Source organism: Scomber japonicus, chromosome 23, assembly GCF_027409825.1.
Source record: "Scomber japonicus isolate fScoJap1 chromosome 23, fScoJap1.pri, whole genome shotgun sequence".
Classification (NCBI taxonomy): Eukaryota; Metazoa; Chordata; class Actinopteri; order Scombriformes; family Scombridae; genus Scomber; species Scomber japonicus.
This window is the reverse complement of record NC_070600.1, coordinates 23,267,659-23,339,747: the sequence shown is the minus strand read 5'-3', so window position 1 is coordinate 23,339,747 and position 72,089 is coordinate 23,267,659. Positions and strand designations below refer to the sequence as shown.

At 38.0% G+C, this 72,089-nt stretch overlaps 7 protein-coding genes across 7 annotated transcripts; 1 reads left to right on the top strand and 6 right to left on the bottom strand.

Moving 5' to 3' along the window:
* Nucleotides 1-22,309: 22,309 nt before the first annotated feature.
* Nucleotides 22,310-23,562, bottom strand: LOC128353135 (chemerin-like receptor 1). The gene is made up of 3 exons (XM_053313819.1): nt 23,553-23,562; nt 22,502-23,455; nt 22,310-22,374 (listed from the first exon to the last, which is right to left on the bottom strand). Exons 1-3 carry the CDS (start codon nt 23,560-23,562, stop codon nt 22,310-22,312), a joined length of 1,029 nt encoding a protein of 342 aa, XP_053169794.1.
* A 1,593-nt stretch (nt 23,563-25,155) lies between these two features.
* On the top strand, nt 25,156-27,889 carry LOC128353134 (uncharacterized). Its single transcript, XM_053313818.1, has 2 exons — nt 25,156-25,853; nt 27,343-27,889. The coding sequence occupies exons 1-2, from the start codon at nt 25,156-25,158 to the stop codon at nt 27,887-27,889; spliced, it is 1,245 nt and encodes a 414-aa protein (XP_053169793.1).
* A 5,566-nt stretch (nt 27,890-33,455) lies between these two features.
* On the bottom strand, nt 33,456-37,080 carry LOC128353133 (chemerin-like receptor 1). Its single transcript, XM_053313817.1, has 4 exons — nt 36,955-37,080; nt 36,441-36,505; nt 36,161-36,216; nt 33,456-34,486 (listed from the first exon to the last, which is right to left on the bottom strand). The coding sequence occupies exons 1-4, from the start codon at nt 37,078-37,080 to the stop codon at nt 33,456-33,458; spliced, it is 1,278 nt and encodes a 425-aa protein (XP_053169792.1).
* A 2,491-nt stretch (nt 37,081-39,571) lies between these two features.
* LOC128353132 (chemerin-like receptor 1) lies at nt 39,572-40,881 on the bottom strand. The gene is made up of 2 exons (XM_053313816.1): nt 40,872-40,881; nt 39,572-40,599 (listed from the first exon to the last, which is right to left on the bottom strand). The coding sequence occupies exons 1-2, from the start codon at nt 40,879-40,881 to the stop codon at nt 39,572-39,574; spliced, it is 1,038 nt and encodes a 345-aa protein (XP_053169791.1).
* A 3,722-nt stretch (nt 40,882-44,603) lies between these two features.
* On the bottom strand, nt 44,604-46,899 carry LOC128353131 (C3a anaphylatoxin chemotactic receptor-like). Its single transcript, XM_053313815.1, has 2 exons — nt 46,758-46,899; nt 44,604-45,640 (listed from the first exon to the last, which is right to left on the bottom strand). Exons 1-2 carry the CDS (start codon nt 46,897-46,899, stop codon nt 44,604-44,606), a joined length of 1,179 nt encoding a protein of 392 aa, XP_053169790.1.
* Nucleotides 46,900-52,420: 5,521 nt separating this feature from the next.
* LOC128353130 (chemerin-like receptor 1) lies at nt 52,421-53,850 on the bottom strand. The gene is made up of 2 exons (XM_053313814.1): nt 53,830-53,850; nt 52,421-53,430 (listed from the first exon to the last, which is right to left on the bottom strand). The coding sequence occupies exons 1-2, from the start codon at nt 53,837-53,839 to the stop codon at nt 52,421-52,423; spliced, it is 1,020 nt and encodes a 339-aa protein (XP_053169789.1). The 5' UTR covers nt 53,840-53,850.
* Nucleotides 53,851-59,089: 5,239 nt separating this feature from the next.
* LOC128353128 (C3a anaphylatoxin chemotactic receptor-like) lies at nt 59,090-60,448 on the bottom strand. The gene is made up of 2 exons (XM_053313813.1): nt 60,439-60,448; nt 59,090-60,113 (listed from the first exon to the last, which is right to left on the bottom strand). Exons 1-2 carry the CDS (start codon nt 60,446-60,448, stop codon nt 59,092-59,094), a joined length of 1,032 nt encoding a protein of 343 aa, XP_053169788.1. The 3' UTR covers nt 59,090-59,091.
* Between the last annotated feature and the right edge of the window lie 11,641 nt (nt 60,449-72,089).

The following is a 72,089-nucleotide window of genomic DNA, read 5'->3' as shown; positions in this document are numbered from 1 at the left end:
AAACTGATGACAAAGTATTTATTTTGAAATAAGTTATTCATAAGAATTGGACCAAATTCAACACAATTTAACAATTTTAAAGTTGTAATCTGTAAGACTTTCATTTAAGCCTGCAGTGCAGAACTTTATAATATACATATAAATGAAGGTCCATTATATTCAAGGCCTCGCCAAACAAACTAATACATAAAACTGATTAGGCCTATCAGCACCAGATAAATCTCTGTATTTTCTGTATTGTGTCAAATGGAATACATGATTACATTTACATCATCTGTGAGGAAGCAAACAAGATTTTTGCAGCCACGTTCCAAGTGCCCATCTATAATTGTATCTATATATAATGGATATAGTTTTTATGAAGTACTGTCCTCTGCTGGTATTGTAGCAGATTGAAGGATATATTTTTATATTTTTACCTCACATACCTCTGCAGGAGTTCATGAATGGTCATCTGATGACATTGGACACTGAGGGAAGCTGTTTGGTCTTCAAAAACCTGAAGGGAAAATAAAAATGATGAGATACTACACTTCACTATTCTCATTCCTGGTGCTTAAACTGGGAGGTCAGAGGTCATCTGCTGATCATAAGCCAACAGGCAAACAGTGTCTTTCTGAAGGACAACTCAAAAAGAAAGATAATTGTTAATGTTACGAATTGAGGAACCACTGAACCTCCTGTATCACCTGCTAATATAATAATAATAATAATAATAATAATAATAATAATAACTTTATTTATATGGCACCTTTTTAAAAACAAAGTTTACAAAGTGCTTTGACAGACAAAGCAAAAGCAGTACAATACAAAGCAAGACACACAACACAGAACAGTAACAAGGCTGACATTAACAAGATGAAGGTAGAGGACAATGAAATAAAGTAAGGAAATGATGAAAATGTATAAATAAAAAAATAAATAAGTTAAAGTAAAATAAAATTAAATAAAAGACAGTAACAATAAACTAGTAGTAGTACTAGTGCTGCTAAAGTTTCCTTTGGTTAAGTTGATGCCAAAACCTGCAAGGTAAATTTATCTATACAGCTTTTACAGCAATTTGTATACAGCAGTTTAAAGTGCTTCACTCAAAGTATTCATATAGAAGCCACATTTTAACTACATTGAGCACTCAAAATGTATTGCTTGCACACAATATAATTATTTTGTGTGAACATGAAAGGATGCATCCTCTTACTGCATCTTTTGGAATGATCTTCCATTATACAATTTTTCTAAATAAATTATGTTCTCTATGGTCTTTCCTGTTAAACCCTGGTGTCTACTGTCTCTATAACCCAGTACTAAGTAACTTCTGCTGTTAAACAATACCTGCATTTGATCATTTTTGTACCCAGATTTAGAGAAAAAGTTACTATTTGTAAAATAATCAATGAGAAGAAAACTTGGTATGAGAGCGAGGGAGAGGAAGCAAACTATAAGAGTGTTACAAACTGCAAAATCAAAAAAAGAATTCCAGATATAGATTAAGAACAAAATACTTTTTTTGGTTTTATTGAGTAACGTTATTTCATGTGTACTCTGGCCCAATTCAAAGAATTATGACTTCTTCAGTAATGATCTGAAGTCACACCCTGCTCTACACAACTAGAAACCAGCAGTTGATATTTGTTTTTGTCGCATGAATTATTACTGAGAACTGTTTCAAACTCATACAATAGTACAGTATTGCAAGTTTTGTAGACTGGGTGGATTAAACACTGATAAGTCCTGCGTAGAGACGACTAAAACCCCCGCAAGAAAAAAAACTTCACTTAAAGAGACGAGGCAGGGACATGGAATAATAAGTGTACACCTTAAAGACCACCAGTCACATGCAAGACATGAATCAATGAATTATCTCATTAATTAAAAAACAAAACAAAAACTCACCCAGAAGAATTCAGCACACACTCTTAAAATGTAGAATGATTAGCAAAACGTTATTCCTCAAACACCAAAATGACAGATTTGAGACTATGAAGCTCAGTCGGAGACAGGTGGATATGTACTATCTTGACCTCGATTCCCGTAAATGCACTTCTTGTACAAGGAAGTTGGGAGGGAGTTTCCTGGCACCTGCATTCCCTCAGAGTGTAATGTTTTGTTAATAAATGACTGTGCTGAGGCAAAGTCCACGTATCAATGTAATACCTTGTAAAACTGTATTTGACTTCCGATGCATTGCCTCTGTGCACTGACTGTCAACACCTACATCCTGTCAGACTCAAATTTCTCTTTATGGCACTTATGTTGTTTTCAAAACACATGGTAGAATGAGATTAAACCAAAATTCATTTTATTTACAGATATGATAACACTTCATATCACAAAGATTTTTCTTGATTCTTGCATCTGTGAGAACAATAATATGTATTTTAATGTATTGATTCTTGTACATATTTCTGACTTTGGTTACATTACATTGGTTTTACAACATCAGAATACAGTAGGAAAAATAACATTAAAGGTCAAACTTGTAAAGGAAAATATAAGCAGGTTTGTCTGCTGGTTAACATTACTAATGTAAAAACAAACAAAAACAATTGATCAACTTTTTATGTAATAGAATTTGAAGTCCACAGTAAAAAAGCAGAAAAGATAAAACAATGGCAAAATGAAGGATAAAAATAATTTTCCAGAAGTTTAAGTGTTGCAGCTTCCAGTCCCCTGTCTTGATTTATTGGGGGTTCTGTTAATGAGTCAGGGTGGAGAAAGTGATGTGTTGAAATTGTAATAATAGTAATGAAATAGATTTTTTTTTAAAAGAAAAATCAATCAAGCAATCAAATAATCTATCAGAATTTTAAATTACAGTAAATAGTATTCATTACGACAAATTCTGACTTAACACACCCATGGTGCACTTTGAGAGGTATTTTCTCTTCCACTGTATGCTGGTTTTACTTCTTCTTAAAGCGATAGTTCGGTGTAATTTTGACCTAGCATCATATGCACCATGGGGTCTATCTAATCAGCACCTCAGCCGTTTTTTTTCATGTGGTCGGAAAATAGTGGAGTTAGAGGCATCAGCTGAATGTCTTAGTACAGGCGCTAATGGGACCACAAGTGTATCTGGTAAATGACCCCACTAATAATGCTTGGATTGTTATCAAACTTCTACAGTAGTACAAATAGGCTCTTTACTCATAAATCGATGCATTGGAAAGTTTGTAAGTACATCAGGAGTTTATTAAAATAAACACTTGATGCTGTAAACATCGTCGAAATATCGCTAGATCACACACAGATCTTTAGATGTGCTGTGCAGGATCTCGCGAGACCACATGTTCGCTCAGCGATCGTTAGTGTCTGTACGAAGCCATTCGGCTGATGGCTCTAACTCCACTATTTTCCGACCAAATGAAAAAAAAACGGCTGAGGCGCTGATTAGATAGACCTCATGGTGCATATGACGCTAGGTCGAAATTACTTCGAACCATTGCTTTAAGGCTGTGTTGGTGTGAAAAACTGTGCTCAAAGTAGTTTTCTTACACACAAAAAACACTTGTGTTTAAATTCAGTCTTTCTTATCAACAATGTTGTACTACAGAGACTCCTTTTCATTTGAACAGTCATGTGCTCATAGCCCCTTTTTGATAAGAAAAGTAGGATTAATCTAATCTGTGGGATTGACAGGGGAGATGATCAGGGGGTTGGAGTTTCTACCATCATCATTTGTACAGGGACTTAAGTATGGAACAAGCTTCTCGGTGAAGCAACAGTCAGTAAAGGCATAGAGTAGATCGGCAGAATCTACGTCATAAAAGCAAATAAGACCCTCCTCATAATTGACAAACACCCCTACCTTCTGAGGTTGTGTCTTTAGAGAGAGACTGACTGAAGGTTTATCAATAGCCTCATACTCGTCTCCATTCCTTAACCATATAATCCAGTAGCCATTATCAGGGCACAGTGTGGTTTTTCCCTTCCTGCTGATTGACAGTTTGGCCATTCCTATAGTCCAGTCAGTCTTCCCTTTGACCTGAACCTCAAAGTAAATTTTTCCTGAGGAGAAACCCTGCTCTCCTAAGACATTAACACGACTGTTAAATCTCTTAGGGCTGTCTGGTAATTTCTTTCTCACATCTCCATGATGTACTTGTTTCCCATCATCAGACAGGATTAGATTGGGATGTGCTGTATCAGGATCAAGAGTTACCTCCACTGCAAAGTGCTGCATGCTCTTCAGATCAGCCTTCTGCCTTTCATATTGTTCTTTCTGTGTCTGGAGGTTCAGTTGGTGATTGACAGGAGAGATGATCAGAGGGGCTGAGTTTGTACCACCGTCTCTAGTACAGGGACTGAAGAACGGGTAGATTTTCTCAGTGAAGGAACAGCCAGTAAAGGCATAGAGAAGATCTGCAGCATCCACGTCATAAAAGCAAACCAGACCCTCCTCATAATTCACAAACACTCCCACCTTCTGAAGAGGCTGATTCAGAGAGAGACTGACTGGATGATTATAATCATTAGCAAAGTACTCATCTACATCCCTTAATGTCATAGTCCAGTAGCCATTATCTGGGCTTGTTGTAATGCTTTTATGTTTCCTCTTGATCGACTCTTTGGCCACTCCTAAATCCCAGGCAGTCTTCCCTTTGACCTGAACCTCGAAGTAAAATCTGCCTGAGGAGAAACCCTGCTCTCCTAACACATTAACACATTTAGTGAATCTCTTAGTGCTGTCTGGAAGTCTTTTACATACATCACTACAACGTACTTGCTTTCTATCATCAGACAGGATGAGAGCAGGATGTGCTGTATCAGGATCAAGAGTCACCTCTACTGCAAACTTCTGGATGTTCTCTAGTTCAGCTTTCTTTCTTTCATATTGTTCTGTATCTTTCCCAACATCACGTGTCTTGAGGTTTAATATATGATTAACAGGAGAGATAATCAGAGGTGCAGAGTTTGCACCACACTTATTAGTACTGGGACTGAAGAACGGGTAGAGTTTCTCAGTGAAGGAACAGCCAGTAAAGGCATAGAGAAGATCTGCAGCATCTACGTCATAAAAGCAAACCAGACCCTCCTCATAATCTACAAACACTCCCACCTTCTGAGGAGGCTGATCCAGACAGAGACTGACTGGTTGATTATAATCATTAGCAAAGTACTCATCTTCATCCCTCAACGTTATAGTCCAGTAGCCATTCTCAGGTCTTGTTATAATACTTTTTTTCCTGTTGACTGACTCTCTGGCCACTCCTAAAATCCAGTCAGTCTTCTCTTTAACCTCAACCTCATAGTAAAATCTTCCAGTGGAGAGACTTGGCTTCCCTAAGACATTAACACAACTGTAAAACCTCTCAGGGTTGTTTGGTATTTCCTTCCTCACATCTCCATGATGTACTTGTTTCCCATCATCAGACAGGATTAGATTAGGATGTGCTGTGTTGTGATCCAGAGTCACCTCCACTGCAAACTGCTGGACCCACTTTAGTTTTGGCTTCTTTCGCAACTTGAGGTCTAAAATAAAGTAGAGTACACATGTTCAGTTTTGCAAAACAGCTTATTATGTGTTGGCATATGCAACTCTAAATCATAACTCCTGTAATAATTTATTAACTGCATTTGTCACTGCGTTTCAGATTTCCTTCCCTCACTTACCTTTTGGTCCTGGTAGGGAGTTTAATAAAAGCTTGTCCAGATCATTTTCTAACATCATCATCATGGCTAGGTCCAGGGCTCCAGGTCCAGCAGCACCATGTATCCAAGGCAAATCTCCCTCTGGAACAATAAAGACTCATCTCATTTGGAGCTAAGTGTGTGTTAGTTAATATAAAACAAAGAGACTGTAAAAAGTTTAATGATCTTCTTTAGGTCTAGGTGAGTTTACTTTGGGCCTTCCTTCCCAGTATGGGAAGATTTCTTCCCCTAACTTACCTTCTGGTTCTCGGTGGAAGTTTCGTATACGCTGCCGCAGATCGTTCCTGCCGATCTTTTTTAACACCTTCTTGGTTAGCCGCAGAGCTCCATGATTCTGATATTTCTGTACCATCAGATCCACTGTGTCCCGCCTTGCTGCATTCTCCAGCTGAGCCACCGGGATGCCTTCAAAGCCCTCCAGGATGTCATCCTCCCCCAGGAACCACTTGAATGTCTCGAAGTGCTCTTCTTTTAACTTTTCAAGAATATTCAAGAGCTCCTCTTTAATTTTAGCCATTTTGCCCCCCTGCTGAAAATAAGAGATATTTTAAATAGGAGGAACATGTATTCAGTTCTCATCTCATGCCACTTTACCAGTGTGACTTTTGTACATGTTACATATACATCATCTACTGCTTGAACAACTTTAATTAGGGACAGAGTCGGAAGGCAAAGACAAGGACCCTACTGTATTTGTGTCGTTTTTTATTATTATTTTACTGACACTTTGAGCCTCAATTTGACCCCCTAAATATGCTTACAAACTCACCAAATTTAGCAGACACATCATGTCTGGTGAAAATGTGGAGAAAATGGAGAAGAAAACAACTAAAAACACTAAAACGGCCACTACGCTTGATAGCAATGTCGTGGAAAGATCAAACCAAAACTTTTTCAAAAATGTTTTGTCTTATCAAGACATACAAATCACACCTGACCTAAATCCAACAGGAAGTGCACAATTTGCCTTTAAATGTACGATTTTCGTGGATTTTTGGCCTCCTACAAATGTTATCTTGTCCAAGGGTATTCATCGTAGCGGCTTCAAAGTTGAATAGCTGAAAATTCTGAACAACTTTTTCATTACTTGTCCGGTTTGAATTTTAGAAGCCCTCAAAGATAAAGTGCCAAAAAAACCTCACCAAACACTCCCATAGAAAATTAATAGGAGAAGAGTCTATCACCACTTTGACCTAAATTTGACCAGCTAAACATGTTTCAGAACTGACCAAATTTGCCACACACATCAGGCCTGGCCATTAATTTGATAAAATGGAAAAATTAACCCCAAAAGTGCCAAAATGTGCTCTCTAGCGCCACCTAGAAACAGTGAAACGGCCGCTACGCCTGATAGGAATGTTGTAGAAAGATCAAACCAAAACTCAATTGTCACTTATCAAGACCTACAAATCACACACTGTTCTTAAAATGTAGAATGATCAGCAAACCGTTGTTATTACTCAAACACCAAAAAGACCATTTTGATATTATGATACTCAGTCGGAGGGAGGTGGATATGTACTATTTTGAGCTTGATTCCCTTTATCATCTTTTGAGTTTACAGTGGTGGCTCTTTGACCACAGCATCAGATAAGCTCCAAATACAGTAAACAGTTGCACAGAATGCAGTAGAAGGTCTACCTCATACCGTTAAGTATACTTCATACTACCCATTTCAACACATAAGTTAAGATAAACAAATTCAATGTAATAATGGAGAAAATAACCTTTTCTGTTGGTTGTATGTTGGTATGTATTGATCTGTTGTATCCATGTTTTCTATTGATATATATTCCCTAAGTACGGCGACGTAGAGCTGCCAACCATGTAAATATAGTTTGACTCAGTAACATGTTATAACGTGAAAGGTTTCACGTTATAACGTGATATTTATTACGTCATAACGTGATATATATCACGTTATTTCATGATAGGAAACCATCATGTTATTACATGATATGGTATTTTCACGTTATAACGTGAAATTATCATGTTATTTCTTAATGAGAAATGATGCAACGTCAAGCGGGTCGGATTCATTCTTTCTTCGGTACAACCCCATGCTTTTCAAAATCCTTCGGAGAGTGCGCATACTGACAACAATACCATCTACAGTGTTCAACAACTGTAGAATGTCACCATGTCTTAAACCAAGCTTGAAATAGAACTGAATCAAGTCATGTAGACGAGCCATGGTCCTTGACTGAACCTGTGAAGTGTTGGAGTGCTGAATGGCCTAATATCATGAAATAACGTGATAGTTGCATATCACAGAATAACGTGATAATGTGTTATCTCAGAATAACGTGATAATGTATTATCTCAGAATAACGTGATAGTTGCATATCTCAGAATAACGTGATAGTTGCATATCTCAGAATAACGTGATAATTGCATATCACGAAATAACGTGATATTTTCATGTTATAACATGATAATTTCTTGTTATAACATGAAAATACTGCATCATGAAATAACATGATAATTTCACATCATGAAATAACGTGATAAATATCACGTTATAACATGAAACTTTTCACGTAATAACATGATACTGAGCCAAATATATATTGGGCTTGGCAGCTCAGCGCTTCCGTACCTAAGAGTTTATTGTTCTGCTAATAAATGACTCTGTGCTGAGGCAAAGTCCACGCATCAATGTAATACCTTGTAAAACTGTTTATGACTTTATTCTTTATTTTACTACAACCACAATATCCAGCCTGTACTCTCCTGTGCACCTGTGCAGTTGTGGTATTGACTGAATGAAGACCAGTGACATTTTGATTTTGTGTCAAACTAAAGAATTTATGTAATTTCTGCTTAGAAACACTAGAGGGCCACAGAGAGTTAAAACTGAACACATAACTGAACAATGTTTTGTTCATGTTAAGTAATACTTCTAAATTATTTAATATTTATTTTTAAATTTATTTTACACATAAAACTGATGACAAAGTATTTATTTTGAAATAAGTTATTCATAAGAATTGGACCAAATTCAACACAATTTAACAATTTTAAAGTTGTAATCTGTAAGACTTTCATTTAAGCCTGCAGTGCAGAACTTTTACATATAAATGAAGGCCCATTATATTCAAGACCTCACCAAACAAACTAATACATAAAACTGATTAGGCCTCTCAGCACCAGATAAATCTGTATTTTCTGTATTGTGTCAAATGGAATACATGATTACATTTACATCATCTGTGAGGAAGCAAACAACAAGATTTTTGCAGCCACGTTCCAAGTGCCCATCTATAATTGTATCTATATATAATGTATATAGTTTTTATGAAGTACTGTCCTCTGCTGATATTGTAGCAGATTTAAGGATATGTTTTTATATTTTTACTTCACATACCTCTACAGGAGTTCATGAATGGTCATCTGATGACATTGGACACTGAGGGAAGCTGTTTGGTCTTCAAAAACCTGAAGGGAAAATTAAAATGATGAGATACTACACTTCACTATTGTCATTCCTGGTGCTTAAACTGGGAGGTCAGAGTTCATCTGCTGAACTCAAAAAGAAAGATGATTGTTAATGTTACAAATTGAGGAACCACTGAACCTCCTGCATCACCTACTAATATAATGATAATAATAAATAATAATAATAATAATAACAACTTTATTTATATGGCACCTTTTAAAAACAAAGTTTACAAAGTGCTTTGACAGACAAAGCAAAAGCAGTACAATACAAAGCAAGACACACAACACAGAACAGTAACAAGGCTGACATTAACAAGATGAATGAAATAAAGTAAGGAAATGATGAAAATATATAAATAAAAAAAAAATAAGTTAAAGTAAAATAAAATGAAATAAAAGACAGTAACAATAAACTAGTAGTAGTACTAGTGCTGCTAAAGTTTCCTTTGGTTAAGTTGATGCCAAAACCTGCAAGGTAAATTTATCTATACAGCTAATTTGTATACAGCAGTTTAAAGTGCTTCACTCAAAGTATTCATATAGAAGCCACATTTTAACTACATTGAGCACTCAAAATGTATTGCTTGCACACAATATAATTATTTTGTGTGAACATGAAAGGATGCATCCTCTTACTGCATCTTTTGGAATGATTTTCCATTATACAATTTTTCTAAATAAATTATGTTCTCTATGGTCTTTCCTGTCAAACCCTGGCGTCTACTGTCTCTATAACCCAGTACTAAGTAACTTCTGCTGTTAAACAATACCTGCATTTGATCATTTTTGTACCCAGATTTAGAGAAAAAGTTACTATTTGTAAAATAATCAATGAGAAGAAAACTTGGTATGAGAGCGAGGGAGAGGAAGCAAACTATAAGAGTGTTACAAACTGCAAAATCAAAAAAAGAATTCCAGATATAGATTAAGAACAAAATACTTTTTTTGGTTTTATTGAGTAACGTTATTTCATGTGTACTCTGGCCCAATTCAAAGTTAACATGAGAGAAATTATGACTTCTTCAGTAATGATCTGAAGTCACACCCTACTCTACACAACTAGAAACCAGCAGTTGATGTTTGTTTTTGTTGCATGAATTATTACTGAGAACTGTTTCAAACTCACACAATAGTACAGTATTGCAAGTTTTGTAGAGTGGGTGGATTAAACACTGATAAGTCCTGCGTAGTGACGACTAAAACCCCCACAAGAAAAAAAACTTCACTTATAGAGATGAGGCAGGGACATGGAATAATAAGTGTACACCTTAAAGACCACCAGTGACATGCAAGACATGAATCAATGAATTATCTCATTAATTAAAAAACAAAACAAAAACTCACCCAGAAGAATTCAGCACACACTCTTATTATGTAGAATGATTAGAAAAACGTTATTCCTCAAACACCAAAATGACAATTTTGAGACTATGAAGCTCAGTCGGAGAGAGGTGGATATGTACTGTCTTGACCTCGATTCCCGTAAATGCACTTCTTGTACAAGGAAGTTGGGAGGGAGTTTCCTGGCACTTGTATTCCCTCAGAGTGTAATGTTTTGTTAATAAATGACTGTGCTGAGGCAAAGTCCACGTATCAATGTAATACCTTGTAAAACTGTATTTGACTTCCGATGCATTGCCTCTGTGCACTGACTGTCGACACCTACATCCTGTCAGACTCAAATTTCTCTTTATGGCACTTATGTTGTTTTCAAAACACATGGTAGAATGAGATTAAACCAAAATTCATTTTATTTACAGATATGATAACACTTCATGTCACAAAGATTTTTCTTGATTCTTGCATCTGTGAGAACAATAATATGTATTTTAATGTATTGATTCTTGTACATGTTTCTAACTTTGGTTACATTACATTGGTTTTACAGCATCAGATTACAATAAAAAAAAATAACATTAAAGGTCAAACTTGTAAAGGAAAATATTAGCAGGTTTGTCTGCTGTTTAACATTACTAATCTAAAAACAAATAAAAAAACAATTGATCAACTTTTTATGTAATAGAAATTGAACTCCACAGTAAAAAAGAAGAAAAGATAAAACAATGGCAAAATAGTTTTCTTGCATAAAAAGACACTTGTGTTTAAATTCAGTCTTTCTTATCAACAATGTTATACTCCAGAGACTCCCTTTCATTTGAACAGTCTGCGTGAATGCTCATAGCCCCTTTTGATAAGAAAAAGTAGGATTAATCTAACCTGTGGGATTGACAGGGGAGATGATCAGGGGGTTGGAGTTTCTACCATCGTCATTAGTGCAGGGACTTAAGTATGGAACAAGCTTCTCGGTGAAGCAACAGTCAGTAAAGGCGTAGAGAAGATCTGCAGCATCTACATCATAAAAGCAAATAAGACCCTCCTCATAATTGACAAACACCCCCACCTTCTGAGGGTGTGTCTTCAGTGAGAGACTGACTGAAGGTTTATCAATAGCCTCATACTCGTCTCCATTCCTTAACCATATAATCCAGTAGCCATTATCAGGGCACAGTGTGGTATTTCCCTTCCTGCTGATTGACAGTTTGGCCATTCCTATAGTCCAGTCAGTCTTCCCTTTGACCTGAACCTCAAAGTAAAACTTTCCTGAGGAGAAACCCTGCTCTCCTAAGACATTAACTCGACTGTTAAATCTCTTAGGGCTGTCTGGGAGTTTCTTATATACATCACTACAATGTACTTGTTTCCCATCATCAGACAGGATGAGATTGGGATGTGCTGTATCAGGATCAAGAGTCACCTCCACTGCAAACTGCTGCATGCTCTTCAGATCAGCCTTCTTTCTTTCATATTGTTCTTTCTGTTCCCCCACGTCATGTGTCTGGAGGTTCAGTTGGTGATTGACAGGAGAGATGATCAGAGGGGCTGAGTTTGTACCACCGTCATTAGTAGAGGGACTGAAGAACGGGTAGAGTTTCTCAGTGAAGGAACAGCCAGTAAAGGCGTAGAGAAGATCTGCAGCATCTACGTCATAAAAGCAAACCAGACCCTCCTCATAATTCACAAACACTCCCACCTTCTGAAGAGGCTGATTCAGAGAGAGACTGACTGGATTATTATAATCATTAGCAAAGTACTCATCTACATCCCTTAATGTCATAGTCCAGTAGCCATTCTCTGGGCTTGTTGTAATGCTTTTACGTGTCCTCTTGATCGACTCTTTGGCCACTCCTAAATCCCAGGCAGTCTTCCCTTTAACCTGAACCTCGTAGTAAAATCTTCCAGAGGAGAAACCCTGCTCTCCTAACACATTAACACAGCTCTTGAATCTCTTAGGACTGTCTGGGAGGTTCTCCCATACATCACCATCATGCACTTGTTTCTTGTCATCAGACAAGAAGAGAGCAGGATGTGCTGTATCAGGATCAAGAGTCACCTCTACCGCAAACTTCTGGATGCTCTCTAGTTCAGCTTTCTTTCTTTCATATTGTTCTGTATCTTTCCCAACATCGCGTGTCTTGAGGTTTAATATATGATTGACAGGAGAGATAATCAGAGGTGCAGAGTTTGTACCACACTTATTAGTACAGGGGCTAAAGAACGGGTAGAGTTTCTCAGTGAAGGAACAGCCAGTAAAGGCGTAGAGAAGATCTGCAGCATCTACGTCATAAAAGCAAACCAGACCCTCCTCATAATCTACAAACACTCCCACCTTCTGAGGAGGCTGATTCAGAGAGAGACTGACTGGATCATCATCATTAGCAACACACTCATCTTCATTCCTCAGCGTTATAGTCCAGTAGCCGTTCTCTGGGCTTGTTGTAATACTTTGTTTCCTCTTGACTGACTCTCTGGCCACTCCTAAATCCCAGTCAGTCTTCTCTTTAACCTCAACCTCATAGTAAAATCTCCCATTGGAGAGACTTGACTTCCCTAAGACATTAACACAACTGTAAAACCTCTCAGGGTTGTTTGGTAGATTCTTCCTCACATCTCCATGATGTACTTGTTTCCCATCATCAGACAGGATTAGATTAGGATGTGCTGTGTTGTGATCCAGAGTCACCTCCACTGCAAACTGTTGGACCCACTTTAGTTTTGGCTTCTTTTGCAACTTGAGGTCTAAAATAAAGTAGAGTACTCATGGTCAGTTTTGCAAAACAGTTTATTATGTGTTAGCATATGCAACATGTTGCATGTTTATAATTCAATATTGTTTTCCATAAAGCAACTTAAAAGTTTACTTCATGGTTATAGTTCTACCTCTTATAACAGTTTACATGCAGTGAATCATTACATTTTTCACACTGCTGTTTTTTGTTTTTGTTGCTGAAGGTGGTGTACCACAAAGAAAGACAAATCAGTCTCTCACTTTTTTGTTAGCACATCTTTATTGGTAGAAAACTCTAAAACATAACTCATTTAACTCAATAATTTATTAACTGCATTTGTCACTGCGTTTCAGATTTCCTTCCCTCACTTACCTTTTGGTCCTGGTAGGGAGTTTAATAAAAGCTTGTCCAGATCATTCTCTAACATCATCATCATGGCTAGGTCCAGGGCTCCAGGTCCAGCGGCACCATGTATCCAAGGCAAATCTCCCTCTGGAACAATAAGGACTCATCTCATTTGGAGCTAAGTGTGTGTTAGTTAATATAAAACAAAATGATCTTCTTTAGGTCTAGGTGAGTTGACTTTGGGGCTTCCTTCCCAGTATGGGAAGATTTCTTCGCCTAACTTACCTTCTGGTTCTTGGTGGAAGTTTCGTATACACTGCCGCAGATCGTTCCTGCCGATCTTTTTTAACACCTTCTTGGTTAGCCGCAGAGCTCCATGATTCTGATATTTCTGTACCATCAGATCCACTGTGTCCCGCCTTGCAGCATTCTCCAGCTGAGCCACCGGGATGCCTTTAAAGCCCTCCAGGATGTCATCATGCTCCAGGAACCACTTGAACGTCTTGAAGTGCTCTTCTTTTAACTTTTCAAGAATATTCAAGAGCTCCTCTTTAAGTTTAGCCATTTTGGCCCCCTGCTGAAAATAAGAGCTATTTTAAATAGGAGGAACATGTATTCAGTTCTCATCTCATGCCATTTTACCAGTGTGACTTTTGTACATGTTACATATACATCATCTACTGCTTGAACAACTTTAATTAGAGACAGAGCCGGAAGGCAAAGACAAGGACCCTACTGTATTTGTGTCGTTTTTTATTATTATTCTACTGACACTTTGAGTAGGGATGTCCCGATCCGATATTGATATCGGAAATCAGTCCGATATCAGCCAAAAAAGTGAATATCGGATTTTATCGGACTGAATCTAAAAAAAATATAAACGCTCCGATATAAGCTGTCCATTTACCGCTCCAGCACTTCTATAATAATAGGTGACTCTGGTTTGATCACACTCCAGCATGCACAGCCCACGTGATCACAACAACGACAACGTGTGTGCCTGCAGCAAGGTGTAGTGATGTCGGCTGTGTGGAAGTATTTTACTGTAAACTCGGACAAAGACGTTGCAGCTAAATGCAACATTTGTCAGGCGCAAGTGTCCCGTGGAGGGACAGAACCGGGAAGGTTCAATACAACCAACCTCATCGCACATTTGAAAAAACACCACAAAAAAGAACATGAGGATTTTCGCGTGAGCAGCAAGGCGAAGCAACAAGCCTCTGGCTCGCTTCAGCAACCCACGCTGGCCGAAAGCTTTGCAAGACGTGACAAACTACCACGGGACAGCAAAAAGGCAATGGCCATAACAGAGAAGATAGCCCAGTTTATTGTGCTTGATGACCAGCCCCTGTCGGTGGTGAGTAATGTCGGGTTTAAACGCTTAATGGAGCACCTCGAACCTCGCTACATTATTCCTAGCCGCCACTACATTGTAGATAAAACTATACCCCAGATGCACGAAGAGGTTAAAAAGTGTATTGCTATTATTATTTGTTTTATGCTCTTGTTATTAGAGTGATATGTTTATTGTGTTTACACTCTATTCTTCAGTGAAGACTAAGAGTAATTACTACATTGTTTTGGGCACAGTCAGTCAGTGAAACTGGAGCTGTGTGAACTCTTAACTTAGAGCAGTTGGACAGTGGACAATATTGTGTTGTTGTTGTTGTTTTTGTCCCTGCCCACAGTTGTTTCCAACATATGCTGACAGTAAAAAAAATAACTGGAGTGAACTTGAATTGTTTGCACTTTAAAATTTAATTTATTCTATTCAATTGTATAATGATGTTGGTAACCAGTGGTTATTTTGCACTTTAAATATAACATTTTGTTTTTATTGGATTTGTTGAGGTAATACTCTTTTATTTATGTTGAAGGTTAAAATTTATGTAACCAATTGGTTAATAATAAATGGGTCAGTTTTTCCTATACCTACTGTTGCTGACTATTGTTTTCTGTTATATCACTACAACATCAGTAACAGTAACAGTAACATCACTTTATCAAGCCTTTTCTAACATTCCACACAACAAAATAAGGAATAAATATATGTATGATTCGTGCCTATATCGTATCGTATTGATATCGGTATCGGCCAGTACTCAAGGCTACAATATCGGTATCGTATCGGAAGTGAAAAAGTCATATCGGGACATCCCTAACTTTGAGCCTCAATTTGACCCTCTAAATATGCTTACAAACTCACCAAATTTGGCAGGCACATCAGATCTGGCGAAAAATTTGATAAAATGAAACTCAAACTCAATCAAGCTTTCTAGCGCCACCTAGAAACACTGAAACGGCCACTATGCCTGATAGGAATGTCGTAGAAAGATCAAACCGAAACTCAATGTTTTGTCTCATCAAGACCTATAAATCACCCCCTGAGCTAAACCCAAGAGGAAGTGCACAATTTGCCTCTAAATGTTACATTTTTCGCCGATTTCACCCTAACCCAATGTTATCTTGTCCGAGGGCGTTCATCGTAGTAGCTTCAAACTTGAATAGCTGACTTCTATCTATACAGCTAATTTGTATACAGCAGTTTAAAGTGCTTCACTCAAAGTATTCATATAGAAGCCACATTTTAACTACATTGAGCACTCAAAATGTATTGCTTGCACACAATATAATTATTTTGTGTGCACATGAAAGGATGCAATCTCTTACTGCATCTTTTGGAATGATCTTCCATTATACAATTTTTCTAAATAAATTATGTTCTCTATGGTCTTTCCTGTCAATCCCTGGCGTCTACTGTCTCTACAACCCAGTACTAAGTAACTTCTGCTGTTAAACAATACCTGCATTTGATCATTTTTGTACCCAGATTTAGAAAAAAAGTTACTATTCGTAATGTAATCAATGAGAAGAAAATGTGGTATGAGAGCGAGGGAGATGAAGCAAACTATAAGAGTGTTACAAACTGCAAAATCAAAAAAAGAATTACAGATATAGATTAAGAACAAAATACTTTTTTTGGTTTTATTGAGTAACGTTATTTCATGTGTACTCTGGCCCAATTCAAAGTTAACTTGAGAGAAATAATGACTTCTTCAGTAATGATCTGAAGTCACACCCTACTCTACACAACTAGAAACCAGCAGTTGATGTTTGTTTTTGTTGCATGAATTATTACTGAGAACTGTTTCAAACTCACACAATAGTACAGTATTGCAAGTTTTGTAGACTGGGTGGATTAAACACTGATAAGTCCTGCGTACGACTAAAACCCCCACAAGAAAAAAAACTTCACTTAAAGAGACGAGGCAGGGACATGGAATAATAAGTGTACACCTTAAAGACCACCAGTGACATGCAAGACATGAATCAATGAATTATCTCATTAATTAAAAAACAAAACAAAAACTCACCCAGAAGAATTCAGCACACACTCTTATTATGTAGAATGAATAGCAAAATGTTATTCCTCAAACACCAAAAAACACAATTTTGAGACTATGAAGCTCAGTCAGAGAGAGGTGGATATGTACTGTCTTGACCTCGATTCCCGTAAATGCACTTCTTGTACAAGGAAGTTGGGAGGGAGTTTCCTGGCACTTGTATTCCCTCAGAGTGTAATGTTTTGTTAATAAATGACTGTGCTGAGGCAAAGTCCACGTATCAATGTAATACCTTGTAAAACTGTTCTGTCACCAAGAAACACTAAAATGACTACTCCTGATAGGAATGTCGTAGAAAGATCAAACCGAAACTCAATTGTTTGTCTTATCAAGACCTACACATCACACACTGTTCTTAAAATGTAGAATGATCAGCAAAACATTGTTATTACTCAAACATCAAAAAGACCATTTTGAGATTATGATACTCAGTCGGAGGGAGGTGGATATGTACTGTTTTGAGCTTGATTCCCTTTATCATCTTTTGAGTTTATAGTGGTGGCTCTTTGACCACAGCATCAGATATGCTCCAAATACAGTAAACAGTTGCACAGAATGCAGTAGAAGGTTTACCTTATACCCTTAAGTATACTTCATACTACCCATTTCAACACATAAGTTAAGATAAACAAATTCAATGCGATAATGGAGAAAATAACCTTTTATCTTGGTTGTATGTTGGTATGTATTTATCTGTTGTATCCATGTTTTCTATTGATACATATTCCCTAAGAGTTTATTGTTTTGTTAATAAATGACTCTGTGCTGAGGCAAAGTCCACGTATCAATGTAATACCTTGTAAAACTGTTTATGACTTTATTCTTTATTTTACTACAACCACAATATCCAGCCTGTACTCTCCTGTTAGTGAAAACTGGCAGGCGTGCACCTGTGCAGTTGTGGTATTGACTGAATGAAGACCAGTGACATTTTGATTTTGTGTCAAACTAAAGAATTTATGTAATTTCTGCTTAGAAACACTAGAGGGCCACAGAGAGTTAAAACTGAACACAACTGAGCAATGTCTCATCTTGAACATTTTTATGTTCTGACAGTGGTGTGCAGTTGGACGCTGTTGATGAAAGTGAAAGTATTGTTTATTCATTTACCCAAATTCCCAAAGAAAGAAAAAATATTTTTGTTTATGTAATATTTCTAAACAATTTAATATTTATTTTGTATTTTACACATAAAACTGATGACAAAGTATTTATTTTGAAATAAGTTATTCATAAGAATTGGACCAAATTCAACACAATTTAACAATTTTAAAGTTGTAATCTGTAAGACTTTCATTTAAGCCTGCAGTACAGAACTTTATAATATACATATCAATGAAGGTCCATTATATTCAAGGCCTCGCCAAACAAGGTTACATAAAACCGATTAGGCCTAACACCAGATAAATCTCTCTGTATTTGTATATTTTATATCTCTTTCTGTCAAATGGTGAATATGCTTGACACACAGAAATATTATAATATTATGATTTACATGGCATACATTTGTAAATGCTTGACTTTTTTGCAAATGTCATCTAAGTACATGTTGGTACAGTTTATAGTCACACTTGTACATTTTAGGATTATTAAGTTACACTGAAATTGCAAATGCTCAAGCAATATGTATAAATATACTTGTAAATATAAATATACTAATGTATATAAATATGTTAATGCACTTTTAATCTATTACTAGTACATTTCATGTACAGTTTAAGTTCGATGCAGTGGATACTGTGTAATAAATACAAAAAATAGTTGTTCAGTTTTAGCACACTTTAAGAACATTATTTAATAGTCTTTCTTATATATTGCACCACACACAGATTCTAAACTAACAAACTAAACACTAAAGAAGACAAAAAAGATCCACAGGAATCCAGATATAATCAGAAAAGCTTTTCCACTTACCGCAAACAATGAGTTGAAGGTGCAAAAGAAGCATGTGACACATTCAAAAATTAAATTCACTTTCAACTTTTGGTATTTGGCTCTTAGAGATGAAGTGAAGCTGTGTGCAGATAACACAGTGTGTGTGATGATATATAGATAGATAGAAATAGAGCCACATCACATAGAAGTGATGTGCAGCCAATCCCTGAAGTCTATATGAGACCACAGGACGCATGCAGTCATGAACACAACTTTCATACAGGAGTTGCAGCTCTAAGTGCTTCACTAGACGTACAATAACACACAAAGAGCAGCCAATCTTTTGATTTAAAACTTGAATTAATCTTGTCACTTCTAGTTCAGTTAACTAATCAGTGAGTTCTGCCTTAAAAAACAACTTTGAACAAATTATTCAGTATAAAATACCACCAAATTCAAGTATAAACTATTCAATTAATGCTGCTCTAATAAAAAAATGACAACACTGTCAAATGGCTGTTACTTACACAGTTTGTCTGTCCTCTCTAACTGTTGTAGATCTATCAACTTGCTTCAACATGTTGCGTCATTCTTAAAACAAGGAAACACTTTAATATCGATTCAGTCTTGTTGTTCCTTATACTCCATCACATGCTTTATGTTTCCATGATGGCGGTTACTTACTGTTCCTCATTTAAATTAAAACTCTTTTGGTAGTCGAGCTGCAGCCCAAGAAGTTCTGCTTCTCTGGAATAATCTACTACTGTCATTTGGGAGTCAGGCCCTGTTAACTATGAGTGCTCCTAATTTCACCAGCTGGGAACCCAAATTTCCTCTTTAACATGCAGCTACCCAACCCTGTTACAGTTACATGATTTCTGTTGTCAAAATTTCAAACCTTAACCTTGTTGTAATAGTAACTTTATTACCTGTGCATGAAGTTATATAAATGCTTGTGTGTGGTTAAAAATACACTCACCAGTGTGGCTGTTGAACAACTCAAGGCATAAACAATAATGTTCAAAAACCATGAGTGTTGAGGGATTTTATAGTTAAGCAGAGATAAATGAATCTTAATTTGATATAATAAAACTCATCAAGCAGGATTCATTGTTCAGATTTGGGATTCAGAGTCCTTCAAATGTATAAAGATGAAAAATACAGTTAGATTATTCCATCATGAACCGTGACTACATGTTGCTTTTGAGTTTCCAGATGATGTTTCTGCTCTTTAGTCACAGAGATGCTGATGCTGCTTTTACCTCGGCTTGCTTTCTGTTGACTTTCCACCCTGCCCCCCGCTCCTTAAAAGTGTTACTTGCATCTCTCAAAAACCACTTCTTGTCATCTTTCAGTTTTGTAAAGGGAACTGACACGTTTTCTTTCTTAGTTTCACGCCTCATTCAGGCATGCTCTACATGAGCACAGACACGAAGCATCAGACCAGTTGAAAATAATGAAAACAACACAACTGAAGAAATGTTTAGTACATTCTGCTTCTGTCATCTTATTATTATTGTTAGGGGCCCACATTTCCAAAGGCAAGTTTTATATGCATCATGATTCTTGTCTGACAGATGAAAAGGTTCAGGAGATACAATTGACGCTCTGTTATGGTTGATTTGTGTGCACAAGATAAGCATACAACAACAACACCACGCCAAAACAGACCCTAATATGCAATAAACCTTAAAGACCAGCTCTGTTTTTTAACTCCATAATCAACAAACATTTGATATTCATAATTGTTCAGGTATGAGAATGTTTGATACTGTTTCAGATACAAGTTTCTACTTTCGCTCCTATTCAGTGCTCTGTTGTGTCAACACCAACTTTCTTTCAAGTTAAAGGAAGTGACTGTGCCACTACTCTGCACAGGTACAGCAGAGTCATACTTCAGAGAAGTGTCTCTGTCCTCTGCCAGAGCACTCTCAAAGACGAGGAATATAGACTGCTTAAGCTTCTTTTCAACATATTCAATTCAAAATATTACAACAATTTAATGTTGTAATCTGTAAGATTTTCATTTAAGCCTGCAGTGCAGAACTTATAAATGAAGGTCCATTATATTCAAGCCCTTGCCAAACAAGTTCACATAATACTGATTAGGCCCATCAGCACCAGATACATCTCTCTGTAGTACATAGTATACAGAGTTATAGTGTAAAGTATAACCACACATAAAGTAATCACATAAACTCCTAGAGGTTGGTAACAGATAAGGGAGTATTCACCCCACACTTCAGGGATCACTCCTCTGCAGCAGCTTGTATATCTGTATCGAGTCTGAGTGTGCAATGCTCTGAATATTAAACATGTACAATACTCATCATGTCCTTTGTTAATAGATTATATCAGCTTCATTTCTCCTCCTTTCTCACCAGTGTGGCTGTTGAATAACTCAAGGCATAAACAATAATGTTCAAAAACCACGAGTGTTGAGGGATTTTATAGTTAAGCAGAGATAAATGAATCTTAATTTGATATAATAAAACTCATCAAGCAGGATTCATTGTTCAGATTTGGGATTCAGAGTTCTTCAAATGTATAAAGATGAAAAATACAGTTAGATTATTCCATCATGAACCGTGACTACATGTTGCTTTTGAGTTTCCAGATGATGTTTCTGCTCTTTAGTCACAGAGAGGTTAATGCTGCTTTTACCTCGGCTTGCTTTCTGTTGACTTTCCACCCTGCCCCCCGCTCCTTAAAAGTGTTACTTGCATCTCTCAAAAACCACTTCTTGTCATCTTTCAGTTTTGTAAAGGGAACTGACACGTTTTCTTTCTTAGTTTCACGCCTCATTCAGGCATGCTCTACATGAGCACAGACACGAAGCATCAGACCAGTAGAAAATAATGAAAACAACACAACTGAAGAAAGTTGTACATTCTGCTTCTGTCATCTTATTATTATTGTTGGGGGCCCACATTTCCAAAGGCAAGTTTTATATGCATCATGATTCTTGTCTGACAGATGAAAGGGTTCAGGAGATACAATTCATACTCTGTTATGGTTGATTTGTGTGCACAAGATAAGCATACAACAACAACGAGAAATGTTTACTTGTTCATCAACTTCAATTTTGTAGTGGCATCCGTGTCCATGTCTATGAATATGAATCTCTTCATCTCTGTAACTGCACATGTGATATCCTGTATGGGGAGTAGTGTGTACTCATGTTTGTGGCCTTAAAGAAAGAGGAAGAGAACAGCTGATTGACAGTTTATCAATGTTTTTATTTACTATATTGAAATATGTAAAGCTCAATTATTGAAGATCAATGTTTTGTGACAGAAATTCAGTAAACATAAATAAGCTGCATCAAATCTTACAAACATAAAACAAACATACAACTGATATTTTTCATCAACTGAATTACAGGCAAACCATTATCTGATGTCTTAAAGTTATATTATGATGATACATAGAAAGCTTTAAATGTTTTACATTCATAATTACACAAAGTGCTTCATATTTACATGCTAAACTCACAGTATACCCACAGAGGTGTTTTTGGTGCTTCTAGCTGATTAGACCTGGGTCCAGGCTGAAGCAGAGCAGATCTGGGGCTGTGATGTAACCAAATGCTTTATGAAGGTGGAAGGTTAAACAAAATTAACAGGATAGTCAGGGTGACATCTTACTTACTTACTCTTACTCAGTTGTGTCGACTCTGCTTTCTTTCAAGATAAAGGAAGTGGCTGTGCTACCTACTCTGCACAGGTACAGCAGAGTCAGACTTCTGAGAAGTGTCTCTGTCCTCTGCCAGAGCGCTCTCAAAGACGAGGAATATAGACTGCTTAAGCTTCTTCTGGAATTCATCACACATGAAAACATAGAGAATGGGGTTCAGGCAGCTGTTCAGAAAAGCCAGACTCGTAGTCAGAAGATATCCATGTTCAAAAATGACTTTCAGTTGTGGGTTATCAAGAGTACTGAACTCTAAAAACCTATAAACCTGATAGGGCACCCAGCACAAGAAGAATGCAAGAATGACAGAGAGAATGATTCGACGAGATCTCTGTTTCCTTGCACTTTGCAGGCGCCTTGTACGAACACTTATGGTCACATAAGATGCTGTTATTACCAGGAATGGGATGAGGAAGGCCGTAATAAACCGAAAAATAAGAAGGAACAACCACAGTGTCCTGTCCTCTGTATAAAAACAGGAAGTCTTCCCATTTTTCTCCTCAAGTTTGCGAAAAGTGGCATAAGGGATGCTGCAGATCATAGCCATCAACCAGATAACAACACTTACGAGTTGAGCTTTGCAGACAGTGCGATTGTTTCGTGCCCATACCACTGCACAGGTGCACAGGCAACGATCCAGACTTATGGCCATCAGAAAAAATACACTGGCAAACATATTGAGTACACTCACAAAGTTGTTGAGCTTGCACATGAAAAGTCCAAATGGCCAGTGGAAGTCTTGAGAGAGAGAAATTGTTAAGAAAATCAAGAATGCTGTAAAAAGGAAGTCAGCCAGGGCCAAGTTGAGAAACCAAATGGAGTTGACTGTTCTCTTCATCCTGAAGCCTGTCACGTAGATGACTAGACCGTTGCCCACCATCCCAACCACGATGATCACACAGTAGATGACCAGATAGGCTATTCGCACTTCACTTCGAATCCCATCATCCGAAGATGGTTCAGATGCAGTGATGTTATCTAAAGAACAAATTTTAAAATGAGTTAAGCAAGAATTAATGGCAGATTAACTTCATGCTATTGCAGAGAGAGGTAATACATGTTTGAAATATCTTACCAGTGTCCATTTTTCTGTTGCAGTGAGTCTGTCTTTATACTAAGATGATCTATATCTTGTACTGCCTTTACTTAATATCTATCACTGATAGCTCCTCCTTCTCAGTGCATTCAACTACCAGTGAAACAGCACTGCTGCAATAGTGCACGACCAATACACAATACACAATACATTCACGACCAATCAGATTCTAATCAGTGGCTCTTTAGAAAGGATCCGAGTCGCACTTTGGATACACGCAATACGTATTAGTAGATCAGTTCATTGTTGGTTTGGACCCAAACATGACGTTCATCATGATTCTTGTCTGACAGATGAAAGTGAAACATGCACAAAGTTAACAGATAAAAAATAATAAAGCACATATTTAATCTATTGATATTTCTACACAACTGTCTCTAAATGTGATTACATTACATTGGTTTTATACAATAGAAGAAATAACCTGGAAGGTCAACGTTATTAAATAAAAATATGAAAATGAAAACTAAGTCAGAGTACTGACCACAGGCTATCTTAAGCAGCAGGGAGGAGTCACACAGTAACTCATGAGCTATGCATTAATTTATAAACTTCATGTGTTACTGCTTTTCAGATTCCTTCCTCTAACTTACTTCTGGTCTTAGCACCAGATCATTCCTGCCGATCTTTTCTAAAACCTTCTTGATTAGCTGCAGAGCTCTATGATCCTGATGTTTCTGTACCATCAGATCCACTGTCTGTGTCCTTGCTGCATTCTCCAGATGAGCCACTGGGATGCCTTCAAGGTACAGGAACCACTTGAATTTCTTCAACTCATCATCTTTCAATTCCTACAGAGCTCCTCTTTAGGATTTGCCATTATGCCCCCCTAATGAAAATAAGTAGAATAGCTCTATAGTTGATCTATATATCTATGGATATTGTATAGTAGTTGTTATGAAGTGCTGCCCCCTACGGCACATTTAACGATACATTTTTGTATATTTTTTTTTACCTCACATACCTCTGCAGGAGTTCATGAGTGATCAGTTGGTAACGTTGGACACAGGGAAGCTGTTTAGTGAAACAGACACAGTGTCTTTCTGAAGGACAATTCAAAAAGAAAGATGCTTGTCAATGTTACTGTAACCCACATGGGTACTAAACCCATTTATGTCATTTAATAGTATTAATATGCCCCACCACAAGGTGGCGAATCAGCCCTTTATTCATTGTCATGGTCATCGTAACCCACATAGGTACTAAACCCATTTATGTCATTTAATAGTATTAGCATGCCCCACCACAAGGTGGCGCATCAGCCCTTTACTCATTGTCATGGTCATCGAGTACGCTCTAACTCTGACTGAGGCTGGCTTTACACGACAACGCTCCCGGGTGAAACCGACAAAATATTTTATCAGATGTGCCTTTCGTTTAGACGGCGACAGCGTTTTTGGGGCTTAAAAACGCAAAAAAATGAACCCACCCTCCAGAGTGGAAATCTTAAAGACGCTCCACCGTTGCGTTCCCGTCTAAAGGGTTGAAAACGCAAAAGTGTGCTCTGAGCTGCTCACGCTGGCTATCCTCGCATACGCGTTGACGTCATATCCATGTGCAGTACAGCCAAACAATAACAAACATGTCGGACTATTTCCCTCAGTCAGATATTCAAGTGGCCTTAGCTGCTTTGATAACTATTCAGGAGTCCTTTCAGCAAATAAGCCGAGTAATATCAGAACAGAGAAGGCGAGTTAATTACCTACATCAATTGTTGGATGCTCCAATTCGTCGTAGGCGAACCAGACAGCTATGGATAAGACCCGGGAGAACCAGTCTATGGTGGGACAACTTTGTTCAAGGCGAAGTTGACGACAGAGCATGGCGAGAAAACTTTCGCATGTCGAAAGATTTGCTTGTCGCCTTGAGTGAGGAACTTCGCCCATACATAGAGGGCGAAATAACTAATATGAGAGCACCTGTGGGGGTCCTGAAAAAGGTAGCGTGCACATTATATTATTTAAGTGACGAGGGACGTCTAAGGAAGACAGCGAACGCCTTCGGTTTATCACGTCCGACTGTGTCTGTCATCATAAGACAAACGTGCAAAGCCATAACGGTCCACCTCGGCCCGAAATATATCCAGTTGCCTTTTACTGTGCCCGAGACAGAGGAACTCGTATCCGGATTTCTGAGAGATCATGGAATGCCCCAATGTTTGGGAGCGGTAGACGGGACACACATTGAGATTAAACAGCCAGCCGTCAACGCCATGGACTACATAAACAGGAAACACAGGTTCTCCCTGAACGTCCAAGCTGTGTGCGACCACAAATACAGGTAGGCCTAATCAAAGTATTTGAGCTCTCTTGTGCTCTTTCTAAAGGCTATCCCATGTATGTTCCTCTATTGTCATTAACCACTTAACGCACGCTGTTCCGTCTACGGAACGGGACGGATGTTAGGAGGTAGCCACAAGTTCTTCTGAATGTTTTAAACACCAACCCTTAAACATATATATTCATGCCGTACATCGTTGGAAAGCTTAGATTGTCCTGATTCATTCAAGACCACTCACGACTTATATGGTTGCTCACAGCCGTAATAGTATTAGCGATTAGCTCGGCTAGCCCCTGAGCTAAGTAAGAAAAGCTATAATGCCTACATACCTTCAAAGTCTTCCCTTTATCCACAACGATCATCTTATGACTCAGGACTTTCTGTACAGCTCGCCAAATATCCATTCTTGTGAAATATGAAATCCGTTTCCATAAAACCGGAATACTTTCCTCAATATGTCCATGTATTTAGTCCAACACGTAATGTAATAACACAAATAACAAACCATATGAGATGTTTACAACCGTGCGCCTCTTCTGCTTCTGACGACATCACACACAAGCCAATCGGTGTTTAGGATTAGGCAGCACATGTCTCCAAAGCCAATGAGGACATGTGACCGACAACAATGACGATGATAACCTTTTAGCCAATGGTCTGAGGTTTCCAACGGTGTATGACACTAACCTATCATGTTTGGCTGTCCATAAACAAACTCCAAGCGTAACCGGCGTGCGCCCTGTGCGTAAAAGAGTTGAACCATATATCATTACGCACACAGCATTTTGGTACACGGTTGGTTCTTCTTCGACTTGACATATGACTTATACCAAAATAAACAGATAGATAGATAGACAGATATGGCCAAACAAAAAAATATGGTTATATGTAATAATAATAATAATAATAATATTAATAATAATAATAATAATATGGCGTCAGCTTTCATTAGAGACCAAGATTTTGATTGTAGGCAAAGGGGATGTGAAGTTATAGGTGTTTGATTGTGGTTATACAGCTTTGGTAACCAAGTATCCATTTGGAGTCTCCAAAAAGGACCTAAGGAAAACGCATGGACATACCTGTTGAAAAATAATTCTGAAAAATTCATCTTTTGGTCTTTTGACTCCAAATTTGGACTGCATGAAGCCAAGACCTGTGGCTGTGGCCTCATTGTGTCTATATCCTGCTGAGAGGTCCCTGAATGTCTGTACACATGTCATTGTAAAGGCAAACCTATCATTGTAACCTCTGCCACTCTTTGTCAGTAAGTCACAGAATCACACAGACCCTTTTACAAGAATCCTGAGAGTGTTTCCTTTCCAATGATACCAGACACATCTCTGAGTCTCAAACTATGTGGGATCTGTGCTGCTCACAACTTGGGCATGTCGTTTAGGCTAACAACATAAAAAACAGGGGCGTGTGTTAAGTGGTTAAAGATGGTAAAGCACTTTGAGTTAAAATATGCTGTTTGCTTGCCTTACAGATTCATGGATGTGGTCATTCAATGGCCTGGAAGTGTTCACGATGCGCGTGTCTTCGCCAATTCCAAAGTGAACATGTACCTCAAGACTGGGAAGATACCTTCGCTTGAAAGGCAGATAGTGGAGGAAGAGGAGCCCATACCTATCTTTCTCTTGGGGGACCCTGCTTACCCCCTTCTCCCTTACCTTATGAAAGAGTACTCAGGTGGAGGCTCTACCCCATCAGAAAAATACTTTGGACTCAGTTTGTGTAGGGCCCGTATGGTAATCGAATGCTCATTTGGTCGGCTCAAGGCCAGGTTTGCAGCCCTGAGGCGTCCCATGGACATAAACCTCCGCGATCTGCCTAATGTAATTTATGCCTGCTTTGTCCTCCACAACTACTGTGAGGCCTGTAACAACACTGTGGATCACCAAGTTGAGCAGGAAGCCATACAGTGTGACAGGGATCTGCAGCCTCCCACCCAGGCAAACACATATCTGACTGACAGTAATGAGGTGAGAGGAAAGAGAGTGAGGAGAATCCTCACGAAATACCTTGACCCTTAATGGCCAATGGACTACACTCTGCACGTGTGGACACTGGACAGTGACTAAGGTGGCTACTGGCTGTATGTTCTTTACAGCAAGTTGAGCACTGGATCCATGAGGACACTGTGATTTATGCAGATCAGTATACCTATTGTGTATTCAGCACAGCATTGTTAAAAGGACTTTTTTGATTGAACGAACAAGCCACTTTTTTCCTTTAGTTATTAGTCCACTTGTTTAGTCCACATGATCAGTGTTTAATATCATGTGTGTTTCAACTTCTGCTAGGCTGCAAACTTAAAACAACAATAAAAAAAAATCCCATGAATAAGAAAGTGCCATATTCATAAAGTGTCATATTCAAGTTTTTTCACTCCAGGGCAAACATGTCTAACAGAACTGAACGTGGGCCTCTGCCCAGCAGTTGAGAAAGAATGAAGTGCTTAAACAGTAGGCAGGTTTTGAACGAAAATAATAATATTACAAAATGTAAACTTGGTATCACTTTGTCTATGACAATGACAAAAGGTCAACATCTTCCTCATCAGAGTGTTCCTCTTGTAGTAGTCGTCTGTAGGAGGATGGAGGTACAGCTAGGGCCATGGGCTGAGCAGTGTATGAATGAGCAGGGCCCATGTGTTGTGTTGTGTATGGATGTGCGGGGGCCATGTGTTGTGGTGTGTATGGATGTGCGGGGGCCATGTGTGGTGGTGTGTATGTATGTGCGGGGGCCATGGGTGGTGGTGGTGTGTATGAATGTGCAGGGGCCATGGGTGGTGGTGGTGTGTATGAATGTGCGGGGGCCATGGGTGGTGGTGGTGTGTATGAATGTGCGGGGGCCATGGGTGGTGGTGGTGTGTATGAATGTGCGGGGGCCATGGGTGGTGGTGGTGTGTATGAATGTGCGGGGGTGATGGGTGGTGGTGGTGTGTATGAATGTGCAGGGGCCATGGGTGGTGGTGGTGTGTATGAATGTGCGGGGGCCATGGGTGGTGGTGGTGTGTATGAATGTGCGGGGGCCATGGGTGGTGGTGGTGTGTATGAATGTGCGGGGGCCATGGGTGGTGGTGGTGTGTATGAATGTGCGGGGGTGATGGGTGGTGGTGGTGTGTATGAATGTGCGGGGGCCATGGGTGGTGGCGGCTGAGAGGTGATGTGTCTCACAAGGAAATCAAAGCTATGGCTTATCCTTATTTGAGCCTCTGCAATGGTGTCCAGTCTCTCTCTGTTGCTCCTTTCAGCCTCCTCAATGATGTCTACGATCTTCTTTTTCATGTCGAGGTCAGTCTGCACTGGATCCACCCTTAGTCTCTTCTGGAGCCTTTGACTTCTATGGCCATCGAGCCTTGCCTTAAGAAGAGCAGAGAGCAGTCATTAGCTAATGATATCTTTGGTATTGACAGTGATGAATCATATGGCATAGTATATGGTGCTCCTTTTAATATGAACCTATATTCCACTCTTTTGCTATTTATTAAATTACTTCCTGACATTCTTTCTATCAACCCTGCACAAAAACTTGAACATCCAAATGCTATTTAACTACATGTAATACAGTAGTATTTCTAGTAAATAGATAGATAGATAGACAGATAGATAGATAGGTAGATATAAACTTTATTAATCCCCAGAGAGAAATTCATGTGACAAATAAACTCCATGTATTTTTGTATTGTCTTGTAAACATACCTGAAGTAGATCTCTCCTGGACTGGACTGTGGTCTGGGGGCTGACTATTGACTCATCCGGCGGATCAGACGATGTAATGCTCGACTCGCTAGCACTATCCACGGTGTTGTTTAGTTCAGATGTTTCTACACCAGCCTCTATTGTGCTGGTGGCTGGCGACCCACCCCATATGTCATTGCATAGATCAAAATAAAGGGAGATCACTCTCCCATGGCCACTCCGCCGTTGAGTATCGACAGCCTGCCTATACTTTGCCCGGACTCCTTTCAATTTTGATGCTATCTGTGTTTTGCATATAGCCTCCTTCTCATGGGGATACGCAGTCCCTCCAGGTACAGGATACTGACGCAGAAATTCGGTCCATATATCCACATATTTGGACTGACAGGACTCCCAGTCCACTCCCTCTTGTGCCTTTGTAGCCTTGTGATCCAACGTCGTTTGTAACAATAGCTCGACCTCCTCGTCTGTCCAGACAAAGTTGTCTGTCTTACCTCGCTTCTTCGCCATGTTTTGGTTTTTGACGTTTTCGCGCTACTACGGAGAGAAGTAGAAGGAAGTTTCAACGCATGCGCGCGCTCTTCCTGTTGTTGTATGGCAGTGCTTCACAGTACCACCTAGCCACCTGGCATGCATACTACATCAAATTTCACACACTTTTGCGTCACCGTGTGCATGCAGATTTCCACCCAAAGACGCTCGTCTAAACGCAAAATAAAAAGTGGGAACGCAACGCCACTTTTGCGGATTGTGTTCAGATCGTTGTCGTGTAAAGCCAGCCTGAGTCCTGTGTATTATTATATTGGATGCAAGGAGCCGGTTCACCGTGAGCCTCCTGAGAGAACTCCGGTAAGTGGCTGCTACATGCTAGAGACTAAGCCTCGTTGTTAGCTTGTTGTGTGAAAATGCCTTTCATTGAGATACTTTACTCAAAACAGTCGGAGATACAGTAATGTTTCCTAATGTTTGAACCCACTGTGGTACTGTATGTATCATTGTGAACAGTGTAAACTGACTCTAAAAAGGTCGCTAGCTTAAATTAACACGATGCTAACGCTAACCGCAACCGATATTACTTTTGATATTCAGTGTGAGTGTTAGCAGTGTGGCTCAGTTAGCTAATGTGCCGCTACTGTAGTTAAATGAAAAAAAATAGAGACAGCATATGATGCATATTTGTGTTGACAAGATGCCAGGTTGTGATAATTATTGTTTTGTGATAATTGTTATGTGTATAATGTGTTGTATTGCACTGGAGTTGTTTAAATACTCATGTTGAGTTAAAAAAAAAGTAATGTAATACTGTTCATTTACATTTAAAGAGGTTAAAAAGAGATGTTATGCTACAGTTAGAAAGATAAATGTATTAATAAAGCTGTTTAATAACATAAATAGTGCTTTATGAGTATAAATAAGTGAATTTATGTTAAATAGTAGAAGTTCATGATGAATAATTGTCATGGGAAAAATACTTGTACTGTACTGTAAATGTATACAGGGTCATTCACATTGATTTGGAGCTGTATATCCTGCATCTGGGTACATTTATGAAGATGTTCAGAGTGAAAAGTGAAAGTAGTATGGTGTTATGTGATTGAACAGAGATTAATGGTTATGTTTCTGCTCTCTGTGTGGATTTGTTTTTATTGCCGGATTAGGAATGCATTCAGATTCAGCCAGGAAGGATGATTGACTAGGACGGAACGGGTGAACGGTGTGGCTAGCCATGGGATCCATTCCGGACAACCATCTCATTTCACTACCTGACACAGATAAGAACCAAACACAAAAATCTACCCGGGTAGTAGTATTCATACAAACAGAACATTACACTCACATTAGAACAGAACTGAACTGAACTCTGGTGTGAGACAATACATTGTTAACTTTCAACTTCATGTTCTCATTTGAATAATTTAGGGGTCCAACTCTCCGAAACCTAGAAAGAGTGTAGGTGTCTATAGTGTATTCTTCCAGTCAGGCTAAAGGAGCTACATTACGATTTGAGGAACCACTGAACCTCCTGTATCACCTACTATTGCTGCTACAGTTGTTGGTGATAAACACTCATCATGTTTCCTCTAGTTATGGGTGATTTTTGTTCAGGAGATACAATTCATACTCTGTTATGGTTGATTTGTGTGCACAAGATAAGCATACAACACGCCAAAACAGACCCTAATATGCAATAAACCTTAAAGACCAGCTCTGTTTTTTAACTCCATAATCAACCAACATTTGATATTCATAATTTTTCAGGTATGAGAATGTTTGATACTGTTTCAGATACAAGTTTCTACTTTCGCTCCTATTCAGTGCTCTGTTGTGTCAACACCAACTTTCTTTCAAGATAAAGGAAGTGACTGTGCCACTACTCTGCACAGCTACAGCAGAGTCAGACTTCTGAGAAGTGTCTCTGTCCTCTGCCAGAGCGCTCTCAAAGACGAGGAATATAGACTGCTTAAGCTTCTTCTGGAATTCATCACACATGAAAACATAGAGAATGGGGTTCAGGCAGCTGTTCAGAAAAGCTAGAATCACAGTCAGAGGAAATCCATGTTAATAAATGACTTTCATTTGTGGGTTACCAAGAGTATATATGTTTAATAACCTAAAAACCTGATAGGGCACCCAGCGCAAGAATGACAGAGATAATGATTTGTTGAGATCTCTGTTTCCTTGCACTTTGCAGGCGCCTTAAAAAAGCTTCAGTCAATGGAAAATTGTTTCTACTTAGAATAAAAATGTAAAACTGAATATGTAGTTTTTAAAACATCAAACATCTTTTTACTATTTCACTTCTTTGTTCTTAAACAGGCATTACATTTTGTACTATTGCATATCAGGATTTTTTTATTTTAACCACATTGACCTCCTGACAGTGTCTGTAATGTCTGCTCAGATACACTAGAGGGACACAGAGAGCTAAAAACTGAACACCTGAAACTCTCATTTTTTTTTATAGAATTGGACTCAATTCAACATATTTCAAGAAGTTATAAATAAAGGTCCATTATATTCAAGCCCTTGCCAAACAAGTTCACATGACACTGATTAGGCCCATCAGCACCAGATAAGTCTCTCTGTAGTACACAGTATACAGAGTTTTAAAAGCTCATGTTGGGTGTGACATTCCTGCACTGAGTCTTCAAAACAACTTTGAACAAATTATTGTCATGCTCTGAGTGTTAGAGTGTGTGATATCACTGTATTGAGAAATGTTTACTTGTTCATCAACTTCTCTTCATCTCTGTAACTGCACATGTGATATCCTGTATGGTGAGTAGTGTGTACTCATGTTTGTTGGGTCAAATGAAGAGGAAGAGAACAGCTGATCGACAGTTTATCAATGTTTTTATTTACTATATTGAAATATGTAAAGCTCAATTATTGAAGATCAATGTTTTGTGACAGAAATTCAGTAAACATAAATAAGCTGCATCAAATCTTACAAACATAAAACAAACATACAACTGATATTTTTCATCAACTGAATTACAGGCAAACCATTATCTGATGTCTTAAAGTTATATTATGATGATACATAGAAAGCTTTAAATGTTTTACATTCATAATTACACAAAGTTCTTCATATTTACATGCTAAACTCACAGTATACCCACAGAGGTGTTTTTGGTGCTTCTAGCTGATTAGACCTGGGTCCAGGCTGAAGCAGAGCAGATCTGGGGCTGTGATGTAACCAAATGCTTTATGAATGTGGAAGGTTAAACAAAATTAACAGGATAGTCAGGGTGACATCTTACTTGTTATGAGTAGACACTTTAACATAAACATTAAAATCACACATACTGTAGGCATAATATTCTTTTTTTGTTCTTTTTTACTGTGAGCAGATGTACTGTCTGAATCAGTTTCCACTTGCGCTCCACTTTTCTTATTCAGTGCTCAGTATCTCTCTCTCCTCAATTGCGTCAACTCTGCTTTCTGTCAAGATAAAAGAAGTGCCTGTGCTACTACTCTGCACAGGTACAGCAGAGTCAGACTTCTGAGAAGTGTCTCTGTCCTCTGCCAGAGCGCTCTCAAAGACGAGGAATATAGACTGCTTAAGCTTCTTCTGGAATTCATCACACATGAAAACATAGAGAATGGGGTTCAGGCAGCTGTTCAGAAAAGCCAGACTCGTAGTCAGAAGATATCCATGTTCAAAAATGACTTCCAGGTCTGGGTTATCAGGAGTACTGAAGTCTAAAAACCTCAAAACATGATCGGGAAACCAGCACACGAAGAATGCAAGAATGACAGAGAGAATGATTCGACGAGATCTCTGTTTCCTTTCACTTTGCAGGCGCCTTGTACGAACACTTATGGTCACATAAGATGCTGTTATTACCAGGAATGGGATGAGGAAGGCCGTAATAAACCGAAAAATATCAAGAATCAACGTCTGTGTAATGTCTGTGTAACAGTCAGTCTTCCCATTATACTCCTCAAGTTTAAGAAAAGTGGCATTAGGGATGCTGCAGATCATAGCCATCAACCAGATAACAACACTTACGAGTTGAGCTTTGCAAACAGTACGATTGTTTCGTGCCCATACCACTGCACAGGTGCACAGGCAACGATCCAGACTTATGGCCATCAGAAAAAATACACTGGCAAACATATTGACAACACTCACAAAGTTGTTGAGCTTGCACATGAAAAGTCCAAATGTCCAGTGGAAGTCTTGAGAGAGATTAATGGTATAGAAAATCAGGAAGGCTGTAAAAAGGAAGTCAGCCAGGGCCAAGTTGAGAAACCAAATTGAGTGGACTGTTCTCTTCATCCTGAAGCCTGTCACGTAGATGACTAGACCGTTGCCCACCATCCCAACCACCGATATCACACAGTAGATGACCAGATAGGCTGTTCGTACTTCACTTCTAATCCCATCATCCGAAGGTGGTTCAGATGCAGTGCTGTTATCTAACGAACAAAGAAGAAATGCCTTATTAAAGTCAACCTCGGCCCATTCTGCAACATGTAGTGAGAAAACAAGAGAATTTAATTACTTTTTCAAGTAGATTACACATTAATCATATTTTAATTAAATGCACACTTTGTAGTTTTTAGCGCTGTAGTTTTAAATGATTCTTTTCTTTTGTGAAGAGAAGTTTTGCAGTTTTGTGTAATTTACAATATATATATATATATATAATATATATATATATGTACACAATTATTATGATAACTGTTTAAAGAATTTAATTTCCAAAGGAGATTTGTATTGCACATCATAGATCATTTTTATTCATTTTTAACTGAAAAGGTTTATGCATACCATTTTAAAATGAGTTAAGCAAGAATTAATGCCAGATTAACTTCATGCTATTGCAGAGAGAGGTAATACATGTTTGAAATATCTTACCAGTGTCCATTGTTCTGATGCAGTGAGAGTCCTTCTTTATGCTAAGGTGATCTGTATCTTGTACTGCCTTTACTAAATATCCATCACTGATAGTTCCTCCTTCTCAGTGCATTCAACTACCAAGGAAACAGCACTGCTGCAATAGTATTGCGACATTCATGACCAATCAGATTCTAATCAGTGGCTCTTTAGAAAGGATCCGAGTCGCACTTTGGATACACACGCAATACGTATTAGTAGATCAGTTCATTGTTGGTTTGGACCCAAACATGACGTTCATTATGATTCTTGTCTGACAGATGAAAGTGAAACATGCACAAAGTTAACAGATAAACAATAATAAAGCACATATTTAATCTATTGATATTTGTACACAACTGTCTCTAAATGTGATTACATCACATTGGTTTTATACAATAGAAGAAATAACCTGGAAGGCCAACGTTATAAAATAAAAATATGAAAATGAAAACTAAGTGAAGCAATCACATAATAAATCAGACTTTGAAATACAGTAAATAGTGTTTATTACCACAGATTCTACCGTTGTCATTAGTACAGGGACTGAAGTATGAGTAGAGTTTCTCAGTGCAATCAGTAAAGGTGTAGAGAAGATCTGCAGCTTACATCATAAAAGCAAACAAGGCCCTCCATAATTTATAAAAAAAACACCTTCTGAGGGTGTTTCTTTGGAGGACAATGGACAGATAGGTGATCAATAGCCATACACTCATCTTCATCCGTCAACCATTGTCCAGAAACTATTCTCAGGGTCCAGCTTGATTTGTCCCTTCCAGTTTATTGACTCTTTGGCCATTACTAAAGTCCAGTCAGTCTTCCCTTTGACCTGACAAAGTGTGGGAAGGTGGGCCTCTCCTCCGAAAATATAAAAACCTGCCTCCCCTCTCCCACACCAATATTATCATTGCTATTATTACCGTCGTCTTAAAAATAAAAAAACTTTTAAACATCTTTTAAAAATGTTTTAATCATCTTTGTAAAACATTGACCCATCAGACATCAGAGTACTGACCACAGGCTATCTTAAGCAGCAGGGAGGAGTCACACAGTAACTCATGAGCCATGCATTAATTTATAAACTTCATGTGTCTCTGCTTTTCAGATTCCTTCCTCTAACTTACTTTTGGTCTTAGCACCAGATCATTCCTGCCGATCTTTTCTAAAACCTTTTTGGTTAGCTGCAGAGCTCTATGATCCTGATGTTTCTGTACCATCAGATCCACTGTCTGTGTCCTTGCTGCATTCTCCAGATGAGCCACTGGGATGCCTTCAAGGTCCAGGAACCACTTGAATTTCTTCAACTCATCATCTTTCAATTCCTACAGAGCTCTTCTTTAGGATTTGCCATTATGCCCCCCTAATGAAAATAAGTAGAATAGCTCTATAGTTGATCTATATATCTATGGATATTGTATAGTAGTTGTTATGAAGTGCTGCCCCCTGCTGCACATTTAACGATACATTTTTGTATATTTTTTTTACCTCACATACCTCTGCAGGAGTTCATGAGTGATCAGTTGGTAACGTTGGACACAGCGAAGCTGTTTGGTGAAAACCTGAAGGGAAAATAATAATGATGAGATACTACATTTCACTATTGTCATTCCTGGTGCTTAAACTGGGAGGTCAGAGGTCATCTGCTGATCATGAGCCAACAGACACAGTGTCTTTCTGAAGGACAACTCAAAAAAAAATGCTTGTTAATGTTACTGTAACCCACATGGGTACTAAACCCATTTATGTCATTTAATAGTATTAGCATGGTTGATTTGTGTGCACAATATAAGCATACAACAACAACAACACGCCAAAACAGACCCTAATATGCAATAAACCTTAAAGACCAGCTCTGTTTTTTAACTCCATAATCAACAAACATTTGATATTCATAATTGTTCAGGTATGAGAATGTTTGATACTGTTTCAGATACAAGTTTCTACTTTCGCTCCTATGCAGTGCTCTGTTGTGTCAACACCAACTTTCTGTCAAGTTAAAGGAACTGACTGTGCTACTACTCTGCACAGCTACAGCAGAGTCAGACTCCTGAGAAGTGTCTCTGTCCTCTGCCAGAGCGCTCTCAAAGACGAGGAATATAGACTGCTTAAGCTTCTTCTGGAATTCATCACACATGAAAACATAGAGAATGGGGTTCAGGCAGCTGTTCAGAAAAGTCAGACTCGTAGCCAGAAGACCTCCAGGAAGAAGAATGTCTCTCAGTTCTGGGTAATTTAATTCTAAAAAATTAAAAACCTGATAGAGCAACCAGCACAAGAAGAATGCAAGAATGACAGAGATAATGATTCGTTGAGATCTCTGTTTCCTTGCACTTTGCAGGCGCCTTAAAAAAGCTTCAGTCAATGGAAAATTGTTTCTACTTAGAATAAAACTGAATATGTAGTTTTTAAAACATCAAACATCTTTTTACTATTTCACTTCTTTGTTCTTAAACAGGCATTACGTTTTGTACTATTGCATATCAGGATTTTTTTGTTTTAACCACATTGACGACCTGACAGTGTCTGTAATGTCTGCTCAGATACACTAGAGGGACACAGAGAGCTAAAAACTGAACACCTGAAACTTTCTCTGATTGTTTTTATTGGACTCAATTCAACATATTTCGACAATCTAATGTTGTAATTTTCATTTAAGCCTGCAGTGCAGAACTTATAAATGAAGGTCCATTATATTCAAGCCCTTGCCAAACAAGTTCACATGATACTGATTAGGCCCATCAGCACCAGATAAGTCTCTCTGTAGTACACAGTATACAGAGTTTTAAAAGCTCATGTTGGGTGTGACATTCCTGCACTGAGTCTTCAAAACAACTTTGAACAAATTATTGCCATGCTCTGAGTGTTAGAGAGTGTGATATCACTGTATTGAGAAATGTTTACTTGTTCATCAACTTCAATTTGTAGTGGCGTCTGTGTCCATGTCTATAAATATCAATCTCTTCATCTCTTTATTCTTTCAAAATTGAATGTCACCAAAATGCAGAGACGAAGAGAATAACTTTTAAAAACTATCAGTGTTGAGGGATTTTATTCTTGAGCACAGATATATGTGACTTTTAACTTGATATAATAAAACTCATTAAGCAGGATTCAGCGTTCACATTCAGGATCCTTCAAATGTAAAAATATGAACAATACAGTTTGATTATTCCATCATGAACCATGACTACATGTTGCTTTTGAGTTTCCAGATGATTTTTCAGTTCTTTAGTCAAAGAGAGGTTGATGATGTTTTGACCTCGGCTTGCTGTTTTTCTTCTTCCTTCCTTCCTGATTGTAATGATAAATTATTTAAAGATATTAAAACCGCAAACCTTACAAAACCAATCCATGATAGGTCAAAAAGTCAAATACAGCACTCTGTCAAAACGACTGATGATGTGCAGAGATCTGACTTCCTTTCAGCAGAATCAAACTTTCTGATGAGAATTTGTGCCCTTATTTCTCATAAAAGCAAAGGCAAGTTATATATGCAACATGGTTCCTGTCTTAGAGGCAACAGATAAAACCACAGACTTAGTCTGGACACACATTATAAAATGATTTGTTGACAACTGAATTTAAAATTTTGACTGTAGTGTTAGTAACTGACATCTACACCAGTCCTACAGGGATTCTAGCCAATTTAATAGATAATTTTACTCTGTCACATACTAACTGTATGTGATCACCACTGAGTGATGCTTGTGATGCTAATTCAACAGGTGAAAGTTGGACAGAGGTCAGGTATTACGTCTGTGACCAAGTTGACTACATTTATATGGGCTTTATTATGTCGTCTTCTAATGCTTAATAGTGTTTAATTCAGAATGCACACCAAGGCAGTCAGTGCTTCTGTGATAACAACCTTGCAAGTTGCAAACTGAGGAAAGCATGCAAAGTACTTTTGTGAAACAAGATAGTGTTAACCTACAAGATTTGTAGGGTAGATAAGGATTAATATGAATATGTGTATCAAAGGACAAGCAGTCAAGCATATACTGCACATGTGATATCCTGTATGGTGAGTAGTGTGTACTCATGTTTGTTGGGTCAAATGAAGAGGAAGAGAACAGCTCATCAACAGTTTATCAATGTTTTTATTTACTATATTGAAATATGTAAAGCTCCATTATTGAAGATCAATGTTTTGTGACAGAAATTCAGTAAACATAAATAAGCTGCATCAAATCTTACAAACATAAAACAAACATACAACTAATATTTTTTATCAACTGAATTACAGGCAAACCATTATCTGATGTCTTAAAGTTATATTATGATGATACATAGAAAGCTTTAAATGTTTTACATTCATAATTACACAAAGTGCTTCATATTTACATGCTAAACTCACAGTATACCCACAGAGGTGTTTTTGGTGCTTCTAGCTGATTAGACCTGGGTCCAGGCTGAAGCAGAGCAGATCTGGGGCTGTGATGTAACCAAATGCTTTATGAGGGTGGAAGGTTAAACAAAATTAACAGGATAGTCAGGGTGACATCTTACACTTTAACATAAACATTAAAATCACACATACTGTAGGCATAATATTCTTTTTTTGTTCTTTTTTACTGTGAGCAGATGTACTGTCTGAATCAGTTTCCACTTGCGCTTCACTTTTCTTATTCAATGCTCAGTGTCTCTCTCTCCTCAGTTACGTCAACTCTGCTTTCTGTCAAGTTAAAGGAAGTGACTGTGCCACTACTCTGCACAGGTACAGCAGAGTCAGACTTCTGAGAAGTGTCTCTGTCCTCTGCCAGAGCACTCTCAAAGACGAGGAATATAGACTGCTTAAGCTTCTTCTGGAATTCATCACACATGAAAACATAGAGAATGGGGTTCAGGCAGCTGTTCAGAAAAGTCAGACTTAGAGTCAGAGGAAATCCGTGTTCAATAATGACTTTCATTTGTGGGTTACCAAGAGTAAATACATATAATAACCTCAAAACATGATAGGGCAACCAGCACAAGAAGAATGCAAGAATGACAGAGATAATGATTCGGTGACATCTCTGTGTCCTTGCACTTTGCAGGCGCCTTGTACGAACACCTATGGTCACATAAGATGCTGTTATTACCAGGAATGGGATGAGGAAGGCCATAATAAAACTAAAAAGGAACAGCCACAGTATCTTGTCCTCTGTATAAAAACAGTAAGTCTTCCCACTATACACCACAAGTTTGCGAAAAGTGGCATAAGGGATGCTGCAGATCATAGCCATCAACCAGATAACAACACTTACGAGTTGAGCTTTGCAGACAGTGCGATTGTTTCGTGCCCATACCACTGCACAGGTGCACAGGCAACGATCCAGGCTTATGGCCACCAGAAGAAATACACTGGCAAACATATTGACAACACTCACAAAGGTTTCGAGCTTGCACATGAAAGGTCCAAATGGCCAATAGTCTTGAGAGAGAGCAATGATATAGAAAATCAGGAAGGACGTACAAAGGAAGTCAGCCAGGGCCAAGTTGAGAAACCAAATTGAGTTGACTGATCTCTTCATCCTGAAGCCTGTCACGTAGATGACTAGACCGTTGCCCACCATCCCAACCACGATGATCACACAGTAGATGACCAGATAGGCTGTTCGTACTTTTCTTCGAATCCCATCATCCGAAGATGGTTCAGATGCAGTGCTGTTATCTAAAGAACAAAGAAGAAATGCCTTATTAAAGTCAGCCTTGGCTCATTCTGCAACATGTGTGTACATATATATAGTATACAATTATTATAATAACTGTTGAAAGAATTTAATTTCCAAAGGAGATCTGTATTGCACATCATAGATAATTCTTATTCATTTTTAACTGAAAAGGTTTATGCATACTATTTTTTAAATGAGTTAAGCAAGAATTAATGGCAGATTAACTTCATGCTATTGCATCGAGAGCCAATACATGTTTGAAATATCTTACCAGTGTCCATTTTTCTGATGCAGTGAGAGTCCTTCTTTAAAGTAAGATGATCTATATCCTGTACTGCCTTTACTTAATATCTATCACTGATAGTTCCTCCTTCTCACTGCATTCAACTTCCAATGAAACAGCACTGCTGCAATAGTGTTGCGACATTCACAACCAATCAGATTCTATTCAGATACACACGCAATACGTATTAGTAGATCAGTTCATTGTTGGTTTGGACCAAAACATGACGTTCATTATATAGAAAATCACCAGACTTTTCCTTTAATTTGTGAAGCCACCAACACCATCTGAAACTTATGAGAGAAAACTAAATCAACTCAAGCGGACCAATCACAGGATAGGGGCCATCCCTATGTTCCCACAGCCCTAATGCACATAACATGGTTCATCTATGGAAATCCTTGAAAGACAGGTGAAATTATTTATTATAAATATTATATATATTTTATTTATTAAACTGAGGAAGCATAGACACACTCCCTCAGGTCGTATTGTCTCCATGTGGTATCTGACATGCTAAGACTTGTTGTGATGTAACCCTTCACCCTCAACAGTCAATCACCTTTAAAACTTGCTTAAAAGTCAAAAGAATAACTTTCTTATTCCCACTGAGTGATTCAACAAATATACAGTGCATCTGGAAAGTATTCACACCCCTCCACTTTTCCCACATTTTGTTATGTTACAGTCTTATTCCAAAACGGATTAAATTCATTTTTGTTCTCATTAATCTACACACAATTACCCATAATGAAATGAAAAGGTTTTTTTAGAAATGTTTGCAAATTTATTAAAAATAAAAAACTGAAATATCGCATGTACACAAGTATTCACTCCCTTTGCTGTGACACTCAAAATTGAGCTCAGGTGCATCCTGTTTCCACTGATCATCCTTGAGATGTTTCTACAACTTGATTGGAGTCCACCAGTAGTAAACTCAATCTATTGGACATGATTTGGAAAGGCACACACCTGTCTATATAAGGTCCCACTGTTGACAGTGTATGTCAGAGCAGAAACCAAGCCATGAAGTCAAAGGAATTGTCTGTATAAGGTACAGATCTGGGGAAGGGTACAAAAAATGTCTGCAGCATTGACGGTCCTGAAGAGCACATTAGTCTCCATCATTGATAAATGGAAGAAGTTTGGAACCACCAGGACTCTTCCTAGAGCTGGTTGCCCAGCCAAACTGAGCAATCAAGGGAGAAGGGCCTTAGCCAGGCAGGTGACCAAGAACCCAATGGTCCAACGTTCCTCTGTGGAGATGGGAGAACCTTCCAGAAGGACAACCATCTCTGCTGCACTCCACCAATCAGGCCTTTATGGTAGATGGTGGCCAGATGGAAGCCTCTACTCAGTAAAAGGCACATGACAGCCTGCCTGGAGTTTGCCATAAGGCACCTAAAGGACTTTCAGACCATGAGAGACAAGATTTTCTGGTCTGATGAAACCAAGATTGAGCTCTTTGGCCTGAATGCCAAGTGTCACGGCTGGAGGAAACCAGGCACCTCTCATCACCTGGCTAATACCATCCCTATGGTGAAGCGTGGTGCTGGCAACTTTATATTATTCAGGAAGTTTGTATCAAACAAGTAGCCCTTCATATTACTCAGTATCCCTGAAGTAGCTCTCAGTTTCAAAAAGATTAGTGACCCCTGCCCTAACCCATGATCTATGAGGAAAGCTTTATGATGAAATCTGTTTGCAGCATGCATCTTGCTACTGACATTTCTTAACTCCATTTTTGTCTGTTCTCATTCATATTTTCATATATTCTGGCTTCTTTTCATGAGATCCTTGCTGCTGCACTCTGTACCAGTTTCAGCCATGATGAAGAAATCTGTTTTTGCCAAGAATAAATGTAATCACAGGATGAGATAAAAGCATCTTTCTTTGACCAGGTGAATGGAATATTTTATTAAAAGAAGAAATCAAATATATCACAATTGGAGCATTGTAAAAGCAGTCAGTCAGACTGAGCTTTAAAATGATCGACAGACTCCCAGCTTTGTGAAGAGGTGAAGTGTGTGTTTCAAATGAAGTAACCTCTGGCTTAACGTTTAGTTGAAGGAAATAATGAGACAACCAGCTTATCCAAACTGAACAAAAAGGTTCCAATAGATACAGACAGCTGGGTGTGAGTACAGACCCAGACTCTATTAAACTTGAAAAATAATCTTTACAAAAGATTTGTTCGTTCATTTTGGCCACCTAACCAGAAAGGCTCATTTCATCAAAATTGTAACAGACAAGCTCTGAATTACAACATCAGATCATTTCCTCTTGTCCTCATTTTGACATGTTGGACTAATCAAAAGAAACTTACAACATATGCATCAGCATATGAGAGAACTGTAAGACACAGAAATGTATCTCCAATTTGTGAGCAACTTATCATTTGTGACATGGAAAGGTTGTTATTCACATACATTCTGTGTAGATGAATAATCAATCAGTGAATAAATTAACCTGCTCAGCTGTGATATTTTTCATGACGCACCATGACTTGTGCAGCCTCAACATTAACACTGGTTTAGTCCATAGTGCTCTTTCACTTTCAGACTTGCTTTCTAAATGTTAACAAAGGTGAGAACACAGTGATTGTCCTTGTTATGTGATGCTTGTAATGCTCCTTGAGCAGTTCAATTGAGGTCAGGTATTATGTTTTTGACCATAAAATCATATGTTTACTCATTGGTTATTCTTTACATGTGCTTCTGCATTTGTATGTGCTTTCTATGTTAGCAAAAAGGGAGAAGACTGAAACTGAGAATTGGGGAAGTTGCAAAGACTACATTTATAGGGGCTTTATTATGTCATCTTCTAATGCTTAATAGTATTTAATTCAGAATGCACACCAAGGCAGTCAGTGCTTCTATGATAACAACCTTGCAAGTTGCAAACTGAGGAAAGCATGCAAAGTACTTATGTGAAACAAGATAATGTTAATCTACAAGATTTGTAGGGTAGATAAGGATTAATATGAATATGTGCGTCAAAGAGTTTTTTAAAGTTTTTTTAATGTGGGCTCTGATATCATCTGAGATTGGTCCGATTCACAAACAAGCAGTCAAGCATATACTGCACATGTGATATCCTGTATGGTGAGTAGTGTGTACTCATGTTTGTGGCCTTAAAGAAAGAGGAAGAGAACAGCTCATCGACAGTTTATCAATGTTTTTATTTACTATATTGAAATATGTAAAGCTCAATTATTGAAGATCAATGTTTTGTGACAGAAATTCAGTAAACATAAATAAGCTGCATCAAATCTTACAAACATAAAACAAACATACAACTAATATTTTTTATCAACTGAATTACAGGCAAACCATTATCTGATGTCTTAAAGTTATATTATGATGATACATAGAAAGCTTTAAATGTTTTACATTCATAATTACACAAAGTGCTTCATATTTACATGCTAAACTCACAGTATAGCCACAGAGGTGTTTTTGGTGCTTCTAGCTGATTAGACCTGGGTCCAGGCTGAAGCAGAGCAGATCTGGGGCTGTGATGTAACCAAATGCTTTATGAAGGTGGAAGGTTAAACAAAATTAACAGGATAGTCAGGGTGACATCTTACTTGTCATGAGTAGACACTTTAACATAAACATTAAAATCACACATACTGTAGGCATAATATTCTTTTTTTGTTCTTTTTTACTGTGAGCAGATGTACTGTCTGAATCAGTTTCCACTTGCGCTCCACTTTTCTTATTCAGTGCTCAGTGTCTCTCTCTCCTCAATTGCGTCAACTCTGCTTTCTTTCAAGATAAAGGAACTGCCTGTGCTACTACTCTGCACAGGTACAGCAGAGTCAGACTTCTGAGAAGTGTCTCTGTCCTCTGCCAGAGCGCTCTCAAAGACGAGGAATATAGACTGCTTAAGCTTCTTCTGGAATTCATCACACATGAAAACATAGAGAATGGGGTTCAGGCAGCTGTTCAGAAAAGCCAGACTCGTAGTCAGAAGATAACCATGTTCAAAAATGACTTTCATTTGTGGGTTATCAGGAGTACTGAACTGTACAAACCTCAAAACATGATAGGGCAACCAGCACAAGAAGAATGCAAGAATGACAGAGAGAATGATTCGACGAGATCTCTGTTTCCTTTCACTTTGCAGGCGCCTTGTACGAACACCTATGGCCACATAAGATGCTGTTATTACCAGGAATGGGATGAGGAAGGCCATAATAAACCGAAAAATAACAAGAATCAACTTCTGTGTAATGTCCATAAAATAAACACAGGAAGTCTTCCCACTATACACCTCAAGTTTGCGAAAGGTGGCATAAGGGATGCTGCAGATCATAGCTATCAACCAGATAACAACACTTACGAGTTGAGCTTTGCAAACAGTGCGATTGTTTCGTGCCCATACCACTGCACAGGTGCACAGGCAACGATCCAGACTTATGGCCATCAGAAAAAATACACTGGCAAACATATTGAGTACAGTCACGAAGTTGCTGAGCTTGCACATGAAAAGTCCAAATGGCCAGTGGAAGTCTTGAGAGAGAGAAATTGTTAAGAAAATCAGGAAGGACGTACAAAGGAAGTCAGCCAGGGCCAAGCTGAGAAACCAAATGGAGTGGACTGTTCTCTTCATCCTGAAGCCTGTCACATAGATGACTAGACCGTTGCCCACCATCCCAACCACGATGATCACACAGTAGATGACCAGATAGGCTGTCGGTACTTTTCTTCTAATCCCATCATCCGAAGATGGTTCAGATGCAGTGATGTTATCTAAAGAACAAAGAAGAAATGCCTTATTAAAGTCAACCTTGGCCCATTCTGCAACATGTAGTGAGGAAACAAGAGAATTTAATCACTTTTTTAACCAGAGTACACATTAATCAGATTTTAATTTAATGCACTTTGTAGTTTTTAGCGCTGTATTTTCAAATGATTCTTTTCTTTTGTGAAGAGAAGTTTTGCAGTTTTGTGTAATTTACAATATACATATACATATACATATATATATACATATATATATATATATATATATATATATATATATATATATATATATATATATATATATATATATATAATTCTTATTAATTTTTAACTGAAAAGGTTTATGCATACTATTTTAAAATGAGTTAAGCAAGAATTAATGCCAGATTAACTTCATGCTATCGCAGAGAGAGGTAATACATGTTTGAAATATCTTACCAGTGGCCATTGTTCTGTTGCAGGGAGAGTCTTCTTTATACTAAGATGATCTATATCTTGTACTGCCTTTACTAAATATCTATCACTGATAGCTCCTCCTTAGTGCATTCAACTACCAAGGAAACAGCACTGCTGCAGTAGTGTTGCGACATTCACGACCAATCAGATTCTAATCAGTGGCTCTTTAGAAGTGATCCGAGTCGCACTTTGGATACACACGCAATACGTATTAGTAGATCAGTTCATTGTTGGTTTGGACCCAAACATGACGTTCATTATGATTCTTGTCTGACAGATGAAAGTGAAACATGCACAAAGTTAACAGATAAACAATAATAAAGCACATATTTAATCTATTGATATTTGTACACAACTGTCTCTAAATGTGATTACATCACATTGGTTTTATACAATAGAAGAAATAACCTGGAAGGCCAACGTTATTAAATAAAAATATGAAAATGAAGACGAAGTCAGAGTGCTGACCACAGGCTATCTTAAGCAGCAGGGAGGAGTCACACAGTAACTCATGAGCCATGCATTAATTTATAAACTTCATGTGTCACGCTTTTCAGATTCCTTCCTGTAACTTACTTTTGGTCTTAGCACCAGATCATTCCTGCCGATCTTTTCTAAAAACCTTCTTGGTTAGCTGCAGAGCTCCATGATCCTGATGTTTCTGTACCATCCGAACCACTGTCTGTGTCTGCATTCTCCAGATGAGCCACTGGGATGCCTTCAAGGTCCAGGAACCACTTGAATTTCTTCAACTCATCATCTTTTAATTCCTGCAAAACTTTCCAGGGCTCCTCTTTAGGATTTGCCATTATGACCCCCTAATGAAAATAAGTAGAATAGCTCTATAGTTGATCTATATATCTATGGATATTGTATAGTAGTTGTTATGAAGTGCTGCCCTCTGCTGCACATTTAACAATACATCTTTGTATATTTTTTTACCTCACATACCTCTGCAGGAGTTCATGAGTGATCAGTTGGTAACATTGGACACAGGGAAGCTGTTTGGTGATAACCTGAAGGGAAAATAATAATGATGAGATACTACATTTCACTATTGTCATTCCTGGTGCTTAAACTGGGAGGTCAGAGTTCATCTGCCGATCATGAGCCAACAGACACAATGTCTTTCTGAAGGACAACTCAAAAAGAAAGATGTTTGTTAATGTTACTGTAACCCACATGGGTACTAAACCCATTTATGTCATTTAATAGTGTTAGCATGCCCCACCACAAAGTGGCGCATCAGCACAAGCTGGCAACCAGCACAAGAAGAATGCAAGAATGACAGAGATAATGAATCGTTGAGATCTCTGTTTCCTTGCACTTTGCTGGCGCCTTAAAAAAGCTTCAGTCAATGGTAAATTGTTTCTACTTAGAATAAAACTGTAAAACTGAATATGTAGTTTTTAAAACATCAAACATCTTTTTACTATTTCACTTCTTTGTTCTTAAACAGGCATTACATTTTGTACCATTGCATATCAGGATTTTTTTATTTTAACCACATTGACCTCCTGACAGTGTCTGTAATGTCTGCTCAGATACACTAGAGGGACACAGAGAGCTAAAAACTGAACACCTGAAACTTTCTCTGATTGTTTTTATAGAATTGGACTCAATTCAACATATTTCAACAATTTTAATGTTGTAATCTGTAAGATTTTCATTTAAGCCTGCAGTGCAGAACTTATAAATGAAGGTCCATTATATTCAAGCTCTTTCCAAACAAGTAGACTGCTTAAGCTTCTTCTGGAATTCATCACACATGAAAACATAGAGAATGGGGTTCAGGCAGCTGTTCAGAAAAGTTAGACTTAGAGTCAGAGGACCTCCAGGAAGAACAAAGTCTCTCAGTTGTATTATTTGATTCTCTCGCTCTTGTCCTCTTCCGCTTATCCGGGGTCGGGTCGCGGGGGCAGCAGACTTCGTCCAGCTCTTCCCGGGGGATCCCAAGGCGTTACCAGGCCAGCCGAGAGACATAGTCTCTCCAGCATGTCCTAGGTCTTCCTCGGGGACAGGATCGGTGACAAAGGGCAGCCCTGGCAGAGTCCAACCCTCACCTGAAACAAGTCCGACTTATTACCGGCAGTGCGGACCAAGCTCTGACACCGGTCATACAGGGAACGGACGGTCCTTATCAGGGGGTCCGGTACCCGGTATTCCCGGAGAACCCCCTCACAGGACTCTGAGGGACACTGTCGAATGCCTTCTCCAAGTCCACAAAACACATGTGGACTGGTTGGGCAAACTCCCATGCACCCTCAAGGATCCTGCAGAGGGTGTAGAGCTGGTCCACAGTTCCACAGCCTGGACGAAAACCACACTGCTCCTCCTGAATCCGAGGTTCGACTATCCGACGGACCCTCCTCTCCAGCACCCCCGAATAGACCTTACCACGGAGGCTGAGGAGTGTGATTCCCCTGTAATTGGAACACACCCTCCGGTCCCCCTTCTTAAAAAGAGGGACCACCACCCCAGTCTGCCAATCCAGAGGCACTGCCCCCAATGTCCACGCAATGCTGCAGAGTCGTGTCAACCATGACAGCCCCACAACATCCAGGGCCTTGAGGAGCTTTTTAACCACCTCTGTTACCTCCACCCCAGAGATAGCAGAGCCCACACCCAAGTCCCCAGGCCCTGCTTCCTTACCAGAAGGCGTGTCGGTGGGATTGAGGAGGTCTTCGAAGTATTCCTTCCACCAATCCACAACGTCCCAAGTCGAGATCAGCAGCGCACTGTCCCAACCATATACAGTATTGACGATGCACTGCTTCCCCCCGAGACGCCGGATGGTGGTCCAGAATCCGGAAGTCCTTTTCCATGGCCTCACCGAACTCCTCCCATGTCCGGATTTTTGCCTCAACGACCGCCTTAGGTGGGTTTATAGTGGTGGCTCTTTGACCACAGCATCAGATAAGCTCCAAATACAGTAAACAGTTGCACAGAATGCAGTAGAAGGTTAACCTCATACCGTTAAGTATACTTCATACTACCCATTTCAACACATAAGTTAAGATAAACAAATTCAATGCGATAATGGAGAAAATAACCTTTTATGTTAGTTGTATGTTGGTATGTATTTATCTGTTGTATCCATGTTTTCTATTGATATATATTCCCTAAGAGTTTATTGTTTTGTTAATAAATGACTCTGTGCTGAGACAAAGTCCATGCATCAATGTAATACCTTGTAAAACTGTTTATGACTTGATTCTTTATTTTACTACAACCACAATATCCAGCCTGTACTCTCCTGTTAGTGAAAACTGGCAGGCGTGCACCTGTGCAGTTGTGGTATTGACTGAATGAAGACCAGTGACATTTTGATTTTGTGTCAAACTAAAGAATTTCTGTAATTTCTGCTTAGAAACACTAGAGGGCCACAGAGAGTTAAAACTGAAAACACAACTGAGCAATGTCTCTTGAACATTTTTATGTTCTGACAGTAGTGTGCAGTTGGACGCTGTTTGGATGGTGAGAGTATTGTTTATTCATTTACCCAAATTTCCAAAGAAAGAAATCATGTAATATTTCTAAATGATTTAATATTCATAAGAATTGGACCCAATTCAACACAATTTAACAATTTTAAAGTTGTAATCTGTAAGACTTTCATTTAAGCCTGCAGTGCAGAACTTTATAATATACATATAAATGAAGGTCCTTTATATTCAAGGCCTCGCCAAACAAGGTTACATAAAACTGATTAGGCCTAACACCAGATAAATCTCTCTGTATTTTCTGTATTGTGTCAAATGGTGAATATGCTTGACACACAGAAATATTATAATATTATGATTTACATGGCATACATTTGTAAATGCTTGACTTTTTTGCAAATGTCATCTAAGTACATGTTGGTGCAGTTTATAGTCACACTTGTACATTTTAGGATTATTAAATTACACTGAAATTGCAAATGCTCAAGCAATATGTATAAATATACTTGTAAATATAAATATACTAATGTATATAAATATGTTAATGCACTTTTAATCTATTACTAGTACATTTCATGTACAGTTTAAGTTCGATGCAGTGGATACTGTGTAATAAATACAAAAAATAGTTGTTCAGTTTTAGCACACTTTAAGAACATTATTTAATAGTCTTTCTTATATATTGCACCACACACAGATTCTAAACTAACAAACTAAACACTAAAAAAGACAAAAAAAAGATCCACAAGAAACCAGATATAATCAGAAAAGCTTTTCTACTTACTGCAAACAATGAGGCATGTGACACATTCAAAAATGAAATCCATTTTCAGCTTTTTCTCAGAGATGAAGTGAAGCTGTGCGCAGATAACACAGTGTGTGTGTGATGATATGCAGCAGTGTGTGCAGTGGTAAATAGAGCCACATCACACAGAAGTGATGTGCAGCCAATCTCTGAAGTCTATATGAGACCACAGGACGCATGCAGTCATGAACACAACTTTCATACAGGAGTTGCAGCTCTAAGTGCTTCACTAGACGTACAATAACACACAAAGAGCAACCAATAAGGGATCTAAATGAATTAATTAGATTTATTTCTTTTGATTTAAAACTTGAACACTCCTAGTTCAGTTCACTAATCAGTGATTTCTGTCTTCAAAACAACTTTGAACGAATTATTCAGTATAAAATACCAAAATACTAAAAAACATTCCAGTTGGATAAACCATGAGAGGAGTCTTAGAGGAGATATAAATATTTGGTTTCAATAAATGCTAATAAAAAGACGTTTCCATGACAACACCGTCAAATAGCTGTTGAACAAACATGGTTCCTGTGTGAAACAGAAACAAAGACCATCTGTTCATGTTCATACTCTGTCATATATGTAAAGTATAACCACACATAAAGTAATCACATAAACTCCTAGAGGTTGGTAACAGATAAGGGAGTATTCACCCCACACTTCAGGGATCACTCCTCTGCAGCAGCTTGTATATCTGTATCGAGTCTGAGTGTGCAATGCTCTGAATATTAAACATGTACAATACTCATCATGTCCTTTGTTAATAGATTATATCAGCTTCATTTCTCCTCCTTTCTCACCAGTGTGGCTGTTGAACAACTCAAGACATAAAGAATAACGTTCAAAAACCACAAGTGTTGAGGGATTTTATAGTTAAGCAGAGATAAATTAATCTTAATTTGATATAATAAAACTCATCAAGCAGGATTCATTGTTCAGATTTGGGATTCAGAGTTCTTCAAATGTATAAAGATGAAAAATACAGTTAGATTATTCCATCATGAACCGTGACTACATGTTGCTTTTGAGTTTCCAGATGATGTTTCTGCTCTTTAGTCACAGAGAGGTTAATGCTGCTTTTACCTCGGCTTGCTTTCTGTTGACTTTCCACCCTGCCCCCCGCTCCTTAAAAGTGTTACTTGCATCTCTCAAAAACCACTTCTTGTCATCTTTCAGTTTTGTAAAGGGAACTGACACGTTTTCTTTCTTAGTTTCACGCCTCATTCAGGCATGCTCTACATGAGCACAGACACGAAGCATCAGACCAGTAGAAAATAATGAAAACAACACAACTGAAGAAATGTTTAGTACATTCTGCTTCTGTCATCTTATTATTATTGTTGGGGGCCCACATTTCCAAAGGCAAGTTTTATATGCATCATGATTCTTGTCTGACAGATGAAAGGGTTCAGGAGATACAATTCATACTCTGTTATGGTTGATTTGTGTGCACAAGATAAGCATACAACAACAACGAGAAATGTTTACTTGTTCATCAACTTCAATTTTGTAGTGGCATCTGTGTCCATGTCTATGAATATGAATCTCTTCATCTCTGTAACTGCACATGTGATATCCTGTATGGGGAGTAGTGTGTACTCATGTTTGTGGCCTTAAAGAAAGAGGAAGAGAACAGCTGATTGACAGTTTATCAATGTTTTTATTTACTATATTGAAATATGTAAAGCTCAATTATTGAAGATCAATGTTTTGTGACAGAAATTCAGTAAACATAAATAAGCTGCATCAAATCTTACAAACATAAAACAAACATACAACTGATATTTTTCATCAACTGAATTACAGGCAAACCATTATCTGATGTCTTAAAGTTATATTATGATGATACATAGAAAGCTTTAAATGTTTTACATTCATAATTACACAAAGTGCTTCATATTTACATGCTAAACTCACAGTATACCCACAGAGGTGTTTTTGGTGCTTCTAGCTGATTAGACCTGGGTCCAGGCTGAAGCAGAGCAGATCTGGGGCTGTGATGTAACCAAATGCTTTATGAAGGTGGAAGGTTAAACAAAATTAACAGGATAGTCAGGGTGACATCTTACTTACTTACTCTTACTCAGTTGTGTCGACTCTGCTTTCTTTCAAGATAAAGGAAGTGGCTGTGCTACTACTCTGCACAGGTACAGCAGAGTCAGACCTCTGAGAAGTGTCTCTGTCCTCTGCCAGAGCGCTCTCAAAGACGAGGAATATAGACTGCTTAAGCTTCTTCTGGAATTCATCACACATGAAAACATAGAGAATGGGGTTCAGGCAGCTGTTCAGAGAAGCCAGACACGTAGTCAGAGGATATCCATGTTCAATAATGACGTCCAGGTCTGGGTTATCAGGAGTACTGAAGTCTAAAAACCTCAAAGCATGATCGGGAAACCAGCACACGAAGAATGCAAGAATGACAGAGAGAATGATTCGACGAGATCTCTGTTTCTTTTCACTTTGCAGGCGCCTTGTACGAACACCTATGGCCACATAAGATGCTGTTATTACCAGGAATGGGATGAGGAAGGCCATAATAAACCGAAAAATATCAAGAATCAACGTCTGTGTACTGTCCGTAAAATAAAAACAATAAGTCTTCCCATTTTCCTCCTCAAATTTGAGAAAAGTGGCATTAGGGATGCTGCAGATCATAGCCATCAACCAGATAACAACACTTACGAGTTGAGCTTTGCAGACAGTGCGATTGTTTCGTGCCCATACCACTGCACAGGTGCACAGGCAACGATCCAGACTTATGGCCATCAGAAAAAATACACTGGCAAACATATTGAGTACAGTCACAAAGGTGTCGAGCTTGCAAATGAAAGGTCCAAATGGCCAATAGTCTTGATAGAGATTAATGGTATAGAAAATCAGGAAGGCTGTATAAAGGAAGTCAGCCAGGGCCAAGTTGAGAAACCAAATTGAGTGGACTGTTCTCTTCATCCTGAAGCCTGTCACGTAGATGACTAGACCGTTGCCCACCATCCCAACCACGATGATCACACAGTAGATGACCAGAAAGGCTGTTCGCACTTCACTTCTAATCCCATCATCCAAAAATGGTTCAGATGCAGTGATGTTATCTAAAGAACAAAGAAGAAATGCCTTATTAAAGTCAACCTCGGCTCATTCTGCAACATGTAGTGAGAAAACAAGAGAATTTAATTACTTTTTTAACTAGATTACACATTAATCAGATTTTAATTAAATGCACTTTGTAGTTTTTAGCGCTGTATTTTTAAATTATTATTTTCTTTTGTGAAGAGAAGTTTTGCAGTTTTGTGTAATTTACAATATACACACACATACACATACACACATATATATATATATATATATATATATATATATATATAGATAGATGGTTCAGATGCAGTGATGTTATCTAAAGAACAAATTTTAAAATGAGTGAAGCAAGAATTAATGCCAGATTAACTTCATGCTATCGCAGAGAGAGGTAATACATGTTTGAAATATCTTACCAGTGTCCATTTTTCTGTTGCAGCGAGAGTCTTTATACTAAGATGATCTATATCTTGTACTGCCTTTACTTAACATCTATCACTGATAGCTCCTCCTTCTCAGTGCATTCAACTACCAAGGAAACAGCACTGCTGCAGTAGTGTTGCGACATTCATGACCAATCAGATTCTAATCAGTGGCTCTTTAGAAAGGATCCGAGTCGCACTTTGGATACATTATATTATATTAGTAGATCAGTTCATTGTTGGTTTGGATCCAAACATGACGTTCATTATGATTCTTGTCTGACAGATGAAAGTGAAACATGCACAAAGTTAACAGATAAACAATAATAAAGCACATATTTAATCTATTGATATTTGTACACAACTGTCTCTAAATGTGATTACATTACATTAGTTTTATACAATAGAAGAAATAACCTGGAAGGTCAATGTTTTGTTACAATTAAGTTCAAGTCTGGTTTTCTGTTTTTTGTTGCGGTCACTTTAAGAAGCACAGGATGTCAATAACAGGAAGTTATGTCATGTGTTATGTCATGTGACCAGTAGTCAGAAAGTAAGCGAGCATGGCACAGAAAGCTGTTGTTTTATTGTATCTGAGCTAGTCCAGCAACATCTGCTTACATCTCATGCCTTTGGTAGCATTGTGGGTATGTATTGATTGTTTTATTGTTATCTATAATTGCAGATCATTATTTTTGGGATAATGTTACATTCTGTGATGTTTGATGATAGAAATCTACCTTGTTACTATTGCTGATAACTACACGGTTCTTAGGCCATTGGAAGTTTATATGAAAGCAATTACAATAAATAAATGAACAGATAATTGATTGCATGTTAAAATATGATGGCATATATTACATTTGAAGCTAAATATACAATAAATACATAAAACCTGTACCAGTAAAAACAAGGGGATTTAATTCATATTAAAGATGTTGAAGAGCTGTTATATTTACATTGTGTATATCTGTACATGTTAAAAGCAAGCATAATGTTGATTATGCTTTTTTGTATGTTTTAGTTTCACCCTTCCTTGCAATGCCAATAAACCTGTGGACAAGGGAACAACTGTCTTCAGAGTCTTGATGTTAGGAAGGCGTTTATCTGACTGTCAAGTTATATACAGCACATATACCGAGGGCAGCACAGTCAACGTTATAAAATAAAAATATGAAAATGAAAACTAAGTGAAGCAATCACATAATAAATCAGACTTTGAAATACAGTAAATAGTGTTTATTACCACAGATTCTACCGTTGTCATTAGTACAGGGACTGAAGTATGAGTAGAGTTTCTCAGTGCAGTCAGTAAAGGTGTAGAGAAGATCTGCAGCTTACATCATAAAAGCAAACAAGGCCCTCCATAATTTATATAAAAAAAACACCTTCTGAGGGTGTTTCTTTGGAGGACAATGGACAGATAGGTGATCAATAGCCATACACTCATCTTCATCCGTCAACCATTGTCCAGAAACTATTCTCAGGGTCCAGCTTGATTTGTCCCTTCCAGTTTATTGACTCTTTGGCCATTACTAAAGTCCAGTCAGTCTTCCCTTTGACTTGACAAAGTGTGGGAAGGTGGGCCTCTCCTCCGAAAATATAAAAACCTGCCTCCCCTCTCCCACACCAATATTATCATTGCTATTATTACCGTCGTCTTAAAAATAAAAAAACTTTTAAACATCTTTTAAAAATGTTTTAATCATCTTTGTAACACATTGACCCATCAGACATCAGAGTGCTGACCACAGGTTATCTTAAGCAGCAGGGAGGAGTCACACAGTAACTCATGAGCCATGCATTAATTTATAAACTTCATGTGTCACTGCTTTTCAGATTCCTTCCTCTAACTTACTTTTGGTCTTAGCACCAGATCGTTCCTGCCGATCTTTTCTAAAACCTTCTTGGTTAGCTGCAGAGCTCCATGATCCTGATGTTTCTGTACCATCAGATCCACTGTCTGTGTCCTTGCTGCATTCTCCAGATGAGCCACTGGGATGCCTTCAAGGTCCAGGAACCACTTGAATTTCTTCAACTCATCATCTTTTAATTCCTACAGAGCTCTTCTTTAGGATTTGCCATTATGCCCCCCTAATGAAAATAAGTAGAATAGCTCTATAGTTGATCTATATATCTATGGATATTGTATAGTAGTTGTTATGAAGTGCTGCCCTCTGCTGCACATTTAACGATACATTTTTGTATATTTTTTTTACCTCACATACCTCTGCAGGAGTTCATGAGTGATCAGTTGGTAACGTTGGACACAGGGAAGCTGTTTGGTGATAACCTGAAGGGAAAATAATAATGATGAGATACTACATTTCACTATTGTCATTCCTGGTGCTTAAACTGGGAGGTCAGAGTTCATCTGCTGATCATGAGCCAACAGACACAGTGTCTTTCTGAAGGACAACTCAAAAAAAAAAGCTTGTCAATGTTACTGTAACCCACATGGGTACTAAACCCATTTATGTCATTTAATAGTATTAGCATGGTTGATTTGTGTGCACAATATAAGCATACAACAACAACAACACGCCAAAACAGACCCTAATATGCAATAAACCTTAAAGACCAGCTCTGTTTTTTAACTCCATAATCAACAAACATTTGATATTCATAATTGTTCAGGTATGAGAATGTTTGATACTGTTTCAGATACAAGTTTCTACTTTTGCTCCTATTCAGTGCTCTGTTGTGTCAACACCAACTTTCTTTCAAGATAAAGGAAGTGACTGTGCCACTACTCTGCACAGCTACAGCAGAGTCAGCCTTCTGAGAAGTGTCTCTGTCCTCTGCCAGAGCACTTTCAAAGACGAGGAATATAGACTGCTTAAGCTTCTTCTGGAATTCATCACACATGAAAACATAGAGAATGGGGTTCAGGCAGCTGTTTAGAAAAGCTAGAATCACAGTCAGAAGAAATCCATGTTCAATAATGACTTTCATTTGTGGGTTACCAAGAGTATATACATATAATAACCTCAAAACCTGATAGGGCAACTAGCACAAGAAGAATGCAAGAATGACACAGATAATGATTCGTTGAGATCTCCGTTTCCTTGCACTTTGCAGGCGCCTTAAAAAAGCTTCAGTCAATGGTATTTTGTTTCTACTTAGAATAAAACATCAAACATCTTTTTACTATTTCACTTCTTTGTTCTTAAACAGGCATTACATTTTGTACTATTGCATATCAGGATTTTTTTATTTTAACCACATTGACCTCCTGACAGTGTCTGTAATGTCTGCTCAGATACACTAGAGGGACACAGAGAGCTAAAAACTGAACACCTGAAACTTTCTCTGATTGTTTTTATAGAATTGGACTCAATTCAACATATTTCGACAATCTAATGTTTTTATGTTTTCATTTAAGCCTGCAGTGCAGAACTTATAAATGAAGGTCCATTATATTCAAGCCCTTGCCAAACAAGTTCACATGATACTGATTAGGCCCATCAGCACCAGATAAGTCTCTCTGTAGTACACAGTATACAGAGTTTTAAAAGCTCATGTTGGGTGTGACATTCCTGCACTGAGTCTTCAAAACAACTTTGAACAAATTATTGCCATGCTCTGAGTGTTAGAGAGTGTGATATCACTGTATTGAGAAATGTTTACTTGTTCATCAACTTCAATTTGTAGTGGCGTCTGTGTCCATGTCTATGAATATGAATCTCTTTATCTCTTTATTCTTTCAAAATTGAACGTCACCAAAATGCAGAGACGAAGAGAATAACTTTTAAAAACTATCAGTGTTGAGGGATTTTATTCTTGAGCACAGATATATGTGACTTTTAACTTGATATAATAAAACTCATTGAGCAGGATTCAGCGTTCACATTCAGGATCCTTCAAATGTAAAAATATGAACAATACAGTTCGATTATTCCATCATGAACCATGACTACATGTCGCTTTTGAGTTTCCAGATGATGTTTCAGTTCTTAAGTCAAAGAGAGGTTGATGATGTTTTGACCTCGGCTTGCTGTTTTTTCTTCCTCCTTCCTTCCTGATTGTAATGATAAATTATTTAAAGATATTAAAACCACAAACCTTACAAAACCAATCCATGATAGGTCAAAAAGTCAAACACAGCACTCTGTCAAAACCACGACTGATGATGTGCAGATATCTGACTTCCTTTCAGCAGAATCAAACGTTCTAATGAGAATTTTTGCCCTTATTTCTCATAAAAGCAAAGGCAAGTTATATATGCAACATGGTTCCTGTCTTAGAGGCAACAGATAAAACCACAGACTTAGTCTGGACACACATTATAAAATGATTTGTTGACGACTGAAGTTAAAATTTTGACTGTAGTGTTCGTAACTGACATCTACACCAGTCCTACATGGATTCTAGCCAATTTAATAGATAATTTTACTCTATCACATACTAACTGTATGTGTATAAGCACCACTGAGTGATGCTTGTGATGCTTGTGGTGCTAATTCAACAGGTGAAAGTTGGACAGAGGTCAGGTATTACGTCTGTGACCAAGTTGACTAGATAAAGATTAATATGACTATGTGCGTCAAAGAGTTTTGTTAAGTTTTTTTAATGTGGGCTCTGATATCATCTGAGAGTGGTTCGATTCACAAACAAGCAGTCAAGCATATACTGCACATGTGATATCCTGTATGGTGAGTAGTGTGTACTCATGTTTGTTGGGTAAAATGAAGAGGAAGAGAACAGCTCATCGACAGTTTATCAATGTTTTTATTTACTATATTGAAATATGTAAAGCTCAATTATTGAAGATCAATGTTTTGTAACAGAAATTCAGTAAACATAAATAAGCTGCATCAAATCTTACAAACATAAAACAAACATACAACTGATATTTTTTATCAACTGAATTACAGGCAAACCATTATCTGATGTCTTAAAGTTATATTATGATGATACATAGAAAGCTTTAAATGTTTTACATTCATAATTACACAAAGTGCTTCATATTTACATGCTAAACTCACAGTATACCCACAGAGGTGTTTTTGGTGCTTCTAGCTGATTAGACCTGGGTCCAGGCTGAAGCAGAGCAGATCTGGGGCTGTGATGTAACCAAATGCTTTATGAAGGTGGAAGGTTAAACAAAATTAACAGGATAGTCAGGGTGACATCTTACACTTTAACATAAACATTAAAATCACACATACTGTAGGCATAATATTCTTTTTTTGTTCTTTTTTACTGTTAACAGATGTACTGTCTGAATCAGTTTCCACTTGCGCTTCACTTTTCTTATTCAGTGCTCAGTATCTCTCTCTCCTCAGTTGCGTCAACTCTGCTTTCTTTCAAGTTAAAGGAACTGACTGTGCCACTACTCTGCACAGGTACAGCAGAGTCAGACTTCTGAGAAGTGTCTCTGTCCTCTGCCAGAGCGCTCTCAAAGACGAGGAATATAGACTGCTTAAGCTTCTTCTGGAATTCATCACACATGAAAACATAGAGAATGGGGTTCAGGCAGCTGTTCAGAAAAGTCAGACTTAGAGTCAGAGTAAATCCGTGTTCAATAATGACTTTCATTTGTGGGTTACCAACAGTATATACATATAATAACCTCAAAACATGATAGGGCAACCAGCACAAGAAGAATGCAAGAATGACAGAGATAATGATTCGGTGAGATCTCTGTTTCCTTGCACTTTGCAGGCGCCTTGTACGAACACCTATGGCCACATAAGATGCTGTTATTACCAGGAATGGGATGAGGAAGGCCATAATAAAACTAAAAAGGAACAGCCACAGTATCTTGTCCTCAGTATAAAAACAATAAGTCTTCCCACTATCCACCTCAAGTTTGCGAAAAGTGGCATAAGGGATGCTGCAGATCATAGCCATCAACCAGATAACAACACTTACGAGTTGAGCTTTGCAGACAGTGCGATTGTTTCGTGCCCATACCACTGCACAGGTGCACAGGCAACGATCCAGACTTATGGCCATCAGAAAAAATACACTGGCAAACATATTGACAACACTCACAAAGGTGTCGAGCTTGCAAATGAAAGGTCCAAATGGCCAATAGTCTTGATAGAGATTAATGGTATAGAAAATCAAGAAGGACGTACAAAGGAAGTCAGCCAGGGCCAAGTTGAGAAACCAAATGGAGTGGACTGTTCTCTTCATCCTGAAGCCTGTCACGTAGATGACTAGACCGTTGCCCACCATCCCAACCACGATGATCACACAGTAGATGACCAGATAGGCTGTTCGTACTTTTCTTCTATTATCCCAAGTTGGTTCAGATGCAGTGATGTTATCTAAAGAACAAAGAAGAAAAGGTTATTAAAGTCAACCTCGGCTCATTCTGCAACGTGTGTGTGTGTGTGTGTGTGTGTGTGTGTGTATGTGTATGTGTATATATACATATATATATATTAATTATATAGTATACAATTATTATAATAACTGTTTAAAGAATTTATTTTCCAAAGGAGATCTGTATTGCACATCATAGATCATTTTTATTCATTTTTAACTGAAAAGGTTTATGCATACCATTTTAAAATGAGTTAAGCAAGAATTAATGCCAGATTAACTTCATGCTATCGCAGAGAGAGGTAATACATGTTTGAAATATCTTACCAGTGTCCATTTTTCTGTTGCAGTGAGTCTGTCTTTATACTAAGATGATCTATATCTTGTACTGCCTTTACTTAATATCTATCACTGATAGTTCCTCCTTCTCAGTGCATTCAACTACCAATGAAACAGCACTGCTGCAGTAGTGTTGCGACATTCATGACCAATTAGATTCTAATCAGTGATTCTTTAGAAAGGATCCGAGTCGCACTTTGGATACACACGCAATACGTATTAGTAGATCAGTTCATTGTTGGTTTGGACCCAAACATGACGTTCAATATTCAGTAGATGACCAGATAGGCTGTTTGTACTTTTCTTCTATCATCCAAAGATGGTTCAGATGCAGTGCTGTTATCTAAAGAACAAAGAAAAAATGCCTTATTAAAGTCAACCTCGGCTCATTCTGCAACATGTAGTGAGAAAACCAGATTACACATTAATAAGATTGTAATTAAATGCACACTTTTTGTAGTTTTTAGCGCTGTATTTTTAAATGATTCTTTTCTTTTTGCAGTTTTCTGTAATTTACTATATATATATATATATATAATATAATATAATGTCAAATAATAGTTTGGTTGTCATACGTGTGCAGCTGCAGCCCTAACAACACAAACACAAAGATGTAACCTGGATTTCTTCCTTTCTTTCTGAATTTACATTGAAGTGAAACAAGCAATACAGTAAGGTCAGTAGTATTTCTCTGATTTTACTAAATAGATGCTGTGTCATTTAAGATTCATTGTCTTCTTCTCCAGTTCATTCACAGTGTGTAGTGTAGAGATAAATGTCTGACTCTGGATCATGGAGACAAGTGTTCACTGTTCTTCACCACATGGAGTCATTTGACTCAGCTGATGTTTAGTTTGACTGGTGTATACTGCCATCTGATGGCTGGTGGGTTACTCTGCGATGAGGTTCACTACAAGGCCAAAAGTAAGTGGACACCCAAACATTTATCTATTTGTATGCAGATTTGAAAGGATCTTGTAATGGTGTGAACAAGAGGAATGATTACAGGGAGCAAAATCTGTTTCAGTTTACTTATACCTTTTGCCATATACACTTAGATGAGCATAAGGAGGCAAAAATATTGCTTATATGGTGATGGTGACACAGTTTTCATCTTTCACCTTTTGGCAGATGTTTCCAAAAATAATAAGAGTGAACAACAGCGGAAGTTTTGTTTCATGATCTATGTGAGAAGTTATTTTCAGTGGAGATTCTGATTTAAATTAAAGGAATAGTCATATTTTAAGACAGCACTAGAGCTAGGCTAACAGTTTCCCTCTGCTCCCAGTCTTTGTGCAAAGCTAAAATTAAAACATTTTGGTGCCCAATAAATTTAGAATTATTTCAATAGATTTGACACAATAAAGAGTAAAATCACCCACCAAAGAGCTCCTCCTTCACATACAACTTCACTTGGTGATCAATAGCAAATTTTGACAGAACCTTTCAGGCCACAGAGTCAGAGTATGGAGCAATATTTCTTTGACTTCTTAAAACGATAATCACCAATCACTTAATTATAAATGAATCCAAAAATTTCATTCATGTCCTAGGAAAAGCTGCCAATCCGTATTATTCAAAGTCCTCTTTTCTCTTTATGCCCCCAAAAAGCAATGGGCACATAATATGGGAATGTCCACGGGTCCATTCCTTTTGAGTCAATGTAACTGTTATTCTCTCTTAAATAATTGAGACAAACATACCCTGTTAGCCACATATTTTATTGTTGAATGAAAATACATTGCATAGTTTAACACTTCAGTGGAAGCTATCATTTTATGAGGTACTAACTTTAAAAGCCTTGAATGCTCAAGCACAAAGAGCAAAGCATACAAATTGCAGCTCAGAAAGTAAAATCATTACTTTTCATAATAACATATCAACACATCTAATCAATCATATGTACATTTTTGCCTTATTGGCTATGTTTTTTATGCTTGTTGTTAGTGTAAAAAATTTAAAAAATTGGAAATTTAAATAAAAAGTAAAGCAAAAAGGTCATGTTTTGACCACCGAGTCCTCCAGTTACAGTGCAGAGGTTAAAGTTGAAGTATGTAACTCTGACACCAAGTGTTTAGAAATGGTACTGTGGCCCACGTTCAAAACAGAGCTGTTACTCCTCGCCCCCTCCCTGCCAGAGTATACTTCACGCGGGTTGCCAGTTGTTGGACATGATCCTGCATATCCTCCTCCGTATCAGCGGGTGCAGTTGAGTGCTGTATGACGCTGTAACCGTCTTCAGCCGTCTCCATGTTTCAAAGGCATCTCCTATACATACCCTTGTTTTCTTTCTCAAATTGTCACAACGTATTTGAGAGTCATAATGAGGTATTTTTGGTTTTGTAACATCAGACTGCAGCTCAGTGGCACCTGGCAACCTGGATGCTGAAACGCTACTGACTTGGTGATTGGTAGCTAGGTGGTGGGTGGAGCATCAGTACTGACTTGGTGATTGGTAGCTAGGTGGTGGGAAGAACATCAGGCCAAAACACAGAATGACAACATAAACATTACTTGAGGGCTGCAACTGAGCTTTTCAAATGTTAATATTCTGGCTGGACTACTACTGTCAATGATATCAGTGTTTGAAATTAACATGATTACCTAATGGTGACATTTACGGCCATTTTATGATTACTTGGAATATATTTGTTACATACAGCTACTTTAAGGTCAGGCATAGAAGGTTTTCCTCAGGCGCCACTCATGGAAATGGACGTTGATTCGGAGCTGTCATGACGTTTGATTTGATGGATCATCAGGAAGGAGACCAGCAGGCCCAGTAACTAGACAGACAGGCACAAAGATATGGGGTCAGTTCAAAAGACCACTGGTCAGAAGTGTGAAACAATTATGTGAACTTGTTTTCATATTTTTTTGTTTTTTTCCCCAGACTGGTACACAGGATGAAAGTTCTCCCTGGGCCTAGAACTGAGACCTGATCCCAGTCTGTCTTTAAAACAGCTTATACTTTCATTTTACTCTATCAATTACTAAATGTTAAGCTTCAGAAATAACTTGTTGCACTTTGCGACTCTATACAACCAGAAATGTCAGTCAGTCAATGGACAAAATCAATTTCCAATAGGATGCAGAGCAGCTCAAAGTCCTGTTGTAATTCAGTAATTTTCCCTTCTAAAGCTTTTCACAATGAAACGTACTGCGGTGACAGCTAATCCAAAGGAGAGGCCCATGGCGGTCTTGTATTCGACGTCCATAATTTCGAAGAGGAAGATGCCACAGGTCTGAAGGTGGGGGGTAGAAAGGGTCATTATCTTGAAGGATCACTGATTGGATGATACATTGGTGTTTAGATTGGTTGTTTGGTTGCTTACCTGAGCATAGATTCGATCTGGGCCTGTCGCTCCCTGCAAGACAGCAAGAATAAAATGTCACCATAATACACAAAGCAAAACAGGCCAATGTATATGTATCTTCTGTCAAATACCAGACAGTAAAAGTACTGCAGAAACCAGACACATTCAGACTAAAGGCCTCCAGATGCTTGAAACAACGTGCTTGTCAGATTGTTGGGCAACATCTGAAACTTCATCAATATTGAATCAGATCTAATGAAAATGATGACTCTGTTCCAAATCAAAGAACAACTCTGAGTTCCTGTTTACATTAAAGGTGCAGTTTGTAGAATTTAGTGGTATCTAGCCAAGCAGCCTTGGCAGAAATGGAACATATACATTCATAAGTATATTTTACTTAATGTAAAATCACCTTAAATAAGGTATCGCTGTGTTTTCATTACCTTATAATGAGCTCTTTAGATCTACATAGGGAGCAGGTCCTCTTTCACGTAGCTTGCCATATTGTACCACCATGTTTCAACAGTAGTCCAAAATGGACAAACCAAACACTGTGAGAGGAGAGGGCCTTTCACAATTTTTCGTGTTTCATGGCCATCATAGCTTGGAAGGGGAGGGAAGCGGGAGAAGTATTCAGTTGGGTGCACTATACATCCTCACCACGAGATGCCACTAAATGTCAAACACTGGTTCTTTAAATACTAGAGAGATAGCTACCACACTTATTTAGTTAGGTCTTTAGCTCCATTATCCTAAGGACAGAACAAAGTGCAACACAAAGATAACTTGATAGCAACATCACTCAAAGAAAGGTTTTTAAAACTTTTAATAAATTTATCACATTACATAAAATGTGCCTAGAGTTATCTTGTGTGTTGAAAGGACCCCCCCCCCCCCCTCCCCTACCGACTCATACAAGTATTGCTCCATAGCACCACAAGTGGTCAACATGTGGAGAGACCAACTCTGCAGTTAGTAGATATTAGTAGTCTATATTCCCTGCTTATAAACATAAATAAGTCAGTTGTCTGCACAAAGTCCACAATTTTTAGTATGCTAAATGACAAAAAAGTGGTGAGTTCTCACAAGAGATTTGGCTAACTGGATTTCTATATCAAATCGTTAAGGAGATTGTTTCAGAAGAGCAAAACCTACTTGAGGTCTGGAAGTACATCCAGATTCAGAATAACCACATGCACAGGACTGAGGGATTTCATCACCCCAGTCTGCAGCGCGTGTCAGTCCACAGCACTGGACCTGCAACAAGACACATGACAGAGTGACTTTCAGCAGCTGGAAACAAATGATAAATTTAACTTATTTCTGTGAAGTTTTTCTGCATTCTAAAGAGAGACACCCCCTTTGACATAATCTGTAAAGCATTTATCCAAGATGAACCTACGAGAAACATGTCTAGCTTAGCTAGACTAAATTCCTATGGGTAAATATAGTTGACAGAGGGCATTACACTTGACTGGATCTCACGAAGTGCTGATCTGAATTCGTCGTCGTCCATTAAAGGCTTTGTATATTCAGAAGAGGTGGAGGTAAAGCTGTGTTTAACCTAGAGACAGAGAGAACAACTTTAGCATCAAGATAAGAAATTTAAAAATGAGAGGAAACATCAGCAATGAGACAGAAAGAGAAAACACTTAAATCCAGATAAACAGAGAACAATATAAGAATCATGTTAAATAGACGAGAGCAAAGAGTGCAGGTTAGTATTAAGACAGATAAAGAAGAATAGTGTCCAGGAAGACATAGGTCCCTGTCTTACGTCCATTGCACAGCGACACCAGGTGCAACACAAGTGTCTTTGCTAGTTTAAGACCAGTGCAGCTGTCATTTTCCTATTGTTTAAACCCATCTATGCGCCCATGGGCACATTGGTCTCAAAGTAAGGTGTGGTCAGGCACGTTATTGGTGCATTGCATTGCCGTTGCGGACCATCCTAACAACTGTATGAGGGGTTATAACATGATTAAAACAGTTTTTGAACAATATTAAGCCATATTTTTGAGATGACATTGATCAGATTTCCATACTATCAGCAATTAAAAAACTGATGAGTTTACCTGTTATTCAACAACAAAATGATTTTAGAGGGAACTAAAACTGTAATTAAAAGATAAACAAATGAAAACAAATGGTGAAGTGATGGGAGGAGACGTGAAAATATGCAGCACAGAGCAAATAGGTCTCAGAACCACGTCTGGTTGTGGAAGTGGCCCCGCTGCCACTTAGTGATTTTATCGACAAGAAAAGCATCTGTGGTTAAACATCTGTATTGTTGATCTATTTATGAATGTGGGTGATTCTTACAGTATCTGTATCAAGATACAAAGAGAGAGATTAAGTATCGTCACGTCAAGATGGAGCAAACAAGAAAAAAAAGAAAAAGTAAATTAGCTTTAAGGTACAGTTAAATTGGAGCGAGTCAACGGACAGCATCAAAATCAACAATGAGAGAGAGAGAACAGTAATAGCATCAAGATCAGTGTAAAAAAGAAAGAAAAGGTGAACAATGTTAAGAACAGCAGATTGAGAGAGAACATTAGTAACATGCTAGAGGTCTACTGTGACCGATGTTACGTTACGTTTCCATTATTTGTTACATGAAGTGACAAAAATAATATTTAGTGCACAGTAGTGAGAAGTAGTGAAAAGAATGATTTTGGACACAGCTATAGTTAGTATCAAGATACAGAGAGAGTTTGTAAAGGTAACATCAAGATAGAGAGCACACAATTAATGAAAGAAAGATGGAGAGAACATTATCGTTAGAATGACATTATCATCGAGAGAGAGAGAGAGAGAGAGCACTTGTGTCAAGACAGATATATGGGATGACTTAAGCGTACTGATATAGAAACAGTGCAATGGCACCAAGAAAGTCAGAAAAAAATAGAGGTTTGGCAATTTAGCATCAACATGGAGAACTTTAACATTAAAATCTACATCGATGCAGAGAACAAAAGCAGCAAGATACAGAACAAATAAGCAGTGAGTGACAGATAACCTTGTTTCTCTCGACAACGATAATGATGCCAAAGATCAGCATGATGATCAGTCCAACCACCATGAGACCTGTAAACTATACATGAAACAACATGAATAGTAATTTCAGTGCTTTGATTGCTCAAAATATTTCCTATTTAACAAGAAAATAGACAATGTTATACATACAACTTTGAGGAGGAGGTAATTCTCAGATTTGCCGACGTAGATTCCCAAGCAGGAGATGGCAAGGACACAGATGGTAAATGCCAAAACCCAACCGACTGTCTGGCCCTCAACTAACGATATCTGCTCCACCACGACAGGACAACAACACAACACACACACTGAATTACTACTGAGCTTTATCTTTGACAGTACAATAAATAATAAGGCAGGAAGTATTCTTTATTTCCCTTATTGTCAACAAATACCATTATGAAAACAAAAAATGTGTGACTCTACGTCTCAATTATTTGACTTTCTGACCTTGTAGACCCTGAAAACCGGATGCATGTTGAAAATTCCATTTAAATAATGGGAAGTTGTAAATGCATATTTGGCAGCAACCGATGACCCAATCGAGAAAATGAACAATGAGATAATTCATCAAGCAGTTCATGGCACACATTCATCTTCATCATCTCATACACTCTGTGATAAACAGCCTTCATCTCTGCTGTAGATTCTGTTGACAGTGTTTGTAGTCTGGTCAATGCTACCATGTGTTTTACTTTGTTTATGAGAAGGAGCTGAAGCTGAAGTAGAGTGATGTTGTTATTCTGAGATGTTTTGATCATTTTATGACATGTGTGGTTGTCAGTGTGTTGTAAATGGACTCATACCTTTATATTATAAGTTGATTCTTATACCTTTACTTATAACAGGGGATCTTATACTATTTTGAGCCCATAAGGGCCACAGAAGATTGAATCACATATTCAACAAGCAGTTTTTCTTTTTAAAATACGTTTAATGTGGAAATTTCTAAGCTGTCTGAGCTGAGCTGACTTCTTGAGTTTCTTCTGTAAAGGGTAAAAAATACAGTATATGTACAGGAATTTATGAGAATTCATAAGATGTTAAAAAGTCAGTTCATTGTTAAGATAACAGGTAAAATAACTTAAGTGTGGTTAAAAATAGACACCCCTATATATTTTTATTTTATTGTGTCCTAAATAGTGATTAAAAAGGCCAATTTCATTGTACTTTACTGGTCACAGTGTTAGCGTAATACTCAAACATGTCAACAGGGGGCGCATAGAGTTTGGGAGGAACCTAAAACCCCCATCGAGGCAGCCGAGCCGAACACAAGTTACAGTAATGTGTAGATATGGAGATGTTTTGTTGTATGCTGCGATGCTAGGCGAGCACATAGGTGCGAACAATTTAAGGTAGCACACAATGGACATGCTAATGGGACGTGCTGGGGTTGTTAAGTTGTGTAAACTGAACCGAAGGGATGTAAAGGGCTAGTCCGTATTGTAGCGTCCGCCAGGACCTGTTGAAAAAATAACTAAGTATTATTTAACAAACCACCGTTTATTGCTGTAACAGTACAGGTTACTGTCGACCGTAACCACGCCAAAACAACCAAAACATAAAGTTAACCGTGACTCCAACATTTCCCTTAGCTCTCTCCTCAAACTCACTCACACACGCACGCGCACCTGCACAGCCCTCATCCCCGTCACACTCGCACACCCCCCCCACCTACTCATTCAATCCCAAACATTTCACATTATAACAGAACATTACTGCAGGGTCGCTACAGTAGGCTATATTTTTTATTTTTGTGTGTGTATTTACATGTAGCTAAATGAAGTTGATTTGTGGATGTGCAGCAGTACAGTGACACTAGAATGAAAGTGGAGTTTGGTGGGTATGCATTGTAAAACTGTAGTGTGTAACTCAAGAACAAGGGATGATGGACTTTGATATTGTAATGTACTATATATGTGTTATGTTATAGTGCTTCAGATTGACAGGTATTCACATAACTTTAAATCTGGATGAGCCTATTTTAACCGCAGCACTGATCATTCAATGACTTTCATGAAGCTTTATTTAAACTTTATAACATAGAAGTACACACAGTGAAAGATTACTGGATTACTGGTTTGTTTTGAGTATCTGTTAAAAATTGTATTTTGTTTGGTCCATTTGTCTGACAGAGTAGAAGAAAGCTTAAAAGTGAAACATAACTGTTTCTGGTCCTTATTTTGTGTGGTTACTCATTACATTTTAAAAGCCACATACGTTAGTGATTTGAGGTTTTCTGCATTTTTGATGTAACACTGTAGAACACAGTGAGGATTCAACAATGATACAATTGCTTACCTTATCAGAGACAGAGGCCTTGATTATTCCAGCGATCATCATACATGCAAGCGTCTATGGACACATGACCAAAAGAATGATAAGTTTATTCTCAAAGAAGAATTTCTTCTTTTTTTTTTACATTGTTCTTAAAGTTTTCATATACATTTGAAAATGGAAAAATTATTTCTAGTCTCAGAGTAAAACCGTAAAACTCAATATGTAGATTTCAAAACATCAAACATCTTTTTAATATTTAACTTCTTCTTTTCTTTGTTTTGTACAGAAGCGCATTGCATTCACTGGATAAAAAAAAATTTAGACACCTTATCTCGGAAAAGAGTAATTACGAGATAAGAAAAAGGTGCCATATTAGGTGTTACACTGTACAGTGGGGGTCGACTGATTATCACCCAAATTGATGATTGATTAATTAATTGAGTGTTTTTATCAGTCGGTTTCTTTCATAAAAAGTGAAACCTGGAGAAATAAAAGAAAGATTACCTGTATAGAGTAAAAATAAATAAACCACAGAAATGTCTCATCACAAACATTTTTGTTGTTCAGTTTTAACACACTTTAAGAACATTATTATTTAATAGTCTTTTTTATATACGGCACCACACACAGATTCTAAACTAACAAACACAAATCAAAAGACGACACAAAAGACCCAAAGAATCCAGATATAATCAGAAAAGCTTTTCCACTTACCAGAAACAATGAGTTGAAGAAGACAAACGTTTTTTTGAGGCATTCATTAATTTTCCCCATTTTCAGCTTTTGGTATTTGGCTCTCAGAGATGAAGTGAAGCTGTGTGCAGATAATACAGTGTGTGTGATGATATGCAGCAGTGTGCGCTGTGGTAAACAGAGCCATATCACACAGAAGTGATGTGCAGCCAATCCCTGAAGTCTATATGAGACCACAGGACGCATGCAGTCATGAACACAACTTTCATACAGGAGTTGCAGCTCTAAGTGCTTCACTTAGACGTACAATAACACACAAAGAGCAGCCAATAAGGGATCTAAATGAATTAATTAGATTCATTTCTTTTGATTTAAAACTTGAACACTCCTAGTTCAGTTCACTAATCAGTGAGTTCTGTCTTCAAAACAACTTTGAACAAATTATTCAGTATAAAATATCAAAACACTAAAAAACATTCCAGTTGGATAAACCATGAGAGGAGTCTAAGAGGAGATATAAATATTTGGTTGCTGCTCTAATAAAAAGGCAAGGCAAGGCAGTTTTATTTATATAGCGCATTTCATACACAATGGCAACTCAATGTGCTTTACATAAAACAGAAACATTAAAACATACAATTAAACCCCCCATGATAAAAACAAAGTACAGAAAAATAGAAAGACATACATAAAATGCTAGAATAGAGCATTAAGATTGCAGCATAAAATTATAAATTAGGTTTAAAATCAGACAGACAGACAGACAGACAAATATATAGAGAGAGAAACAGACAGACAGACAGACAGACAGACAGACAGACAGACAAATATATAGAGAGAGAAACAGACAGACAGACAGACAGACAGACAGACAGACAGACAAATATATAGAGAGAGAGACAGACAGACAGACAGACAGACAAATATATAGAGAGAGAGACAGACAGACAGACAGATATATAGAGAGAGACAGACAGACAGACAGACAGATATATAGAGAGAGACAGACAGACAGACAGACAGATATATATAGAGAGAGACAGACAGACAGACAGACAGATATATAGAGAGAGAGACAGACAGACAGATATATAGAGACAGACAGACAGACAGACAGACAGACAGACAGACAGATATATAGAGAGAGAGACAGACAGACAGACAGATATATATAGAGAGAAATAGACAGACACAGAGAGAGAGAAAAATATATAGAGAGAGAAATAGACAGAGAGAGAGAGAGAGAGAGAGAGAGAGAGAATATTTGTGAGTGTGTGAGAGTGATCTATTTATTGCAGTGTCAGATAAAAGCCCAGGTCTGAAGATATCTAAATGCCCCTAACGGAAACCTTTCCGCTTTGCCACGCCCGATTTGCGCAAGTGGGCGAGGTCCCGCCCAACGCTGTCTGCAGCATTAATTTTCATTACAACCCAGTCCTGTTGTTCCTTATACTCCATCGCATGCTTTATGTTCCTTTGATGGCGGTTACTTACTCATTTTGGTCTGCTTCTTTGATTCACTTATTTTGATTTAAAACTTGAACACTCCTAGTTCAGTTAACTAATCAGTGAGTTCTGTCTTCAAAACAACTTTGAACAAATTATTCAGTATAAAATATCAAAACTCGAAAATAAATAACTAAATAAAAAAAATCCAGAAGGATAAACCATGAGAGGAGACTAAGAAAAGATAAAATATTTGGTTTCGAGTTAGAGAGGAGAGGGACATAGTGAGAACAGACACAAACACTACCATCATTTTCATCAATTCTTCTTGGATCCAATTTGAATGGTGTGATTACCTGATTCCTCAGATGCGGTGGGAAGTCACACAGGAATGCGGCACAGACGATCACAACGTTGACAATAAGAGTGAAGACGAGCCTACATAGTAATTTGATCAGCTAATATGTATGTTTGTTCCAAGTTTACAATATAGTAGATGTTATGTCCAGTTTCTTCGTGACCATCCAGCGCACACATCAGCGTTGAGAATCAGTGTAAAAGAAGAAGAAGAAGTGAAGGGGAGGAAACAGAGGAGTGGTCACAATCCCACTCATGTGTCTCTTCTTGGCTACAGCTGTTGGTGAGAGAACATGATGTCCTCATAGGCGCGGACCCAGTGGCTCGTCACAGAGGGGGCGGGGACTTCTAGTGGACCCTTATATACAGTAGACTACTATTGGCTGTATCGAGATGCAAGACGGGCCTCTTCTATAGAAAGAACCTACATCAGAGCCTTATCAGAAGGTCTGCCATGAAGTCATGTTTGCTTTTTACACAGAACCCAATGGAAACGATTTATGCCGCACC

Coding starts and splice junctions, on each gene's coding strand:
- LOC128353133 (XM_053313817.1), bottom strand. CDS start 37,080: ATGTGTGATGAATTCCAGAAGAAGCTTAAGCAGTCTATATTCCTCGTC. Junction 36,506..36,954: donor CTGTGCAGAGTAGTAGCACA/GTCAGTTCCTTT, acceptor TTTTCCCTTCAG/GTTTTCACCAAACAGCTTCG. Junction 34,487..36,160: donor CACAGACAGTGGATCTGATG/GTACAGAAACAT, acceptor TTTGTTCGTTAG/ATAACAGCACTGCATCTGAA.
- LOC128353131 (XM_053313815.1), bottom strand. CDS start 46,899: ATGGCAAATCCTAAAGAGGAGCCCTGGAAAGTTTTGCAGGAATTAAAA. Junction 45,641..46,757: donor CACAGACAGTGGTTCGGATG/GTACAGAAACAT, acceptor TTTGTTCTTTAG/ATAACATCACTGCATCTGAA.
- LOC128353135 (XM_053313819.1), bottom strand. Junction 22,375..22,501: donor CTCTGCTGTACCTGTGCAGA/GTAGGTAGCACA, acceptor ACCTTCATAAAG/CATTTGGTTACATCACAGCC.
- LOC128353134 (XM_053313818.1), top strand. CDS start 25,156: ATGTCGGACTATTTCCCTCAGTCAGATATTCAAGTGGCCTTAGCTGCT. Junction 25,854..27,342: donor GTGTGCGACCACAAATACAG/GTAGGCCTAATC, acceptor CTTGCCTTACAG/ATTCATGGATGTGGTCATTC.